The sequence below is a fragment of the Lactuca virosa genome, chromosome 3 (assembly GCF_052849685.1).
Source record: "Lactuca virosa cultivar CGN04683 chromosome 3, Lactuca_virosa_CGN04683_v6, whole genome shotgun sequence".
Taxonomy (NCBI): domain Eukaryota; kingdom Viridiplantae; phylum Streptophyta; class Magnoliopsida; order Asterales; family Asteraceae; genus Lactuca; species Lactuca virosa.
This window is the reverse complement of record NC_136428.1, coordinates 360,087,390-360,159,478: the sequence shown is the minus strand read 5'-3', so window position 1 is coordinate 360,159,478 and position 72,089 is coordinate 360,087,390. Positions and strand designations below refer to the sequence as shown.

Here is a 72,089-nt window from a genome sequence, read left to right as displayed (position 1 = left end):
GAGTGACAATGTGAATGTTCCGGATCCAATCACTGAAGTTGAACCCATCGAAGATCACACTCCCACACAAGTTCATGAGTGAGAATGAGCAAGTAGGGTTCACGCCAGAAGCGTTGTTTGAAGTAGACATTTGAAAAAGAAAAGCGACAAGTTTGATTAGATAAGAATCCCCAATTAAACACCCAAAATGAGAAATTTGGTTTAGGATCCAACAACATTATTCACAATTAAGAAGAGGGATGTCGTAATCTTAAATGCAAATAATTTAAAGGTAAGTAAATGACTATTCACTAATTTCGACCATGAAAAACAAAAAGGACTTTAGGTTTTAAATGTATTGAAACTCCTAGATCTTTTGAGATTCATTGAACTTTTCAATGGCATGTTTAAATCTTGATATGCCCATCAAGTTTGTGACTGGGATACCGAGGATCACAAACAAGGTGTGAATAACCATGCAAATATACTTGGTACCCTCGATGTTACAAATCACCTAAGCAATGTGTCGGTTTGCCAGACACGCTCCATTGATCTATGATAAACACCAAGTTACCCTTTACCACCCTTGCTAATGCCAAATTAGTGTGTCGGTTAATCACACACGCTCTACTAACGATTTGGCAAGGATACAAAGTGTAACTTCATGGAATAGCATCATTTCACATTTTACCTAAAGTAAGTAAGAATGGGAATTTTATAAGAAAACATTTAGTTACTTTATTAAACATTATACTTTTAATGAGGAAGTAGTTGCCCTATCCTACCCGTTTGGCTAACGACCCTCCATCAATCAAGGAAGTGGTGGGTGAGAGTGGACACCCATTAAACGGCCATTTTATAGGCCATAACCTTATACCCCCCTTATAGATCGGCTTCGTGAATGAGGCCTACTAACGGTAAGACTAGCCATATTCTTATATATATATATATATATATATATATATATATATATATAATTAATCTTTTAATATTACTATAGTATAAAGTTTGAATTTTAACTTTTAAAACTCTAGGGTTTTAGAATTTAAATATTTCAAAATTAATTTTTTAATCAAAAATTTAAATTTCAAAACTTGAGGGCAAGTTTTGAAACTTTTCAAAACATTAGATCAAATTTGAAAAATAACTAACTAATCATATTATTAATATTTATCCCATAATTTGACCCAATCCTTTCCTTAACAAGATAATTCAAATCACAAAATACAAATAATTAAATTTATCTTATAAAACAAGTAATTATCTTATTTTTGACAATTATCTTCCATTTAGGTTAGGATAATGATTCCAATATAATGAAAATCAGATTTTATCAATAAAAATGTTTTTGGTAATTATCCCAATCCAAAAAGAGTCAAAATCCCGGAAAATCAGCCACCAGACGAGTCGACTCACCGAGTCACAAAACTAGAATCGCCGAGTAGCCTGGACTCGCCGATTTCATCTGGTGACTCGATGAGTCCATCAGTCAGGCAGGAAAAGTCGAATTTTGAGCTTGGAGAAATTAGCTATGCATCAAATACAAAAGATAAACAATCTAGGCTCTGATACCACTATTGGGTTATGAGCAAAACAACATTCCTATGGTGTTCATGCAAACCCTAATTGCTTGGATCTCGTTTTTCTAATTGTACATGCATAATTGTCCAAGACTTGCAAAACCCTAATTTAGCATACAACAAAACAATTTCAACATCTAATGAACTAGTTAGAAGATTACTTGATTGTTGATTGAAGATCTTGAAGCTTTGAGAACTTTAGCACCCCAAATGATGTGCCTCTAATGAATCAAAAACACCAAAAGCAATTGGATGAAGCAAGAGAGAGAGGGGAGTGGCAAAAATCGGCTCCAAGACTCTTAGGGTTAAGTGGTAGCCGATTTTGGTACCCAAGGGGGTCTTTATATAGGTGTGAGATTAGGGTTTCAGTCAAAGTCTTTATCCGGTTACTTAGCCACCAAGCAGTCCATAAGAATATTCTGGAACACTTCCTTTGGACGAATTCTTAAGGCTTTATCCCCAAGATTTCGTCCACCCTATCTGTAGGGTTTCCTCACCATACTTTTCAACTATCACATAATTACAAGTTCAGTCCCGTTAATTCAATTAACCTCTTTTGACCACAAAATTATTTCTTAATTAATTCTTGACCAATGTTAATTAAATAAATATGATTTCTCCTTTAATATATTATTCTCATAATATACTAATAAACTATAATAACCTCTTTCTCTATTATTCATCCAGTCAAGTTGCTTCGGTGAAGGCAACCCAAAAGGACCATGCTACAACCGGGTCAAGTACATACCAAATATAGTTATGGACTTAGACACTAATCCAACACAAATAACATTTCAAAATCAAAACATACTTCCAACAATATTAATCCATTTATACTTCAAATTAACAACGGAAAACTAACATTCTTAAAATCCAATATCAAGAGTCTGTGACAAGCACCCAATCTTCAACCGGCCAGTGTACAGTCAAGCTAAAACCTTATCCATACCATATGTACCTGTAATAATCATTTTATAAAGGAAAGGGTAAGCAGAAAGCTTAGTGAATTCCAATACAACATAACAATATAAGTATTACACCCTACTCCTACACTCCATGCCATCAACAAATATGCAAGCATCCATATAATATATAAACATCAAGATCATACATCTCGTGTCTATTTGGGAACACATCCCAAACAACACCCAAATAAAGACTTGGTATTCAGCCGTCGAGTCCACGGACTTGGTGTCTCCTCCTTCGGCCCCCCTGACTTGGCACAATGGCCTTCGGTAAGTCGGCTCGGTATGCAGCCGTCGAGCCCAAACATATCGACTCGCTATTCAGCCGTCGAGCCCAAACATATCATGCATTTACATTCCACATAACAAATAAGTACATCAAATAAAACTAATGCAACAAGTATTACTTTAACTATCAACCATATAGTTCCTAGTCTCACCCGACCTAACAATAGGCATATAATACCCTAAGGTTATGAAGTGAAGAACTCACCTCCCATAGCAACACTCTACAAAGTAGACCGCGAAACCCATTACACCAGTTCAACCTTCATGCTTCCTAATAGTAGAAAATAGAGTTAAGTTATGGTTATTTGATACCCCAAAATAAAAATGACTCATGGGTTAATTTTTCTAGATTTTTACATGAAAGTTATGCTCTGGTCGGAACCTGTTTTTCCCTACTGAAGCACCCTATTTTTCAAAAAATTTTAACATGAATGAAGATCAGGTCCTTATCTTTAAAAGTAGTATTCGCACAACTCTGTACGATTTTCCTAAATTTTTTTATGATTTTTAGAAAACTGCCTCGCAAAACAGTTCATTACGGACCAGTCTGGATAAGTGGTCGATTTTACCCTTGTTAGAAGCATTTCCGATTTTTGGTCAAAACTAATGAAATATATAGGACTCAAAAAAGAAACTCTGGCTTTGGTTTTGAGTAAAAAGGTTTTCTCATGATCGAGATATGGTCTCTCAAAGATATGGATAGATTGGTCTATTTTTCAGAAAGATAAAACTAGTGTTATGATTCAATACACTCAACCCATTAAGTCTCAAGTTCGACTAACATGTTCCAGGTCTGTAGCACATCAGCCCTAGGACTTATAGGACATTTTCATGAAATTAGAAAAAAATCATACTTAGGTTGTTGAGATTGAAAGCTCCATACAAGCCTTGCACCTAAAACGATTTCGACGACAACCCTAAAATTTCTTCCATGATCGACGACTTGTAACTCTTGCTCATTACATTGAAATTAAAATTCCAATGGTCAAAACTTAACTATATGTATTTGGAAGCTACACTATAAATTTCCCGACGATCCAACAGTTAAATCTCCGGGGATCGTCTGAGCACTGATGACAGGTCTTCAAAAACGGGGATTCCAAGCAAAATGGATATTAGGGTTAAGTTATGTTTAAGGGTCCTTAACTTAAGTGGCTGACCAAATTCGGCCCTAGGCCCTCAATTCAACCCAAAACATTTCCCCTTATGTCCTTAGGCTTCAAACAATATCTCTATTGCCCCACTTTGCAATGTTATGACTTTAAAGTTCTCAAGTCTCAGTTTGGTTCCTCATAACTCCACCTATCATCGATTTGAAATTCAAGTAATTATAATTTCATTTCATACACCCCCATACTTAGTCTTGAAATATAAAATTAACTATTTGAATTCAAATATTTGAATTCTTAACCTCAAGCTTTTAATTTTTTAAATCAATGATTATAACTATTTAAATTAATTGGAAATTAGGGTGTTACATAATTTGTACGAGGTCTAGATCTACAACCCTCTCAAAACACATAAACAATTTCGTCCAGATTTCTAACATTGACAAACATCACCAAATACTTCAAGGATTAAAAAAAGGACTCCCAAAATAGAAATAAATGGTTAGAACCCAAAATACTACACCACCTTCTTGGATCTTCACCAAAACTTCAAGAATGGAAACCCCACTTATGAACTCACTTCAAATGAACTTGGAGGCTAAAAATTAGGGTTTGCTGGCTGCAAATTGAAGTGATTCCTGTATTTTAGGGATAAGCCTCCTTAAATACCCCATAACATTTACGATTAACCCTCAGAGTATCACAAAATGACATGTAGATCCGTATACATGATCAAGGTTTGTTTTCGTCCACTTTGGCCCTCCAAATACATGTTTAATCAAATTAAAATGATACATTACTTACCTCAAAAGTGAAGTAGGAAAATTCGGGTCGTTACAATCCTCCCATCGTTAAGAGGATTTCGTCCCGGAATCAGGAACCGAAACGAACACGCAAGGGTAACGAGCCCTCATATCATCCTTGAGCTCCTATTTCGCCTCACCTCCATGCTTTTTCTTCCGTAGTACATGCATAAGATTTACATGCTTCTTCCGCAACTGCTTGGTTTCTCTCTCTGGAATTGCTTTAGGTTCTTCCACTAGTCATTTAGATTCATCAACCCGTAGCTTTTCCAATGGTAAGATACTAGAATCCTCTGCTCGACACTTCCATAAATAACACACATGGAATACATCAGGAATCCCATCCAGCTCTGGTGGTAACTCCAACCTATACATCTGGTCGCCAACGCGCTCCAATACAACAAGTGGACGAATGTATCAAGGTACTAACTTGTCACGATTCCCGAAGCGAATAATTCCCTTCCAAGGTGAAACTATCAACATCACTTTCTTTCCTACCTAAAAAGTATTCCGTCCTTACTTCTCATCTGACTACTTCTTTTACCTCTCCCAAGCTACCCACATCCGATCACGAGCTATTCTCACCTTATCATTAGTAATTTGCACAATTTCTAAACTTGTAAATTGTTTCTCGCCCGACTCCAACCAACATGTGGGAGTACGTGTGACAACACGTTATTTTCTATCTTGTAAAAGTCAACAAAAGTCAAACATATCAAATAAAAGTCAAATTTATTGTTTTGTTAATTTAATAAAGCAATTTGATATGTCTAAGCCTTGTAATAAAGTGTTGTAAAGTTAAGAGGGAAAAACCACCCAAAATCTGAGGATTCTCGCCTAGACCGAAAACCCACGCAACTCTCCTCACTTCTGATCGAAAACAGGAGGACTACAAACCGTTTACGGCCAAGAACCTTGGACCGCAAACATGTGAGACCGAGAACTGCTTTGGGCAGAAAACCACTTCGGAGGGTTTGGTATTTTTGGCCGAAAAAACATAATATCTAGATATTTTGCTAGATATTTATGTGTGAAACCGACATAATATGCCCCTATATATATGCATGAACCGAAAACTTCATTCATTCTTACAAGATTCATCTGAAATCAACCATTTTCTCTCAACTTCAACCAAAAACTCCTCTCTCTTCTCAAGAACATGAGAAACTTCTCACATTTCTTGATCATCATACAAAAATCACTTGATTCTTCTTAAAGATCGTGCAAGTATCATCTATTGATCTTGTTATCACCCAAAAACACCATCCAATCTACATATATTGGGCGGAAAAGACCAAATCACACTAGTTTTCACGAAGAACACGAAAATCACGAAAAACACTCACACACTATTCTAAGGATTATTGTAAGTCTTCTTACAATAATTAAGTGTTGTTTAACACTTTAAACATTACTGGATTATCTAATTTATACCTATTATGATGTTAATATAAATTAGGATTTGGTTTTTATCACGAGTTCTAACTTGTGGATTTAGCTCTTCTACACCGTATCTTCAACCGGAAACTGACAAAAGGTGAGTTCATACCCCTGCATTTTACTATTTTTCACTGTCTTAGGGGGATGATACAAGTCTAGCAAAAGAATATTGTGTTACAACTAAATGGTTACTAAATATTTCTAAAATGACTTCAAGTGACTAAAACTCTTTTAAATATTGTCAAACTTCTTTATATGCCTTAAAAACTCTTTTAAACTTATATATTGCCAAAATCATATTTATATATGTATATTTATATAAATAAGATTTAAAGGGCTTAAGACTAATAATTCGCTTTATTTCCTTTTCCTTGTTTGGATGTGGGCTTAGGGTAAAATTATTTGTCCGAATGTCGTTTCAATATGAATTATATATATATATATATATATATATATATATATATATATATATATATATATATATATATATATATATAAACGTTACTTCAATCAGATTCATTACCCTTTGTAACATATCGAGCAAATGGGGTACTTTCACGAACAATTCATATCAAACAGATACAAGTATAAATTCTAATATGTATAATTTATGGAACTCTCATACAGTTTTCACTACTAGTCAAGTATACAAAGTTTAACTATATACTCTCGTACAAATACTTTACACTTCAAGTATACTAGAAAAGGAACATACTATCAGTCATTTATTTCAGAATAATTGTGCATCATTATTATACACGTAAGCGTCAATATGGTTTTTGTGAGACAATGTTCACTCGCTTATTTATTTAAGCAAAGACTATTAAAGACGTGATGATTATAACCAGAATCTCCCAACAGAGAACGACACAAATGTCTTTAATAGTTAACTATAATGCATGTGTTGTGATACTTAACGTGAAGTTATCCACCCCCGGACGTTTCCGCCGTTCAGGGTTGGGGGTGTGACAGATTGGTATCAGAGCAATGTTTATAGTGAAATCAGTATATCAATTCATAAAAAGATATACAACTATAAATACATTGGGGCTAAAGAGCTCTGACTATAAGTATACTTTTAAAATTCAAGTATTTTATAAGAAGTATACTAACACTCATACATACAAGAACAGTATCACAATCAAGACAACATAAAAGTATTTGGATGTTGGACACTGCAGTTAAACCTGGATAGTTATGTAATCATATCTGGGATAAATATAGACAGATCAACTATATTTATTTGAGATACGACCAACATGTGTTTGGAAGTGATGGTAGTGTTGCAACAAGTCTAAACCTTACCAACTCTACTCATACATAAGAACTCTAGAACATAACATAAAGTTAAAATACTATTTGAGTATTTTAGGCACTATACCACTAAGAACCAAGTATGTGAACACAAAGGACCCTTGTTGGTAGGTCTATAAGTACTAAGTGCATACATAATGGTTATATATGATTAGGGTTTTATAGACTTAGAATGTGTGGTTTAGCTTTACTTCCTTTTCCTTGTTTGGATGTGGATATGGAGTAAGATCATTTATTCGAAGGTCTATTCGACCCGAGTTATATATAATTAGTATACACTATGTGGTTATATAAGGACCCAGTAGGAGTCATACCTTACAAGAATAGATTAACTGTTAACTATAAGTTTCTTATATAGAAACTTGAAATTGTTTCTTTTCCTTTACTAAATATATTAGATATTTCTTATATCCCAATTCTCGCTTAGATAACATGGATGGATTTCATCTACCGGGAGACCCGTACTTTCCCAATCAAGGGAATGGAGGATGGCTCGACGCAGAACCAGAAAATGATCGTCTAGTTCCAATAGAAGAATACTTCAAAGAAGATTTTCCAGAAGATTTTGACTCATAACCCACCTCAAATTGCCCAAACTCCCAATCCTCGACAGAATTTCCATTGCCCAACCCCTCAGTGGGCAGTGAACTTAGATAAGTGGAGTCATGAGCAGGGTCAGGACCGTCCTTACAATGGAGACTAAAGCTTCTACAACCTTGACGAAGGAGGCTCAACAGACAGAGCCCTTCCAGTGTTAGTTCGTCGAGTTGCGCGTAACGATGAACAAGGAAGAGCTGCCATCGCCGAGTCATGCAGGTTGATGCTACTACTAGAGTCAACATAGTTCATCTTCACCACATGATTGAAAACCATGGAACAACCAGGAATCACACCGAAGCCTTGCAAAGGGAACTGGCTGCAACCCGATCCGAGTTTAGAGAACTTCGAGAACGCCAAGCGACACTAGAAAGGCGTATGTTTGAAACAGAACGCCAGTTGGCTAAATTCAGGACTGAAACTAGTAGGAAGCCAAACAACACTCCAGGCGAGTAGAGCATACTCTACTCACTCTTTTGGATATAGATTAAGTCTACGTATATACACTAGTGATGTTTTCATGTTCATAGTATGAACTCGAAATTTAAGTTTTCGATAGTTCAGTATGTTGTCAAGTTTTCCGTTAAGTTGGTATAATGTTGACCTATTACAAGGTCAAATTTTCCGAACTCTATATACCTAATATACCAATGAAAATGACAGGCATCTTATTTACTTTGAAAAATCACTATCCAATTTCACATTATCGCTTTACAAGCTATTACTTTTGGTAGACTTCTATATAAACTTATTTCAGAATACATGCAGAACTAGTGTAATTAGTTCAAAGACATCTGATTTATAATCACTATTGATGTCTTACTACCTTTTCATCTTTTAAATCTTAAAGAAAAAGATGCCTCCGAGAAAGAATCCAAGGCATATCAACGTCAATGCAACACCGACACCACCTCCGCCACCACCTCCACAGTTTGACGCTGCCATGTTTCAAGCAGCGGTCACTGCAGCAGTGGCAGCTACCATGTCACAAATAAATACAACCGGTGTTAGTGGATCTGGGGCTGGTGCTCATCCATCCAATCATGGTGAAAGTCATGGACACCCATGGGAGAGTTCTTATAAGAACTTCCAAATGGCAAACCTAGAGCCTTTAATGGGACTGGAGGAGTCATGGATCTAACTCAATGGATTCAGAAAACAGAAGCAGTCATTGAGATCTGCTCGTGCCCTGAAGGGAGCAAAGTGAAATTTTCTGTCTGCACCTTCTCTGATCGAGCTCTCACATGGTGGAATGGCCATGTAACTCGACGAGCTGAGAAGGGTTTTCCCGCTTTCTGGATTCTGCATGGACTCGGCGAGTCAGTGAAGCAACTCGACGAGTCAGCTAGGGTTTTCCCGACATTTGGACACGCATGGACTCGACGAGTTGTCTGGAAACTCGGCGAGGCAACTAGAATTGTCAAGATTCTATGGGTTCTGAAGGAACTCGACGAGTCAGTAAGCTGCACTCGACGAGTCGGGTCAACATGGACTGTTGACCTTGACCGTTGACTTTGACTTTGACTAAGCGTTGACCAGTTTGACTTCTGGGGGTATTTTGGTAAATTGGATATTTATGGCAATGGACCATTGGTGGATATAGGTATTGGAGTTGGAGCTGTATTTGGAGGAGTTTGACATTTTCATTCCGAGCTATTTCTGAGGTGAGTTCTCCTCACTATATCAATAGGATCTAAGGCACCAAGGCCGGCCCTTATTGGATTTGTATACGGGTTATTTGCATGATATGTTTATTGATCTGCATCCTGGTAGTTAGGATGGTGATATGCTTAGTAACCTGGTTAGGTCGGTATCGTGGTATTTAGGATAATGCTATGTTAGTGACCAGTTAGGTCGGAATCCTGGTTTTAGGATGTTCCTATGATTAGTGATTTGTTAGATCGGTTTGACTGTTATACATATGCTAGTGTATGATATTTATGTGCACATGATTGTTTGGTTTGGGGGTTGGGTTGAGGCGGTCCTGCTTTATTCTCTAGGCCAACATACCCTGGGTAGACTGGATAGACTGCAGACCCGGGAGGGCATACTAGTCAGGCCGATGGCACGGCAAGCGGTCTGGATAGGCTGAAGGCCCTGAGAGGCGGTCCAGACATGCCGAAGGCTCGGAGAGCGGTCCAGATAGACTGATGGCCTGTGAGGCGGTCCAGTCAGACTGATGGCTCATTATGCATGTTGTTTGTTTATTTGCTATGATATGGTTATAATTTGTATGAGGTTGGTAATTTAGGGGTAACTCACTAAGCCTTCGAGCTTACATCTATCGATTATTGTTTCAGGTACTTCTAATGACCATGGGAATGCCAAGGAGTGATTGTGCACCTCCTTATATTTTTATAATTTGATTTTGGGGATACTCTGGTATGATACTATTTTGAAGACAATTGTAATAACTTTGGTTTTTAAATGTTTTAAAAAGTTTTAAATTGGCTTGAATTTTTGAAATGTTACAAGTTGGTATTAGAGCCTTGGTTTGAATGAATTGGAGGAACACTCGTGTGAATCCGATCTCAAACTAAGGAAAAGAATTTTAAAATGATTTTTTTTAAATGGTTTTCAAAATACTAATGGAGGATGCAAGCTTACGATCCGCTGGAGCCACTAAGTAGACCCCAAAATACCATACAGTTATTTAATATTGTGATATGTTAGAACATCATGCTAGAGATAGGCTAGGGATCTTCAGGGATTGCATTATAGAATTGCCTGATTATATGATGCCTACTAGCCTAGGGTTTTTCCTTATATGAGATTGACATCATTACTATAGTTGCTTAGTGTATGCATCACGGTTATACATAATTAAGATCTTATAGCCTGAGAATGCTTGCTTTGGCCTTATGTTTTGTTCTTGTTTGATTGGTGGCTTAGGGTAGGATCAGATATTTGAAAGTCTATAGGGTCCAGCGTTATGTATGGCTAGCATATACAAGCACTGTAGGGTTGGTGAATGTTTCATGGATGGGTTGTATGAGGGTCAGTCGGCCGGTTGTGAGACATTAGCTTCCTCTAGGAGTGAGGAGTGAGTGCTCGTTATAGTCATGTATTAGTTAGGGGGTTGTGGTGATACTCGGGACAAATATGAGTAGGTGTGGAAGGTAGGATGGGCCCGTACTACTGAAAGCACAGGACTCGTATGTGTAACAAGGAAGTCACAACCCCTAGGGTTTTGTGGGGAGTTGGTTCCTTGTTAATACATGAGATGTCTAATATCTTTCTGGTATATTTTTCAGTATGGTGGTCACGAGACGTTTTGAGACCGGATTAGGATTAGGAGTTGGCGGCCAGGGCGGGCCAGCACTAGTGATAGGGACTACTTGTCAGATGAGACCAGAGAATTTAGATGCCAGGATCCGGGAGATCCTTCATGATGAGGTTGCTGCACTATTCCGGGTGGAGTTACAGGAGATGTTCGGGTCTATCAAGACTGCCATGGTTAAGTACTTGGATGAGCGTTATGCATCCCTTACTGAGGCGGCTGTCGCGGTAGCAACTGCAGCTATAACAGTAGCAGGGGGTGGAGCTAGTCGGGCTTTCCAGTATCGGGACTTCGACAACACGAAGCCCCCAACTTTCGATGGGATCCAGGACCCGATAGTAGCCATGAGGTGGCTGTCTGACGTGGAGGGGGGCTTCTTCACATGCTCATGTCCTACTGACCAGATAGTAGCCATGAGGTGGCTGTCTGACGTCGAAGCGGTCTAAGATCGTTGATACTAGGTCTGGGGGCCGGCAGGGCCGCACTTGTGGCAGGTGCAGGAAAGGTCACTCTGGGGCTTGTAGATCTGGTAGCGCTTGCCGCAAATGCGGAAAGGAGGGGCATTTTGCCAGGAATTATCATCGGTTAGCCCCGATTCAGGATATGAGGATCTGCTACCACTGTCATCAAGTTGGTCACGTGAAGACCAACTATCCACAGCTCGCTGCCAGGCCGGCGTAGGCTCCAGCGCCAACTACAGTGAGGATTACTGACGGGAGTCAGGGTAGAGCAGCGCCCTCGAGGTCCCAAGGACGCGCCTTCCAGCTTACAGCGGAGGAGGCCATGGCAACACCATACGTGGTTGCTGGTATGTTTCTATCCCTTATCTTACTGACTATATATGTTTTGTGCTTATATGTGTTATACCATGTTAGGTACATTCTTAGTGAACTCTTTACCTGCTTTGGTATTATTCGACTCGGGGGCGAGCCGGTCGTTTTTTTCTCAATCTTTCAGTAGGGAGTTCAGTCTACATGTAGGAGAGCTTGAGTGTCCGTTGCAGGTCTCTATCGCCAACGAACACGGGATTTCTACTTCTTCGGTCTATTGGGACTGTTTTTGGAGATATTCAGGGTGCCTTTCTTGATAGACCTAATTCCGATTCCGATGGGGGATGTATGTGTGATTGTGGGTATGGACTGGCTTAGTCGGTTCGGTGCCATGATCGACTGTGAGGGTCAATAGGTGGTGGTTCGAACCCCAAGTGGGGGAGAACTGATTATCTACGACGAGGGCACTAGGTTGGGATCAGGGTTTTGCTTAGCTGACAGGGCTCGACAGTATATTCAGCACATGTGTGCGGGTTATCTAGCGTATGTGGTGGATACGCGGGTCAGGGATCAAAATTCGGTTTCAGAGGTTCCAGTGGCCAGGGAGTTTGCGGACGTATTTCCGGAGGAGTTGCCTGGAGTGCCTCCGGAGAGGTAGGTCGAGTTCAGGATCGACCTAGTGCAAGGTGCGGCCCCTATCGCCATGCCACCATACCAGTTGGCACCGCCAGAGATGCAGGATTTGTCATCTCAGCTGCAGGAACTGCTAGGCAACCAGTTCATTCGTCCAAGCAGTTCTCCATGGGGAGCACCGATCCTCTTCGTCAGGAAGAAGGATGGTTCACACCGGATGTGCATCGACTACCGAGAATTGAACAAGTTAATGGTGAAGAACCGTTATCCACTCCCAAGGATAGATAATCTTTTTGATCAGTTACATAGAGAATCTTAGTTTTCCAAGATAGACTTGATGTTCGGGTATCATCATGTCAGGGTGAGAGAGGAGGACGTGGAGACGACCGTGTTCCGGACTCGTTATGGACATTACGAGTTTGTGGTGATGCCGTTCGGGATCACCAACGCGCCAATAGTATTTATGGACCTGATGAATCAAGTATGCAGACCGATGCTCGATCGCTCAGTCATTATGTTTATAGATGACATCTTGGTGTACTCCAAGACTAGAGAGCAACACAAGGAGCATCTTCGGGAGCTATTAGGAGTTTTGAGACGGGAACGGCTTTATGCCAAGTTCTTGAAGTGTGAGTTTTGGTTACGATAGGTCTAGTTCCTCGGGCATCTCGTTAACCTGGTGGGGATTTTTGTCGACCTGGACAAAATCGAGGCGGTTATGCAGTAGGAGGTTCCGAAATCTCCCTCGGATATCAGGAGCTTTTTCGGTTTGGCAGGGTACTACCGGAGATTGATACAGGATTTCTCCAAGATTACAGTACCCCTTACTCACCTGACGAGGAAAGGGGTGGATATCCGGTGGGGCCCTGAGCAGTAGAGTGCATTTGAGACCCTCAAACAACGACTTTGCGAGGCTCCAGTCTTGACCCTCCCAGCGGGAGTGGACGATTTGTGGTTTTCTTTTATGAATCTATCATAGGACTGGGAGCAGTACTCATGCTGAGACGGCGGGTGGTAGTGTATGCTTCGCGGCAGCTGAAGCCGCACGAGACGAGATACCCTACTCTTGAACTGGAGTTGGGAGCGGTGGTATTCGCTCTCAAGATTTGGAGATATTACCTCTATGGGGTCCGCTATACCATATACACGGACCACAAGAGCTTGAGAAACATCATGGATCAGCCAAACTTGAACATGAGGCAACACAGGTGGTTGGATGTAGTTAAGGACTACGACTGTGAGATCCTTTACCACCCCGGTAAAGTGAACGTGGTTGCGGACGCCCTAAGCCGCAAGTCGACTGGATCTTCTGTCTCAGCGGCATGTATGAGGATAGCAACGGATTCTCCATTAGTGGGATTGATCAGAGAGGCGCACGCTGAATGTGTACGGAAGGAGAACTGGAAGCTTGTAAACTCCAAAATCTAGGAACCAAACCAGTGATCAAACAAAATAAAATAAAATAAAAATAAAGTAAAATAAAATCTAAAAAATTGAAACTAATTAATTTTTGTTTGTTTTTTTTTAATTTTTTAGAAGATAAAATAAAATAAAATAAAAATAAAAATTCAATTAACACTAATAAAACTTCACCAATGTTAAAAATATTTTTGTGATGTTGGGATCAAAGTTATTAGACAGCCTTAAACCGTTTATCGGTACCTCCACCTTCATGTCTAGATCTGGTCAATCGCCGGTATTGTGGTCCACTTAAACATGAAAGATTGTGACAAATTTTGGACATACTACAAATGACAAGACATTGTGACCTTACGTTCCTAGATATAATTCCTAAGGACCATTCATCTGACGACGACCAAGGATATTCTTGTCCACCTACATTGTGCAGCGAGATCTACAGACAACCTATTGAATATTCAACTTCAGGTGTACTAGAACGTATTTCCCGCTTCCTGACATACTTCGATAATCAAGAACTTCCAGAATACTCCTTACTTTAGGTGAGCGGACAATTATTAAGACGGAAGTCAGATTTAGAATGCATATGTTATACACCCAGGTCGGATTTTCCAATCACACAGAGGGATAAACATATGACTAACTGGATAGAGGGATTGAGAAACAGAATGGTGCATATGCTGTGTTCCAGGTCGGATAAGAACTTATCACGTAAAGGAGACAACATATGACTAACAGACAGGAAGAATTGCATAGATAAGAAGATGCATAGAAGTGGTGTTGCATATGTTGTAGTCCAGGTCGGATCTTCCAATCACGGAGAGGAGGCAACATATGACTAACAGAAAGAAAGCAAGAAAATAACCTTCTACAGAACTAATTTATCGGAATTCCCCGGTCGCCCCGTCAATACCGGAAATAAGGACAGAGTCCGTACATCGAGGAAAAGTTAAACAACAGTTCTAGATACAGATTATTTAGTGTAATCCGCAGATTCCCATGTATATCTCCCTGCTCAACCTACCCAAGCATCGTAGTGTCAGGCTAAACAGAACTATCTAAGTCAAGATTTGTCAAGTCTCTAGATTCCTTAAGTTCATCTATGCCTACTCAAGTCCAATTAAACCTTTCGTGCCTACCAGCGCATTGAACACAAAGCCTAGACAATTCAACTTTGGTACCTTACACAGATTTAAATTGCCTGTTATCACATATTGATATCGCTTCCCAGCACATCACCTGCAGACAGACTTCTCATTAGATACTATTTTTGGATTTTTTATATTTTTCTGAAAAAAATTAAAACAGAAATAACACTATTTTTGGATTTTGTCGTTTTTCTAATTTTTTTGTTTTGTTTTTTATTATTTCTCCCCCTAAATTTATGCATGGGAGAGAATGTGTAACATCCCTAAATTCAAGGCCAAAAATTTCATTTTTAATTAGGTTATTATAAAACCGACAGTATAAAAATATCTATAAAAACATCCCATGTCAAAACCAAAGTGTGAATAATCAGAGCATGTTATTATAAAACAATATCAGAGTGTAATCCCAAAAATCTCATGTGCGGAAAACCAAAGTGTGATACGCTGCGATCGAGCCGGCTCCTTTCCTTTGAAAACGAAGGACCTGAAACCAAAACTGAAAACCGTAAGCACAAAGCTTAGTGAGTTCCCCCATCATACCACATACCATACAATTCACATACTGTCAGGCATATCCGGGTGCCACGACCTACCCCTTCGGTCCTACCGACCGGATACTGCCAAGCATATATGGTTGCTGGCCTCCCCTTTGGTCTATTTCAACCGGATAACTGGCTTGCATATCTGGGTGCTGGTCTCCCCTTCGGTCTATTTCAACCGGATAACTGACTAACAAATTTGGGTGCTGGCCTCCCCTTCGGTCCATTTCAACCAGATAACGGGGACTATTTCTCCCCCTACCACTACCACATAAGTACTAGCATCTAACCACATACATATACTGCCTAGCATATCTGGGTGCTGGCCTACCCCTCAGCCCTATCGACCGGATGCGGACTATTCCCTACTGTCACTATCACATAACTTCGTATCATGGTAGCATATAAAACATATCAGGTAGCAGCAAACCTAGATGAATATCACAAAGACAATCATGTAACATACAACTCCTACTGGTGGGCCGACATTGTGGTCGTAGACCCACCGCTACTGGAAGGTAACTCACCTCACACTACTGAAGTCCCGTAGACACAATCCCAGCTGCTGGTTGACAGATTCTCGAAGTGTCAATATCAAACATCACCCAATTAATAATTGGGTCCCAACACAAAAATCATAAGTCCATGCTTGCGGTAAAAGACTACTTTACCCCCATCTTAGCTTGATTCAAGCTCAAGGCCCAATCCAAAGGCCCAAAGGTCAATCTGTGAATCAAGGCCCAACATATGGCCCAATTTACCAAATTGGGCCCAAACCTTTACATGGTCTCACTCTAAGGCCCAACCATTTATTCCAGTCCAACTTATGACATTCTACTGGCCCAATATCGTATAATCATTAACGCCCAAACTATGGGTCATCTATCCGAAAACCTCATATGGGCCTTACCCTAAGCCTATCAACATATTCTAGTCCATATGATTATTCTTGGATGGCCCATTAATAATCCAATCATCAAGGCCCAATAGAAAGGCCCAACAATAAACCCAAGTAAGATTAGGGTTTTCACACGAAATGATGATTAGGGTAAAGTGTCCCTACTTAACCCATTAAGGACTTAATCCATTAAGTCCTACCTGGCCTTAGGTTAATTTCAATTGGTTATTAATTAATATTTTAAGTTTGTTGAATAATTCCGATGCGGTCCCGATAAGTCCCAAATTAGGGTTTCATGGCATTAGGGTTTTCCAAACCCTAATTAGGGTTTCCAACCCATATTAGCCCAATAGGCCAATTGACTAGGTCCTTTGACCAATTAGAGTTCATTAGGCCCATTATGATTCAACTAGGCCCATTATGGTTTCACTAAGCCCATTAGGGCTTCATTGGACCTGTTAGGGTTTCAAGCATCCCAACCGAGTCAACACAACAAGGAAAAGCACACCGCCACCCGACACGACGGTCGGTGGCGGCAGGAAGCGGCAGCCACCACCTCACGGTGGTGGTTAGGGTTTATTTTCATTATTCACATTTCTAATTACATTTTACAACGCTAATAACGAAAATAACTCACACAACTAAGCTAAACACACACACACAACCACCCTGTGGTAGCCGGCGGTGGCTAGCCGGTGGCAAAACTGAAAAATGGCAGCAACCACCATGGTTGGCTGCCATGGTGGCTCTAATCATCCTCTAGCCAGCCGGAACACACACAATCATTATTATGCCTGAACACGCACACACACAGCGACAGGGGCTGAGATACTAACACACACCTAGCCGGACTTCGACTTGGAGGAGGAGAATGGCGAGGAATGAGTTGAGGTACGTACAAGGGCAGCAGCGGCAACGATGGATGTCTCAGTGGTTTTATGGCGCCAACCACGGTGGCAGTGGCCTGAGATGCAGCAATCGAAAGACGGAGGAAGGAGGCGGCGACGCGAGTTGTGGCGGCTGCAGTGGACAGAAGCGGCGGCGACGGTAGCCGTCGGGCTCAACGATGGAAACGGCGGAAAGGTGGCAGCGGTGCTCACGACTTCACCGGTGGTTCTCGTTGTCGCCGGCAGCAAGGCACGACGGTGGCGGCTTAAAGACTGGCGGCGCCGGAGGTGGTGAGGTGAGGATAGCGACTGGTGGGGGACATAAGGGGGGGGGGGATGGCGGATTGCTTCCATTAGGGTTAAGGTTAGGCATAGAAACCATTATATACCCGAGCTCTTCAAATCTTATTGCCATAACGGCATAAACAATCCCTCTCCATAAAATTCTTTTCAATCATGGTCCAAAATTTACCATTTGAACCCTGGCATTAAAAATCCATTGCAATCTAGGTACAATATTTACCAGTTACACCCCTGCTTCCTTAATTCCTTTCAAATTCGATCCTTAAGTTACCAAACAACCCTTTAGCCCCAAAATCACTCCAATGAAGTCGCATAAGTTACCATTTAGTCCCTGCCTTCAGAAATACTTACAAAATCAATCTGAATTTACGCTTTTAACCCCCAACTTCTAAAATAGCCGCAATTAACTCCTCGAGACCAACACCTTGCAATATAATTATTTATTTTAGAGCTACTATTCCTTCAGTAATTAATTTATTTATTTATTAAATAAACGGGGTGTTACAACTCTCCCCCACTTAAACTAGATTCCATCCTCGAAATCATTCCTTACCATTCGTTACTTGCCCAACCACTCTAGTAACATTGTCACCATCCTGGGCACACCCTAACCTTCCTAGGGTAGTCGTGACTAATCTTCGCAAAGCCCTAAAATCCACAGGTGAACGAATTTCTCGCAACAAGATCACATGTACTCTGTCCGAAATCTACTGTCTTGAGATGGTCTGAATCCCTAACAGACCACTCATACTGAATCATTATTGTTGAACCCAGTCTGTTTATCCCTTAACTGACTACTCAACTTCTAATAGCTCGAGGTTCCCACTATAAAACAGGATCACATACCTAATTATCCTTGCAGATCACTTATACTTGGCCAAGGCTTAGCTAATCCTGCTGTGAGTGACTTAGCATCACCCCAAGCAATCTGTTACTCTATCCGTACTTGCAACCTAAACACAAATACTAATACTACCCAAACGTTGAAACTGCCCGGATCACTGAAATGTCTGAAACAGTATGTTGCCACATGGCTGCTTTCCAAAATCTACCGAGACCTCCCTGGTCTCAATTCGTTCGCCAATCAACTGATATATCAGGTTTCGGGCCGGCTACGGAGCCAAAGGACTCCCGTATAGTCCTCTCACACGACTTCTGAACGAAATCCTTCTCTGAAACTAGTTGCCACTAGTTATCATGCCACTGTGGTGCTAACAACCTCCTGATCCAACCGATCGGATCCATGTGTCGAATCCTGACATCATCCAAATCCAAGGCTAAGAGTGATGGCTACATGACCGATGGTAGCCTTATATTATACACGAACCTAAGCAATCCATTGCTTCCCTGATCTCATAATTGTAGTGGCGTTCCTACAGTCTTAACACTGGCTCCACCAGATCTAATCCATCTGGGTAATTCCGTAATCCAATCCGTGGCTTTCCATATCCTCACTGCTACCCCCGACTAATGGGAATTAATGTTCCTTCCGCGTCCTAACAACACACTCATGCTATCTATCAACCTAGTGAATGCTACGGCTACACCCGCATACTTACAACACTCTATCACTATCTGCTAACCTTGTGAATGCTACGGCTACACCCGCAGACTTACAACACTCTATCATTATATGTTAACCTTGTGAATGCTACGACTACACCCGCAGACTTACAACACTCCTCACACCATCTGCTGCTAGTGAATGCCACGGCTAACCCCGCAGTCTTACAACACTTTCCATACTACCTTATTGTTACTGAATGCTACGGCTACCCCCGCAGTCTTGCAACTCTTTCCATGCTAACTGACTGCTAATGAATGCTACAGCTACCCCCGTAGTCTTAGAACACTTTCCATACCGATTCAAACACGCGCTTGACCTAAAACTCATCTGAACTTGAGTCCTAACTAGAGCTCTAACCTGGTTCCCGAAACCTGTTGTCTGGGAGTCTCGAAGGCTGCCTGCTGCTCAGGCCTCCAACGAAAGGCCACTGACTTCTTGGTCAACCGGGTCAAAGGAATCACAATCTCGGAGAAGTCCCGTATAAATCCCCGGTAATAACTTGTTAGACCCAGGAAACTCCGAATCTCAGTTGGAGACCTCGGAATCTTCCACTGACTCATGGCCTCTATCCTGGCCAGATCGACCAGAATACCCTTCTGGTTGACAAGGTGCCCAAGAGATTGCACCTCGCGCAACCAGAACTCACATTTGGAGAACTTTACAAAAAGTCTCTCCCCCACTTAGATTTGACTAAGTCTTCACGACACGCGAGAATTGAAGGATTCCCAATCCTTCTCACTTTCTAGTATCCTACTGATGACAACTTGTGCTTACCAATGCTAGCAATTAATCACCGGTTAAACCTTAAGATCGTCCATCCTCGGAAATCTTGATGAGTACTCTTGAAATCTGGTCCGGTTTGACACCCCAATCCACTTCCCATACTGACAACTAGAGGCCTTAATCTTCACCATGGCTGACAAGTCCTCGTTCCCACTTCCAATGTCCCAGTATCACTGAACTCTAACTGAACACAACCCATGCGAGAAATACAATCCTCTTAAACATCCAAGTACCAACTACTTATGCATCTAACACCCGCAACTGACATCACCATCTTCATGCTACCAGTCCTGTCCTAGCAACAGTAGTGCCTTGAACTCTGAAGTTCATCCATAGACAATTGTCGACCATACCTGAACCATGATAAAATCACTGAATGCTGACTTCACTGGTGAACTATCGCTCTACTCCTGACCAAGTATCCTCTAAATAATACTCCTGAACAGATCCCGAAAAAGATCTGGAATGATAACGGTACACGCGGAACCCACTCCGCAAGATGCGTCCCTCTGTGGGTTCATCAAGGACCTTTCGGCTTGCAAGATGGCATATATGATCCTTGATAACCCAAGCACTAGCAGAAAACCAACATGAGATCTTATCTATCCAAACTTACTCACAATCCCAAAGTGATACGAATCCCCAACATCCATCTAGTAGCAATAGAAGATGACATACCCGCAACATCTGGAGGAATATTGATCACCTTCTGCTGACATGACCAACCCCGCTACCCTGTAGTAGCCTAAACCCTTGGAGCGACAAACTCCCTTGTGCACTTTCATGTACATGCTGCACTTACTCCGGCCCTGCTGGCCATTCACCCGATGATCAGAAGTCATGCGTCTCTTCCCGTGACCCTCTACTATACGCTCCTGGCACAACCCTCTCTTTCCAGGGTGCTCCAAATCGATCTCGCATCTGTAACGTCTTGGAAATCATATCCTTCAGGGTCTGACACCCTGCCATGCTCAATAACTCACTTGCCAATGGCTAAGCTGCAACAACTAGAACATCCTCTGTCCCCAAACAGGGTCATAAACTTCTCCCCGAAGCTTCTCAGATTCTCCAAGACTCTTACTGATTCGAGTATGGATCCTGTGCTTTCAGTATTACGGGCCCAATACTACCTTCCACACCTATTCATACTTTCCTCAGCAATCCTCCCGAATCCTCCAAGTCACTTCCTGAAACTGGTGTACCCAAGTCTCACTAATCCTCACTACTAACCCACTGAAACATATCCTATGATTTCCTAGGTTCTCAAACTCACCCAGTCCTCAGCTGCTGAAAGATTCCCAGTAATGTCAACTAGCTACCTCATGAATATACCCACATACAACAGAGATAAGATAATCCTTCGAGTAAAAGACCCATCCCTAGAATGGTTGGACTCAAACAAGAGCTGCGCAATAGGGTCAAATCTATCACTTTGAGATCATCCAGCCTGTGCCACATGTGAATTAGCATATTCACTTAATAGTTAGCTCACATTACTAAATGTCCCACAAAGCACAAAGCAAGCAGCATTCAGACAATAGAAAATCTAACCATCATATTCCAATCAAATCATTCTATCCTCTAATCAGGAATCTGCACATGCAATTCAAAGGCTCATATAATCAGACATAACCTAAACACGCTATCCTATTACTGACTGATCAGTACTAGCATGCAATTCTACAAGAACATACAATAGGCATATAAGGCATCCTTCCTAGATCCTTAGCCCTAATGTAGCATGCAGTTCTCATAATCATATCATAACATAACATATCATAACATGTTTGGGCATCTTGGGGAAAACTTACTTGAGCACGGCTGATTGCACGCATCACACACCTTGTTCTTTTCAAAGTTCTTTTCTCTTTTCAAAGTTCTTTTCTCTTATAAATTCTTTTCAAACTCCTTTTTATGAAATGGTTTTACTTTTGAAAATTTTCATACCAAGTGCTTAGTTTGAGTTCAGACACACCCGAGAGTGTGTACGAATCCCTCAAACCAAGGCTCTAATACCAACTTGTAACATCCCAAAATTCAAGGCCAAAAATTTCATTTTTAATTAGGTTATTATAAAACCGACAATATAAAAACATCTATAAAAACATCCCATGTCAAAACCAAAGTGTGAATAATCAGAGCATGTTATCATAAAACAATATCAGAGTGTAATCCCAAAGATCTCATGTGCGGAAAACCATAGTGTGATACGATGCGATCGAGCCGGCTCCTTTCCTTTGAAAACGAAGTGCCTGAAACCAAAACTGAAAACCGTAAGCACAAAGCTTAGTAAGTTCCCCCATCATACCACATACCATACAATACACATACTGTCAGGCATATCCGGGTGCCCGACCTACCCCTTCGGTCCTACCGACCGGATACTGCCAAGCATATTTGGGTGCTGGCCTCCCCTTCGGTCTATTTCAACCGGATAACTGGCTAGCATATATGGGTGTTGGCCTCCCCTTCGGTCTATTTCAACCATATAACTGCCTAGCATATATGGGTGATGGCCTCCCCTTCGGTCTATTTCAACCGCATAACGGGGACTATTTCACCCCTACCACTACCACATAAGTACTAGCATATAACCACATACATATACTGCCTAGCATATCTGGGTACTGGCCTACCCCTTTGACCCTATCGACCGGATGCGGGACTATTCCCTACTGTCACTATCACATAACAGCATATCATGCTAGCACATAAAACATATCAGGTAGCAACAAACCTAGATGAATATCAAAAAGAAAATCAGCTAACATACAACTCCTACTGGTGGGCCGGCATTGTGGCCGTAGACCCACCGCTACTGGAAGGTAACTCACCTCACACTGCTGAAGTCCCGTAGACACAATCTCAGCTGCTGGTTGACATATTCTCGAACTGTCAATATCAAACATCACCCAATTAATAATTGGGTCCCAACACAAAAATCATAAGTCCATGCTTGGGGTAAAAGACTACTTTACCCCCATCTTAGCTTGATTCAAGCTGAAGGGCCAATCTAAAGGCCCAAAGGTCAATTTGTGAATCAAGGCCCAACATATGGCCCATTTTTCCAAATTGGGCCCAAACCTTTACATGGTCTCACTGTAAGGCCCATCCATTTATTCCAGTCCAACTTTTGACATTCTACTGGCGCAATATCATATAATCATTAAGGCCCAAACTATGGCCCATCTGTGGCATAATTTTCCAAATTGGGCCCAAACCCTCATATGGGCCTTACCCTATGCCCATCAACATATTCTAGTCCATATGATTATTCTTGGATGGCCCATTAATAATCCAATCATCAAGGCCCAATAGAAAGGCTCAATAATAAACCCAAGTGAGATTAGGGTTTTCACAAGAAATGATGATTAGGGTTAAGTGTCCCTAGTTAACCCATTAAGGACTTAATCCATTAGGTCCCACCTGGCCTGAGGTTAATTGCAATTGGTTATTAATTAATATTTTAATTTCAGTAAATAATTCTGATGCGGTCCCGATAAGTCCCAAGTTAGGGTTTCATGGCATTAGGATTTTCCAAACCATAATTAGGGTTTCCAACCCATATTAGCCCAATAGGCCCAATAACTAGGTCCTTTGACCAATTAGAGTTCATTAGGCCCATTATGATTCCACTAGGCCCATTAAGGTTTCACTAAGCCCATTAGGGCGACATTGGGCCCATTAGGGTTTCAAGCATCCCAACCGAATCAACACAACAAGGCAAAGCACACCGCCACCCGACACGGCGGCCGGTGGCGGCAGGAGGCGGTAGCCACCACCTCACGGAGGTGGATAGGGTTTCTTTTCATTATTCACATTTCTAATTACATTTTACAATGCTAATATCCAAAATAACTCACACAACTAAGCTAAACACACACACACACACAACCACCTTGTTGTTACCGTCGGTGGCATAAACGAAAAATGGCAGCAGCCACCATGGTGGCTCTCATCAACCTCGGGCCAACCAGAACACACACAATCATTATTATGCCTAAAGACGCACACACACAACGACAGGGGCTGAGATACGAACACAAACCACGCCGGACTTCGGCTTGGAGGAGGAGAATGGCGACGAACTGAGCTGAGGTACGCACAACAGCAGCAGTGGAAACGACGGATGTCTCGATGGTTTTATGGCTCCAACCATGGTGGCAGTGGCCTGAGATGCAGTAAGCGAAAGACAGAGGAAGGAGGCGGCGACGCGAGTTGTGGCGGCTGCAGTGGACAGAAGCGGCGGAGACGGTAGCTGTCGGGCTTAACGATGGAAACGGTGGAAAGGTGGCAGCGGTGCCTACGACTTCACCGGTGGTTCTTGTTGTCGCCGTCAGCAAGGCACGACGGTGGCGGTATAAAGATTGGCGGCGCTGGAGCTGCGTGAGGTGAGGATGGCGGCTGGTGGGGGACATAAGAGAGGGGGGGATGGCTGATTGCTTCCATTAGGGTTAAGGTTAGGCATAGAAACCATTATATACCCGAGCTCTTCAAATATTATTGCCATAATGGCATAAACAGTCCCTCTCCATAAAATTCTTTTGAACCATGGTCCAAAATTTACCATTTGAACCCTGGCATTAAAAATCCATTGCAATCTAGGTACAATATTTACCAGTTACACCCCTGCTTCCTTAATTCCTTTCAAATTCGATCCTTAAGTTACCAAATAGCCCTTTAGCCCCAAAATCACTTCAATGAAGTCCCAAAAGTTACCATTTAGTCCCTGCCTTCAGAAATATTTACAAAATCAATCTGAAACTTACACTTTTAACCTCCAACTTCTAAAATAGCCGCAATTAACTCCTCGAGACCAACACCTTGCAATATAATTATTTATTTTAGGGCTACTATTCCTTCAGTAATTAATTTATTTATTTATTAAATAAACGGGGTGTTACAGAATGAAAACTAAATGCGCAAATTTAAACTACCTAAAACCAAAAGCAGTCCTCAAAACGTACCATTTTTAGAAAACCAACCAGCACATCGAATCGAGCTTTGTTAAACGGTTTGGTGAACAGATCTGCCACATTATTAGCAGTGGGAACCTGTTCTAACCGAATGAGCAAACGCTCATAACAATCTCTGATAAAATGAACTTTGAGGTCGATGTGCTTAGTTTTGGAGTGCTGGATAGGATTTTTAGCAATTTGAATTACATCTTCGTTATCACACAATATTGGGGTTTCTAGAAAGTTCAAACTGTAATCCATTAATTGATGCTGAATCCAAATGACTTGAGAGGAACAGGCATAAGCAGCAACGTATTCTGCTTCCGCCGTTGTGGTTGAAATGGTTTGTTGTTTCTTGCATTGCCAGGATACTAGACGGTCGCCTAGAAACTGACATCCCCCAGACGTTCATTTCCTGTCAAGTTTACAACCTCCATAATTGCTGTCAGCGAATGCATATAAATCAAAATCAGAATTTTTACGATACCAAAGACCCAATTTTGGGCTGCCTTTGAGATACATAAAGATTCTTTTGACAGCAATAAAATGACAGAGTTTAGGATTAGCCTAGTATCGTGCACATTGACAAATTGTGAACATGATGTCCGGCCTGCTCGCAGTTAGATACATCAGCGATCCGATCATCGATCTGTACTCAGTCTGATCAATGGATTCGCCTTCTGGATGTGGAGACAACAGGGGTCGTTCAACCATCGGCGTCAAGGCAACGTTTGCGTCTTTAAACCCGAACCTCTCAAGCATGTCTTCAACGTATTTTGCTTGATGTAGCAGGATTCCGGTTGAGCTTTGGCGTACTTGCAAACCCAAAAACATCGTCATTACCCCTAATGAACTCATATCGAACCTCTTCTTCATAATTGTCTCGAACTCCTTGCAGAGCATCTGGCTTGTTGACCCGAAGATGATGTCATCGACATAGATCTGAACAAGGATTATTTCTCCATCAACATGCTCTATAAACAACGTCTGATCGATCGTGCCTATGGTGTAACCATGTTCGAGCAAATTATCTGTTAGGGTTGCATACCAAGCCCAAGGAGCTTGATGTCACCCATACAGAGCCTTATCCAATTTGTAGACGTGATTCAGAAACTTTGAGTTGACGAAACCAAGAGGCTGATCAACATAAATCTCTTCTTTCACAGCTCCATAAAGAAAAGCAGTCTTAACATCCATCTGATATACAGTGAACCCCATGTAGGATGCATATGCCAAGAAGATACGAATAGCTTCAATATGTTCTACAGGAGGATACACCTCAGTTTAGTCAAGTCCTTCGATTTTCCGAAATCCACCAACAACCAAACGTGCTTTGTTCCGCTGTATGACCCCACAATCGTCCTGTTTGTTGCGAAACACCCAGAGGGTATCCAGTGACTTCTTTCATTTGGGCAGTTCAACCCGCTTCCAAACACCTAATTTCTCGAATTGATTCAGCTCTTCATGCATTGCATCAAGCCAACTTGGATCATTCAGTGCCATTTCGATATTCTTTGGCTCTATCTGAGAGATGAAGCAAGAATAGAGACATGTGTTTACTTCACCACTCTGACTTCTCGTTTGAACACCGTCGCCTAGCTCGCGAACGACGTTCTCTATAGGATGATCGTGTTGCAGTCGGGTAGGAATTTTGTGGCTGATATCATTAAGCGTGACAGGAAGGTTGTTGAAATTTATGAATCCATCATTTGCTGAATCATTCTCCTCTGATGATCTGGAATTGAGAGAGGAGCTAGCCACATACTCATTTGCAATTGGCTCGGGAAAGAGAAGATCCATGAAGGTTTGAGTGGCAGTGGAAGTATCTGTAGACATGAAGTCTCTTTCAGCTGGAGTGAGTGGAGTGGGTTCAGCATCAGGATTAATTCTTGGAGTTGGGGAATCAGAAGGAGAACTTGGAACAGCTTGATTCACCGAAGGAGATGTAGAAGACACCAATGGTGGACTGTAGACAACCTCTTCCTCTTCATCCTCAAGAACAACCTTCGAACCGGAGCAGGAACCTGACACATCATCTGAAAACACTCTGAATTATTTGAATAAAGAAGCGTAGTCAAACAACCAATCAGGACCGACTCTGGCGTCTGTCTCATTTTCTTCCAACCAACGAACATCAAAAGATTCCATGATATGCTTTGTTCTCTTGTTGTAAACACGGTAAGCTGTACGCGCTGCATATCCCACAAAGTAACATTCAGCAGCTTTAGAGTTGAATTTTGGGTTGGATTCAAGGTGAAGAAGGGTGCAAGGACATCCAAAGATACGGAAGTGTGCAACTGATGGCTTGTGACCGTATAGAATTTCATACAGAGTCTTCATCTGAGCTTTGTTGATCAAGACACGATTCTGAACATAGAAGGTTGTGTTGATCGTCTCCGCCAAAAGAATACCGGAAGTTTAGAGTCACACAGCATCGTCCTTGGGCGTCCATTAATGTTCGGTTCCGCCGTTCCGCAACACCATTTTGTTGAGGTGTCCGAACGGCACTATACTGACGCACTATCCCTTTTTCTGCGCAAAAGTGATCCATAACAGCGTTCTTGAATTCTGTACCATTACCCGTTCGGAGCGCTTTCACCTTCTCATTGGCGTGATTCGCAATCATTACCACGAACTTCTTGATCGAGTCTGAGATCCCACTCTTGTTGGATAAGAAGAAGACCCAAGTGAAACGCGAGTAATCATCTATCACAACCAAGCAGTAAGAGTTTTTGTTGATGCTGAGGACATCGACAGGACCAAACAAATGCATGTGCAATAATTGGAGAACCTTGCTGATTGAATTAACCTGTTTTGGTAAGTGTGGTTTTCTATGATGTTTGCCTTGATCGCATGCTACACACTTTTCAAACGTAATGAAGTCTTTAACTGGAAGGACACGCACGATTTCGTTCTTTGCAAGGAGATTGAGGTTCTTGGTGTTGGCATGCCCAGGACGACGATGCCAAAGCATTGCATTATGTTCTGAGACTTTAGAGAAGAGGCATGTGACTTGTTCCGGGATGTCATGATTCATGTTGATGATGTAAGCATTCCCGTCTCTTTTCGATTTCACCAATATCTAATCTTCAGGGATGATAATACCGGGTTTCAAGATAAGACATTCTTTATCAGTGAAGTGGGTACAGTAGCCCTTGTCGCAGATTTGAGAAATGCTCAACAAGCTATGCTTCAACTCGGGCGCGTAGTTGATTTTTTCAAAGCTCAGCACTCCATTAGTAACGGTTCCTTTTTGCGTGATCTTTCTTCCATCCCCTCCCGCAAAGGAAACAAATCCCCCATTAAAGCTTTGAATGTTGTGCAACTGGGAAATGTCTCCTGTCATGTGCCGGAAACAACCGCTGTCAACATACCATAGTCTGGCGACATTCCTCCGCAGCTGTTCCTACACGATGCGTGGGATTTAATTAGTTTCGGGACCCAAGTCATTACAACATTGGGTTTAACCCTGACATTCATAGATTTTTCCTTTTGAACTTTTAATTTTGATTTACTATTAGATGCACTTTCAGAAGATGAAGATGATTGGACAATTGAAGATTTGGGCACCCACTCGTAATTAGGTTGTGAAATATTCACATGTGATTTTGAAATATTTTTCGTTTGTTTCGAGCGTTTAGAGTTTCGGCAAGGATTAGTCGAAGATCCAGACGCTGCCTTTGACGATATCGACCTTGGTTTAGCCTTATTCGATCTCGTCGAGTCACCTGTGGTTGTTTTAGTGAAAACATATTTGTTCATTTGAAGTTCATCCCTTCTTTTGTCCTTAATAACATTCCAATCATCGTCACGAAGACGAGATTTCGAGGACTTTCTCGTGAGAGACCTTCCTCGAGACTTATTTTCTCTTCTTGGTGCAGAAAAATGAACAAATGCCCTATTAGGAAAATTGTGAGAGATATGAACGGAAGTTACACAGTTAAAACATATTTGCTTTTTATCATGAAAACTGGTACCGCATTTTTCTGACTTTGTGCTCTTATTTACTCCTTTGTTTTTCCCGCACGTGCATGTGTAAGAATCAGAATTTGTGACAGGTATGGATGTAGTGGATGTGCTTGTGTCAGATACATTAGTATTATCAGAAACATCATCACATTTAACAGAAACATTAGATTTTGAAACCACATCATCACAAATCAAAACATCAGGTTTAGTGTTAGACACACAATCATCATTGTTTGAAATAAAAACACCAAATTTTGACACAAAATTATTTTCTGACACTTTCTCTCCAGCCTCTTGCTTTCCTTGACTTAAAGACGAATATGCATCGGAAGTAGAAACGTTAGTATCTAATTTCCTAACACTACATTCTGTCACCTGTGGAGCTGGTTTACCATACACCATAAATGGTTCTTGGTTTATCTCCTCCTGAGTCAAAGGAGTGGCAATATAATTGTGATTGAATGGGGGAGGGACACTCTCATATCCTATTCCTACTTGTTTTTGATCCTTCCATTTCATTTGGTATTGAATTATTGTTGCAACTCTTTCGCTTGACACATCAAATTTCTTGAAGTTAAAATTGTCATTTGCAAAACGGATATTCAGTGTGTCAAGTTCAGCGGTTACAGCAACAAGATCTTTCTGAAGATATCTTTAATTGACACAGTTGTTGCTATAGTCCTCGTGCAATTTTCTAAAGTCCTTAATCTTGGCCTCAAGTTGTTCTTTTAATGGTTTCTGGCCTTTCTTAAGATTATACTTCTCATATTTTAGTTCCTCATTCTCTCTCTTTATCAAGTCGATTTGATCACGCAAAAATTTGATAGTGTTAATACAAGATTGAGAACAAGAGTTTTCACTGACCTCTGGCTTTGCAGGCTCTGGGGTAGTCTGTACCATAAACGCGAATTGTAGCTCTATCATTTCCTCCTCTGGGTATATCTCAGCTACTCCTTCTGGGATATTGTTGATCTGGGCAAGGTGCGCATTTTCAGGTCCTGAGATATTCAGGGCTTGTATGTGGTCTTCCCAGTCAAACGACTGAGCCACCACAGCAAGATTCGTGGTTTGGTTGTTGGTGGTAGTTCCTCTGCTGCTACCCACTGGCACCATTGTTCTTTCACTATTCTCCCTCCTGTCTGGCTTCGGGCAGTGTCTGGCAAAGTGGCCAGGCTTATGGCAGTTGAAGCATCGAAGTTTTCCCTTGTTGAAGCCAACTTTCATTTCAGCGTTCATTCCCCAATTGTTTTTGCCTGTCTTCTTGGAGAATGGTTTGGCTCTGAACACGGCCATAACGATTTGCTATGTGATGTCCATCTCCTCAACAGCTTCTGGATGTATTTGATCCAAGTCAGTAAAAGATAGTTGAGGAGGTAGCTCGCCAGCCACGAAGGCATTGTAGTAGTTGACAAGACCGGTTTCTAAGGCCATGTTTTCATCACTTTCTTTGGGAGCAGGAGTCGGAGCAGGTTCTTTCGATGAAGAGGCAGCTTGTGGATAAGACATTGAAGGTTGAACATTATGCATGGGAGGAACAACATGAAATGTTGGATATGGAGCAACAAAGTGTGGAGGTTGTGGTGCTGTGAATGATGAGAAGGCACTGTTGGGTTGAATCCTGAGGTTGGCAGTTGAATATGAGTTGACGTGAGTAATCTCCCTTTGCTTGTCATCCAGGTCGCAAGCATTGATAATCATCATGGTTTCAGCTAGACTTAGACGGTTGAGGTCTTTCGTCTTCTTGATCACAGATACGTTCATGTCCCATGACTTTGGAAGGGAGTTCAGCAGCTTCTTGTTGATTTCAGAACTGGTGACCAAAATACCTGCAGCGCTCATCTCAGTAGTGAGAGTGATGAACCTCTGCAGTCGAGCTTCTAAGGATTCTCCGAGAATATGATTGAACATATTAAAATTTTTCCTAAGCATGTCCTGACGACTCTGTTTCATATCCTCGTTTCCTTCGTATACCACAATCAGTGCTTTCCGCAAAGATTTTGCAGAAGTGTATTCTCTGAAACCCTGAGCAATCTCTGGAGATAGAGCCATGGTGAGTGTGGCGAGTGCTTTCTCTTGCTCTTCAATTTTGTCAAAGTCTTCTTCAGTGTATTCTTCAATCTCATTGTCAACGACGGTTCCATTCTCAAGTGTTGTGGTGATTTGAACTAGTCCTTTCAAGATGCTTCTCCAAATCTTGAAGTCCTTCATCTTTATGTACTTCTCCATGCGGTATTTCCATTCTGGGAAAACCTCAGCAGATAACAGTCGTGGAATGCGTGTAGTTGTACCCATAATGGCATCCAATTCTTGATGAGCAATCATGGTTTGAGAGTCCATTTGTTTTTTTTTTCTTAAGTTGATTAAACAAACAAAACTTGCAGGAAAGTACAAATGAAAACGTAAACTATTCTATAACAAGAAGGAGTTCACGGCCGTATAGGGTTCACGGCCGTGATCAGTTCTCGATCGTACACACAAATGAGTTCACGTTCAGATGAGTTAAACACAGTCAAACAATGGTTCTCGGTCAATGCGGATGAATGATTCACGGTCAAATTATGGATCACGGTCAAAATACAGTTTACGGTTAAGATGGATGAATGGTTCACGGCCGTACACTAGTTCATGATCATACACACTTCAACAGATTGCAACCGTAAACAGTTAAAACAGCAGATTCCAAGCAAATTTTGATCCTTTTTAGCCTTGAATTCACTACCAATCAGCAAAAGCCAGCAGTAAACACTTGAAAATCACGAAGAATAAAGACAAACTCCAACCGTAAACACCACTTGAGCAAGTTTGACACCGGATTGGCTCTAAAAACAATTGTAAAGTTCCAAATCTAGGAACCAAACCAGTGATCAAACAATGGATCAAGCAAATGAACAATCAAGCACAAGAACAGAGATGAATAAGGAATTAATCAAGCAATGCACACGTATTATAGATGGGCCGTAAACACGTCTGGTACACCTTGAAAACACACACATACACTTCTTACCACGTCACTGTGCACTGACAGGACTGACACACACACACACATACACACACACACACATATATATATATATATATATATATATATATATATATATATATATATATATATATATATATAGTGCATGACCAACCGCAAACAGGGTTCACGACCATGAACACCTTTACAACCGTGAACACACTGACCGCAAACACTAAACCCATGACCAAAACCCTATTCAGACCTATACATATTGATGCCTAGCCCAAACCACTAAATTATGACCTAACAAAGCTTGAGCGGATTAGAGGCGAGATTACCCGTTGTGGACGGGTATGTGATCCAATGTCTGGTGGAGTCAGACATATTGTACTAGAGGAGGCTCATACGTCTCGTTTCTCTATTCACCCGGGAGCCACCAAGATGTATCGATATTTGCGTTTGAGTCACTGGTGGCCATGCATGAAGCGAGAGATCGCTTGGTATGTCGAGACGTGCTTGACATGGAGGATAGTCAAGGCCGAGCATCAGAGCCTGCATGGCAAGCTGCAGCCCCTAGTGGTTCCCATGTGGAAGTGGGAACATATCACGATGGATTTCATCACCAAATTGTCGAGAACGGCAAACGGTCTTGACACTATATGGGTCATCGTGGATCGATTGACCAACATCGCCCATTTCTTAGCCATTCGGGAGAGTTCATCGGCCGAGAAGTTGGCCGAGGTATATATCCGCGAGATCGTTGCTCGCCATGGGGTGCTGGTCTTTATTGTATCAAACAGTGACGTTCGTTTCACCTCCCGTTTCTGGAAGAAGTTCCACGAGGAACTGGGCCCGCGGTTGCATTTTAGTACAACTTACCACCTACAGACAGACGGCCAGAAGGAGCGGACCATACAGAACCTTGAGGATATGTTGCGGGCCTGCGTTATCGACTTTGGTGGGAGCTGGGACTCCTACCTACTGCTGGTAGAGTTCTCCTACAACAACAACTTTCATTCCAGCATTGGCGCTCCCCGAAACATTGGACCATTCAGGGTCATTGCCAGGGTTGGCAAGGTGGCGTATATACTAGATCTCCCTGAGGAGCTCAGTCATATTCACAGCACTTTTCACGTCTCCCAGTTACGAAAGTGAATACTGGATGAGGAGGGAGTGGTGTCACTAGATGATATTCAGGTCGATGAGCGCCTGAATTACGTGGAGAGACCAGTGGCGGTTCTGGAACAGAAAGTGAAGGTTCTACGGAACAAGGAAGTAACTTTGGTACAGGTACAGTAGGAGCACAGGACGGGATCCGAGTGGAAATGGGAGCCGGAGGCAGAGATGCGGGAGCACTACCCAGGCTTGTTCGCCGCAACAGACTTCGAGGACGAACTCTACTTCAAGTGGGGGAGAATTGTAACACCCCGACTCCCAGGTATAAGGTTTAAAGCATTATGTACATGTTTATGGACCTACTCGATGAGTTGGTTTCCCCGACTCATCATGTAGAAGCGGGTTGGCCCGCATGGATTATTGGACCTACTCGACGAGTCGGAGGACCTGGACTCGACGGGTAGGAGTTGGAGGCTGAAACCATAATTTTTAGGGTTTACACCCTATTTAAAGGACCTTAAGTCCTTACCTCCAGTCCCTTACCACCTCTTGACGGCCAGAAGAAACCCTAGTCAATCTAGATCTTGTTCTTGAGTGTTAGTGATATTTAAAAAGTGTTTTTGTGCATTTTGTGAAGAAGGTTTGGAGCTTGAGGAGCTTGGAGCAAAGGGGATCTTGTGAATCTGAATCTACCTAATCTTGGCATCATTTTGAAGGTGACAAGTCCTTACCTTGACTTCTTTCTAGCTAGATCTCTACATGCTTAAGTTTAGGGCCATTTTTAGCAAATATGTGATCCATTTCAGGTATTGGTCATGATCTGAAGCTGTAACTTCAGATCTGCACTCTTCCAGGTCCCAAATTCATAAAGCTATCAATTTTATCTCATATTGACCTCTCACCATGCTCTAAACCTCATTCTAGACTTGGTTTTTGGTGTTCTAAGCCTTAAGACCTTGCATACACGTAAAGTTTGCAACTTTACGTGGGAAGTAAGCCCTAGGAGCTTAGATCTGCAATAAGGAGCTTTGGGGTGGCTTAATAACATCTGAATGAGAAATGGACTGAACGGACTCGATGAGTTGGATAGCCAACTCGACGAGTCGAGAAGAGTTTTTCTACTTTCCGGATTCTGCATGGACTCGGCGAGTCAGTGAGGCTAGTCGACGAGTCAGCTAGGGTTTTCCCGACATTTGGACACTCATGGACTCGACGCGTTGTCTGGAAACTCAGCGAGTCAACTAGGATTGTCATAATTCTATGGGTTCTGAATGAACTCGACGAGTCAGTAAGCTGCACTCGACGATTCGGGTCAACATGCACTGTTGACCTTGACCGTTGACTTTGACTTTGACCAAGGGTTGACCAGTTTGACTTCTGGGGGTATTTTGGTAAATTGGATATTTAGGGCAATGGACCATTGGTGGATATAGGTGTTGGAGTTGGAGCTGTATTTGGAGGACTTTGACATTTTCATTCCAAGCTAGTTGTGAGGTGAGTTCTCCTCACTATATCAACAGGTTCTAAGGCACCAAGGCCAACCCTTATCGGATTTGTATTCGATTTATTTGAATGATATGTTAATTAATCTGTTAGATCTGCATCCTGATAGTTAGGATGGTGATATGCTTAGTGACCTGGTTATATCGGTATCCTGGTATATAGGATAATGCTATGTTAGAGACCGGTTAGGTCGGAATCCTGGTTTTAGAATGTTGCTATGATTAGTGATCTGTTAGATCGGTTTGACTGTTATACACATTCTAGCGTATGATATTTATGTGCACATGATTGTTTTGTTTGGGGGTTGGGTTGAGGCGGTCCTGCTTTGTGCTCTAGGCCAACATACCCTGGGCGGACCGGATAGACTGCAGACCCGGGAGGGCATACTAGTCAGGCCGATGGCCCAGTGAGCGGTCTGGATAGGCTGAAGGCCTGTGAGGCGGTCCAGATGTGCCGATGTCTCGGAGAGCGGTCCAGATAGACTGATGGCCTGTGAGGCGGTCCAGTCTGACTGATGTCTCATTATGCATGTTGTTTGTTTATTTGCTATGATATGGTTATGATTTGGATGAGGTTGGTATCTTAGGGTAACTCAGTAAGCCTTCGATCTTACATCTATCAATTATTGTTTCAGGTACTTCTGATCACCGTGGGAAGGCCAAGGCATGATCGTGCACCTCCTTGTATTTTTATGATTTGATTCTGGGGATACTCTGGTATGATACTATTTTGAAAACAACTGTATTAACTATTGGTTTTTAAATGTTTTAAAAAGTTTTAAATTGGCTTGAATTTTTGGAATGTTACACGACATTAGTGCCTTAGACCCACTAAACCCAGTGAGGAAACTCACCTCGACTGTTGAATCTCACTAAAAATCCGTGGCTGCGGGTACGAGGAATCCATGAGCTATCAATACAAATTAGCATCCAATTAACATTTGGGTTCCAATCCATATCCAAAAATCCATACTTGGGGTAAAACGACCATCTTACCCATCACCTAGTTTGGTCCATGACTAAGGCCCAAACTCACAATCTAAAAGGCCCAAAAACCAATTAATCATCAAAGGCCCATTTATGGCCCAATTTTCAAAATTGGGCCAAAACCCTTACATGGTCCTTACCCTAAATCTCACCCATTCTCTTAGTCCAAAACACTTGCAGTCAGATGGCCCAATAAGAAAACAAGCACTTAAGCCAAAAAGGACAGCCCAACCTTGATGCCCAAAACGTAAAACCCAACAGACTGAGTACTCATCTATACGCTAAGCGTACACGATAAGTGGCTTGTACGACATGCGTACAGACTCGTACACCCATCGTACTCACCCATTAAGCCAAAAACCCACTTAAGCACTTATTGTTTAAGGCCAGAAGTCCAAACCACAGATCTAACCCCTAATAACCGTCTAGAACCATAAAGTCACTGACTTAGATAATTCTAAACCATAAAGGTGCCAACTATATGCACCTTCAACCTCATAAACACTAAGAATGACAACTCATAGCTCCTGGAGTGGTATCAAACCACTAGATCTCATTCATGGGGCCAAAAAGAGTCCAAAACTCATATACACTAGATCTAAGCTTCTAATGAGCAAGGTCATACCTTTTTACCTCAAAGAAGTTGGAAATGCAGTAGAGAATCAGGATCCATAAGCTCTTCCTTGATCCACAATCTTGCACCAAACTCCTTCTTCTTGAATATGAAACAAAACAAAGAAAGAAGCACATAATGAGCTCAAAAGACAAAAGAAAGGTATATGGTTTCGAATATGAGGCCACAAGGTCAGTGGAGGCTGAGAATTGAGGGTAACATGAGCCATAAGTGTGATTATATATTGTCCAAACCTTCCAAATTAGGTTTTAAGTTAGGTGCATTACGTTGGGCATACCCTGATGTACGCTGGGCATAATGCCTTGACCACCCACGTCCATTTAACCCACTGCGTTGGGCATACCCCAGACTACACTGGGCGTACGGAGGAAGACACACATTGCATGTAACAGTTACAAGGGACCAGTTTGCAATAAAAGTTAACACAATGGGCTTAAGTATAATAACTGAAGATCATAATGTTACAGTTTAAGGTGCACTCTCGAATACAAGAGGCTCAGGTTGCAAATTACCGTTTCCGTTTCCTAATCTTCTACGAGTTCTCACAATGACATTCTGGACACCAAAACGACATTTAGTGCATCGAGACGAGAATATAGATATAGAAAGTTTTGACGCATAATTCTCCTTATCACTTTGAAAAGTTATATGTAAGTTCTAATACCATAATTATACGTTTAAAAACCTGAACACATATAATTTCCTAATCAACGTCGGCAATAGAACTTTGATCTAATAAGGTAATAATAATTTAGATAGGCAACCTGAGGCATCATAAGCCATCTTAAAGTTATAGCATGTATAAATCATATAGCACATACAACAAATTAGGCATTCTTCCTAAAATTTAATAGATACTCATCTGATGATCACCGCTTCGCATTCTAAGTATATGTGACAACCCGAAATTTCTATCTTGTACAACCATTCACTTCAATAAAAGTCAGAACTGTTTCTGCTAACTTTTAAGCTTTTTGGAGTCAGTTTGAGTGTTCTAAAGCCTAGTACTGCAAGAGATATCTGGAGAGAGGATACTCTAGGGTTTATTGTGCAACATTTAAGTTTCAAAACTCCAAGAGTTTGGAGTTGACGGCCCAAATGGTATTGGGGCCATAAACCCTAAGACTATATAAGTGACACTTAGTTATTTTTAGCTCTTTTTCACATTTTCAAGACTAGAACCATTTCCCTCTCAAGTATCATCCAAAGTTTCTTCAAAATCTTCAAGAAAGTAAGTGTTTTCTTCCTTGTTTAGTTGTTCTCTACCTTAATCTAGTGATCTTACATGATTTTATCCATGAAATCATTCCATTTGTGTAGATCATCAAGTGTTCTTCATTTCACCAAGAACACCAAGAACACACACTAGTGTTCTTGGACTTTAAACACCCTTACAAGCTTCTATATTGTAAGTACTCTTACCCTAGTGTGTTATAAGGCTTGTTTCACATCTTAATCAACTAGAAAACACAAAGAAACTCAAGATCAAAGGTGTTTACGGTCAAGACATGTTCTTGAACCATAAACCCTAATGAAAGGGCCATTGTGAGCCCTAGTCCCTTACCAAGCCTTGGATACTAGTCTGGATCACATCCTTGAAGTGTTTACGACCTTAAACATCAAAAAGATCAAGAACCATTAGAGTTTATAGCCATAAACTCATGGAGAAATGGTCCATGGGCCGTAAACTCTATAACGTGGTGCAATGGTGCCACAATCACTTCCTAAGGCTTAGACTTGAAGTTAGGATGCTTCTTTATGACTTATAAGACCTTAAAACACCAAATGATAGAAATTACCATGGGTTTACGGCCGTAAACCTATTGGGACCGTAAACCCAAAACCGTAAACTCATAAAGAGTTTACCCTTGGACCATAAACTCAAAAGCAAAGACATACAACCCTTAGATGCAATCCTTGGTACTTATAGCACTTGAATCAAGTGTTTTTCATGTCCTAGGGTGTCTTAATTTGGTTAATTAGTTGTTTAAATGACTAATTGGATACATATATGTGTTATTATATGTTAACTAGGATCCTTGTGTGTGCTCAAGTCTTCACTTGACACTGAGCATCCTATAACATCCGTTCATCCAAACCCCTCACTATAGGTGAGTTCATACCCCTTAATCAACCTTTTAAATGATTTTAAATGATTTTATAGGGGGGAATATAAGTTGAACAATTATAGTTATTATATCAATCACATGTGATTAATAACCACCAAACAAGTGGATTTCTTACCTTTCAAACTGTGTTATCAAACAAACTACTTCAACTGTTTTTACAAACTCTGTTACATGTCAAATACTTTTATTAAACTCTTTTAAACTTATATTCTGTTAAATATGTATCTATATAGATATAGTTATATAAGTAGGATTGAAAGGACTTAGGACTGATTGCTCACCTTACCTCCTGTTCCTTGTTTGGTGGGAGACTTAGGGTATCGGTTGTTTGTCCGAAGGTCGTTTGAATCCTAGTTATATATTTTGTATATGTATATAGATATAAACGTTCCTTCTTTCTATTCAATACCTTTGGGTAGCAAAGGTATACAAACATGTTCATACATACAAACAACATTACTAGTAAACTATAATAGGCATAGTTTAGGAAGTTACTAATACTATTACTAGAACAATGAAACATACAAGGAGTCAGTTCATACATAAGTCAACACACTATTATGAGAAACAGAGAGAACATACATACATACTAGACAGAGAGAGAACATACAATACAGCTAGTACATACTATACATTATACAAGAGAACATACTATTATGAGAAATAGAGAGAACACACATACATACTAGACAGAGAGAGAACATACAACACACTAGTACATACAATACATATACAAGAACATTACACAGTTATGTGAGCCACGTAACGGGGCATGGCATCACCTGTCATGGCTCGTTTTGTATCCAGAATCTCCTTAAATGGAGAGCGTTGACTTTGTGTATAGATCTATACTGGATTGACTATCCTACACTTTGCTATTCGTTATAGTAGGACTTGCAAGTCTATGGGTATCAAACGTCATTCCTTCCGACGTCTTACATCGTCATGTTACTAGTCGGTAGTATGGTACAGGTCGATCACATGATACTTTAAATAACAATTGGTTTAAGGTAGTTAGTACAACAGTAGTTACTTAATACAACACTACAGTACTATTTTATTTCCCATTGCATTCACTTTGTGATCTTCACACAATGAACAGTAATGTAAAAAACTATATTTTTGGTTAATGATAGTCAGATTTGGGAAAGTACATACTCTTACAAGAGACACACACACAGATACTTGATGCCTTGGTAGAAGGCTACTTTTAGTAGAAAAATATAGGGTTTTCTAGGAGATTCAAACATTTTACAAACATTCACAAACTTTTACAAACTTACACATCACATACTTACAAACACTTTCATACAAACACAGACACTAAAATACTTATGATCTCACCAGCTTTAAAGCTGATAAACTCTTTCAAAATAACTTGTATTCTCAGGTCACCAGTAGACAGGTACCGATGCCAGGTTTTGAGAAGATGGAGCTCGTTCAAGACTCATCTTTCATCTTGATTTATATTTTTGGTGTCTATTAAACTTGACAGAACACACATGTATTAAATTATATTATTAATGCAATGGATAATGTTGTTGCTTGTTTACTACTATGCATTGTTGTGATACTGTACATGACGTCCTCCACCCCCGAACGATTCCGCCGTTACGGTTTTGGGGTGTGACAGATTGGTATCAGAGCATTGTTTATAGTGAATCGAGTATATCAACCCATAAAAGATATACAAACTATAAACACAGCGGGATTTAAAAATACTCTGATAAAGAGTTTATACTTTTAAATAATAAAATATTTAACCAAGTATACATACCTGCATTCATACTAAAATCAGTGTCACTAGGACCGAAAAAAAGTATTACGATTGTTGGACAACACAATCAGACATAGAGACATATAGTCAACCCTGGGAAGATATAGCCTGATCAACTATATTATCCGACGAGTGACTAGCATGTGCCTAAGTGTGGTTGTAAGGTTGCAACAAGTCTAAAAACTTACCAACAATACCACAATGAAAACCTTAGAACAGAACATTACCTAAAACACTATAGGAGTATTTTGTGTTACTATAAATTACTTATGTGCTTAATTCTTATATCCCTTTTCTCGCATAGAAAACATGGCTGGATTCCATCCCCACGGCGACTTGTACTTCCCTAACCAAGGTAATGGAGGAGGGTTTGAAGCAGAGCCAGAAAATGATCACCAAATCCATGTGGATGATCATCAGGCTGAAGGCTTTGCAGATGGTTCTGACTCTGAGCCTGAAGTTGAGAACCTACCCCCGGTGGCTCCTGTCCCAAATCCTAACCCTCGTCCGGCTTTTCAAGGCCCGACGCCTCCGTTGGTGGAAAGCTTGGAAACATGGACCCAAGAACAGAATCAGCCAATACCATTCGACGAAGACCAAAGCTTTTATGACCTGAGCGAAGGAGGCTCAGCAGATAGAGTCTTGCCAATTCTGGTCCGCAGAGTGGCCCGAAACGAGATTCTGGGTAGGACAGCTCTCCATCGAATCACGGAAGTTGACACCAATGCGAGAATGCATACCATCCGCACCATTCGTCTGGAAGATGCTCGTGAGAGATCTAGGGGAGACCATGAGACCCTGCAGCAAGAGCTAGCTGAAACTCGAGCTGAAGTCATAGAGCTCCGAGTACGCCAAAGGGTGTACGAAAGGTACCTACTTGATATGGAGTGTCAGTTGGCTGAACTGAGGGTTCACCCAAGGGATAACCGTCACCAGTAGGAGATATTCTACCTTTCTTTCCTTGGTTGAAAGAATAGTCTTCCTATCTATGCTCTAAGTACCACTTTTCTAAGTAACTAACTCTGTACTGTAAGTACTTTCTAGTTAGGCCAGTACGCCGTCAAGACTTTTCTACTTCGGATATGATGTAAGACCTACTCCAAGGTCATTTTTCCCAAACGTATTACATCTTAAATATCAATGATATTGACAGTCGGCTAATTTCTATGCCAATCCTTGTTCAAATACTTTCGTTTTGCTATCGTTAGAATCCTATCTAAACACCCACTTCGTCAAATTTTGAGCTATGGTGAATTAGCTCAAGGATTACTTCCAATTCTTGTCAAAGGTTGGATCTGGTTATCCACCAACCAATGATAGTCTAGTTCAAAATAGCAATTGTCTAGGAAACATCCTACGAACTTACTTCAACTCTCTTCCTATACTGCATCATAGGGATGTAGGTCAAACCATCGAGGACAGTTTAACAAAACAAAAACTTTACAATTACATGATTGAGTAGAATACATCTAGGGCCGGCCATAATCACTCACAAACTCCTTTTCTTGTCAAATAGCAGAATCATGTCGTCACCAAGAGGTAATCCGCCGAACGACACAACCCTGATCCTTCATATAGACGCTGCCACCTTCCAAGCAGCGGTATCAGCTGCCGTGACAGCTGTCCTTGCACACCTCAACACTAGTAATGAAAGCAAGGCAGAAAAAGGTGTTGACAGTTCAAATTATTGTAACCACCCGGGAAATCAACGAATGATAACTGTTACGAACACCCAAGGCCACAACTCAGAGTTTAAGAAACGAAAGCGTCAGGCTCAAAAGGAACGCAAGCGATTTCAAAGGATTGCAATGCAACAACAACCAGTGGCGACCCCTACCACCTCAGCACCGGTCAAGCGATATGAGGGAACACTCCTGAAGTGTAACAAGTGTAACTATCATCATAATGGAGCTTGCCGGGTATTGCAATGCATCAATTGCAATAAAATGGGGCACATTGCTCGTTTCTGTAGCACCACCTCTACCACCGGAGCCAGCCAAGTTTGCTATAGTTGTGGTGAGGCAGGACACTATTATAGGAATTATCCAAAAAGGAATATCAACGAAAACAACCGTGTCCACATAACTCCGACCCGACACTTCACTTCCACCACTGATGATGGTACAAGCCAGATATGTCATTTATGTGGTGAGATAGGACATCTCAAGAAGGATTGTCCAATAACAGAGAACTCTGGCACAAACGGGAAGATACTAAGGATCACTGCTGCAGGAGAGACTACTCCGGACCCACATTGAAATATTAGGGCGTTTCGTTTTAGTAGACTTATAAACTGTTAAAAACTAGTGCAACTCGAGTCTTATCTTTTTGCGAGACCCTGTCAGACAAGGGACTCTCGTGCTGCGTGTACTTGCTTTTTGTAGTATACCTCGTTCGCAGCAGTAGTCTTATAGGTAAAACTAAAGTACCGAAACTCTGTAAAAGTTGCACCATTATGTTTTTGTAACACCTTTATGATCTAGTCTAACGCCTTTTATTTCGAGTAGTCCGACAGTATCATGTAACAAGAGTCAATTCGATCCTCACAATGCCAGTCTCGTGCGAAAATCCTTTTCCCCATAGTCTCCTTTCTAGCGAAACCGCCATTCCAGAACTCTGAGGTACTCATGCAGAGAGTACCTTATGTTTCGTATCCTTCTCGAAGACACCTCAGCAAACCTCCCCGGAGTACCACTCGTACAATACGTCAAGTTCAACCCGAAGATCCATACGGTTGATCTATCGCAGGAGAAGGTATACGCAAGGGTGGTATATAATCAAGGTTCTACAGGATTAGAATTGATGATTCCGCTTTAACTTCTTTTCCTTGTTTGGATGTGAACTTAAAGAAGAATCATTTATTCGACTGCCATTTCAGTCTTAATTATATACGACTCGTATACACGAAGCTGTGATTGATGAACCAAATATGACTTCTGATATGAACTTTAGGACGGAGACTGCCCAAGACTACGAGTGATCGTACTGCCATGTGGATAACCTTAGAGTCCAATCAAATGCCTTCTCACCGATCAAGACAATAGATTCAGGTAGAACAGAAAACTCCCAGGATTACCTCCGCAACGTCAAGTCGAATTTAGGATCGACTTAGTTCCAGGGGCTACCCAAGTAGCCAAACCGCCCTATCGTCTAGCACCTGTATTGATGCAAGAACTGTCCGATAAACTTAACGAACCGCTCAACAAGGGCTTTATAAGACCAAGCTTCTCACCCTGGGGAACTCCGGTCTGGTTCGTCAAAAAGAAAGACTGATCACCTCGTATATGCATCAATTACAGGAAGCTCAACAAGCTAACCATCAAAAATCAGTACCCTTGGCCTATCATAGACGAATTATTTGATCGACTGTAAAAGGGCGATCTTCTTTTCAAAAGTCGATCAAAGATCTGGGTATCACCGACTACGAGTGCTAGGGGAGGATGTTCTGAAGACAGACTTCCAAACTCGTTATGGGCACTACGAATTTGTAGTTATGCCGTTCGGATTAACAAACGCGCCCGCAGTATTCATGGATTTAATAAATAGGGTGTGTCGTCCTTACTTGGATCAGTTCGTCATCGTCTTCATCGATGACATACTTATCTACTCTCGTAGTAAGGAGGAGCATAGTCAACATCGTCAGCAGATCTTGGAAACATTTCGATCAGAGAAGCTCTTCGCAAAATTCTCTTAAATGCGAGTTTGGATTCGAAGGGTCAAATCCCTGTGTCACATTATTAGTGAAGAGGGAATTCAAGTAGACACTTCCAAAATCCAGGCCGTTGAGAATGGTCAGATCCGAAGACACCTACAGAAATCCGTAAATTTCTAGGTCTCGCAGATTACTATAGTAGGTTCTTTCAGAACTTCTCACGATTCACAAATCCCCTTACAACCTTGACCCAGAAGGGTGTGGCCTTTGGCTGGGAAGAGAAGCAGGAGAGAGCATTCCAAACGCCAAAACGAGCCTTGTGCACCACGCCAATACCATCCCATCCAATAAGGAATAAAAGACTTTGTAGTCTGTGGCGATGCGTCCAAATCCAGGGCTCAGTTGCATTTTGATGTAACGAGGTAAGGTCATTACCTAAGCCTCCCATCAGTTGGAAACCCTCAAAGCTGGCTTTGAAATTCACAATCTAGAGTTAGAGGGCATCATTAGAGAAGATCGTTCAGATTAGTGGACGATTGAAAGACTCTAGTGACCGACAGAAAAGTTACGCAGGGCTTTTCGAGATTCTCGCTAGAATCGGCCCTGTAGCTTACAAGACTTAACACCCCGCGAACTCAGTAATGTACATTCTACTTTCCACGTCTCGAACTTGAAAAAGTGTCTGTCCGACGAGACTCTTGTAATCCCACTCGACGAAATCGAGATCAACGAGAGCCTCAATTTCGTGGAAGAACCTGTAGAGATCATGGACCGAGAGGTCAAGCAAACAAAGCAAAGTCGAATCCTGATAGTGAAGGTTCGCTGGAACGCCAAGCGAGGACCTGAATTCACATAGGAGAGAGAGGTTCAGCGGAAACTGAAATATCCTCATATTTTACTTAGTTATTTTGTAACTACTTATTTGCTTAAACTCTAATTTCGGGACGAAATTCCTTCTAACGGGGGAATGATGTGACAACCCGAAATTTCTATCTTATACAACCATTCACTTCAATAAAAGTCAGAACTGTTTGTGCTAACTTTTAAGCTTTTTGGAGTCAGTTTGAGTGTTCTAAAGCCTAGTACTGCAAGAGATATCTGGAGAGATGATACTCTAGGGTTTATTGTGCAACATTTAAGTTCCAAAACTCCAAGAGTTTGGAGTTTACACCCCAAATGGTATTGGGGCCGTAAACCCTAAGGACTATATAAGTGACACTTAGTTATTTTTAGCTCTTTTTCACATTTTCAAGACTAGAACCATTTCTCTCTCAAGTATCATCCAAAGTTTCTTCAAAATCTTCAAGAAAGTAAGTGTTTTCTACCTTGTTTAGTTTTTCTCTACCTTAATCTAGTGATCTTACATGATTTCATCCATGAAATCATTCCATTTGGGTAGATCATCAAGTGTTCTTCATTTCACCAAGAACACCGAGAACACACACTAGTGTTCTTGGACTTTAAACACCCTTACAAGCTTCTATATTGTAAGTACTCTTGCCCTAGTGTGTTATAAGGCTTGTTTCACATCTTAATCAAGTACAAAACACAAAGAAACTCAAGATCAAAGGTGTTTACGGTCAAGACATGTTCTTGAACCATAAACCCTAATGAAAGGGCCATTGTGAGCCCTAGTCCCTTACCAAGCCTTGGATACTAGTCTAGATCACATCCTTGAAGTGTTTAGGACCTTAAACATCAAAAAGATCAAGAACCATTAGAGTTTACAGCCGTAAACTCATGGAGAAATGGTCCATGGGCCGTAAACTCTATAATGTGGTGCAATGGTGCCACAACCACTTCCTAAGGCTTAGACTTGAAGTTAGGATGCTTCTTTATGACTTATAAGACCTTAAAACACCAAATGATAGAAATTACCATGGGTTTACGGCCGTAAACCCAAAACCGTAAACTCATAAAGAGTTTACCCTTGGACCATAAACTCAAAAGCAAAGCCATACAACCCTTAGATGCAATCATTGGTACTTATAGCACTTGAATCAAGTGTTTTTCATGTCCTAGGGTGTCTTAACTTGGTTAATTAGTTGTTTAAATGACTAATTAGATACATATATGTGTTATTATATGTTAACTATGATCCTTGTGTGTGCTCAAGTCTTCACTTAACATTGAGCATCCTATAACATCCGTTCATCCAAACCCCTCACTACAGGTGAGTTCATACCCCTTAATCAACCTTTTAAATGATTTTAAATGCTTTTATGGCGGGGGAATACAAGTTGAACTATTATAGTTATTATATCAATCACATGTGATTAATAACCACCAAACAAGTGGATTTCTTACTTTTCAAACTGAGTTATCAAACAAACCACTTCAACTGTTTTTACAAACTCTGTTACATGTCAAATACTTTTATTAAACTCTTTTAAACTTATATTCTGTTAAATATGTATCTATATTGATATAGTTATATAAGTAGGATTGAAAGGACTTAGGACTGATAGCTCACCTTACCTCATGTTCCTTGTTTGGTGGTGGACGTAGGGTATCGGTTGTTTGTCCGAAGGTCGTTTGAATCCTAGTTATATATTATGTATATGTATATAGATATAAAAGTTCCTTCTTTCTATTCAATACCTTTGGGTAGCAAAGGTATACAAACATGTTCATACATACAAACAACATTACTAGTAAACTATAATAGGCATAGTTTAGGACGTTACTAATACTATTACTAGAACAATGAAACATACAAAGAGTCAGTTCATACATAAGTCAACACACTATTATGAGAAACAGAGAGAACATACATACATACTAGACAGAGAGAGAACATACAATACAGCTAGTACATACTATACATTATACAAGAGAACATACTATTATGAGAAACAGAGAGAACATACATACATACTAGACAGAGAGAGAACATACAACACAGCTAGTACATACAATACATATATAAGAACATTACATAGTCATGTGAGCCACGTAACGAGGCATGGCATCACCTGTCATGGCTCGTTTTGTATCCAGAATCTCCTTAAATGGAGAGCGTTGAGTTTGTGTATAGATCTATACTGGATTGACTATCCTACACCTTGCTGCTCGCTACAGTGGGACTTGCAAGTCTATGGGTGCCAAACGTCATTCCTTCCGACGTCTTACATCGTCGTGTTACTAGTCGGTAGTATGGTACAGGTCGATCACATGATACTTTAAATAACAATTGGTTTAAGGTAGTTAGTACAACAGTAGTTACTTAATACAACACTACAGTACTATTTTATTTCCCATTGCATTCACTTTGTGATCTTCACACAATGAACAGTAATGTAAAAAACAATATTTTTGGTTAATGATAGTCAGATTTGGGAAAATACATACTCTTACAAGAGACACACACACAGATACTTGATGCCTTGGTAGAAGGCTACTTTAGTAGAAAAACATAGGGTTTTCTAGGAGATTCAAACATTTTACAAACATTCACAAACTTTTACAAACTTACACATCACATACTTACAAACACTTTCATACAAACACAGACACTAAAATACTTATGATCTCACCAGCTTTAAAGCTGATAAACTCTTTCAAAATAACTTGTATTCTCAGGTCACCAGTAGACAGGTACCGATGCCAGGTTTTGAGAAGATGGAGCTCGTTCAAGACTCATCTTTCATCTTGATTTATATTTTTGGTGTCTATTAAACTTGACAGAACACACATGTATTAAATTATATTATTAATGCAATGGATGATGTTGTTGCTTGTTTACTACTATGCATTGTTGTGATACTATACATGACGTCCTCCACCCCCGAACGATTCCGCCGTTACGGTTTTGGGGTGTGACAGATTGGTATCAGAGCATTGTTTATAGTGAATCGAGTATATCAACCCATAAAAGATATACGAACTATAAACACAGCGGGATTTAAAAATACTCTGATAAAGAGTTTATACTTTTAAATAATAAAATATTTAACCAAGTATACATACCTGCATTCATACTAAAATCAGTGTCACGAGGACAGAACAAAAGTATTACGATTGTTGGACAACACAATCAGACATAGAGACATATATTACTTTTAAATAATAAAATATTTAGCCTGATCAACTATATTATCCGAGGAGTGACTAGCATGTGCCTAAGTGTGGTTGTGAGGTTGCAACAAGTCTAAAAACTTACCAACAATACCACAATGAAAACCTTAGAACATAACATAAACCTAAAACACTATAGGAGTATTTTGTGTTACTATAAATTACTTATGTGCTTAATTCTTATATCCCTTTTCTCGCGTAGAAAACATGGCTGGATTCCATCCCCGGCGACTTGTACTTCCCTAACCAAGGTAATGGAGGAGGGTTTGAAGCAGAGCCAGAAAATGATCACCAAATCCCTGTGGATGATCACTAGGCTGAAGGCTTTGCAGATGGTTCTGACTCTGATCCTGAAGTTGAGAACCTACCCCCGGTGGCTCCTGTCCCAAATCCTAACCCTCGTCCGGCTTTTCAAGGCCCGACGCCTCCGTGGGTGGAAAGCTTGGAAACATGGAGCCAAGAACAGAATCAGCCCATACCATTCGACGGAGACCAAAGCTTTTATGACCTGAGCGAAGGAGGCTCAGCAGACAGAGTCTTGCCAATTCTGGTCCGCAGAGTGGCCCGAAACGAGATTCTGGGTAGGAGAGCTCTCCATCGAATCACGGAAGTTGACACCAATGCGAGAATGCATACCATTCGTCTGGAAGATGCTCGTGAGAGATCTATGGGAGACCATGAGACCCTGCAGCAAGAGCTAGCTGAAACTCGAGCTGAAGTCATAGAGCTCCGAGTACGCCAAAGGGTGTACGAAAGGTACCTACTTGATATAGAGCGTCAGCTGGCTGAACTGAGGGTTCACCCAAGGGATAACCGTCACCAGTAGGAGATATTCTACCTTTCTTTCCTTGGTTGAAAGAATAGTCTTCCTATCTATGCTCTAAGTACCACTTTTCTAAGTAACTAACTCTGTACTGTAAGTACTTTCTAGTTAGGCCAGTACGCCGTCAAGACTTTTCTACTTCGGATATGATGTAAGACCTACTCCAAGGTCATTTTTCCCAAACGTATTACATCTTAAATATCAATGATATTGACAGTCGGCTAATTTCTGTGCCAATCCTTGTTCAAATACTTTCGTTTTGCTATCGTTAGAATCCTATCTAAACACCCACTTCGTCAAATTTTGAGCTATGGTGAATTAGCTCAAGGATTACTTCCAATTCTTGTCAAAGGTTGGATCCGGTTATCCACCAACCAATGATAGTCTAGTTCAAAATAGCAATTGTCTAGGAAACATCCTACGAACTTACTTCAACTCTCTTCCTATACTGCATCATAGGGATGTAGGTCAAACCATCGAGGACAGTTTAATAAAACAAAAACTTTACAATTGCATGATTGAGTAGAATACATCTAGGGCCGACCATAATCACTCACAAACTCCTTTTCTTGTCAAATAGCATAATCATGTCATCACCAAGAGGTAACACGCCGAACGACACAACCCCGATCCTTATATAGACGCTGCCACCTTCCAAGCAGCGGTATCAGCTGCCGTGACAGCTGTCCTTGCACACCTCAACACTAGTAACAAAAGCAAGGCAGAAAAAGGTGTTGACAGTTCAAATTGTTGTAACCACCCGGGAAATCAACGAATGATAACTGTTACGAACACCCAAGGCCACAACTCAGAGTTTAAGAAATGAAAGCGTCAGGCTCAAAAGGAACGCAAGCGATTTCAAAGGCTTGCAATGCAACAACAACCAGTGGCGACCCCTGCCACCTCAGCACCGGTCAAGCGATATGAGGGAACACTCCTGAAGTGTAACAAGTGTAACTATCATCATAATGGGGCTTGTCGGGTATTGCATTGCATCAATTGTGAAAAAATGGGGCACATTGCTCGTTTTTGTAGAACCACCTCTACCACCGGAGCCAGCCAAGTTTGCTATAGTTGTGGTGAGGCAGGACACTATTATAGGAATTGTCCAAAAAGGAAGATCAACGAAAACAACCGTGTCCACATAACTCCGACCCGACACTTCACTTCCACCACTGATGCTGGTACAAGCCAGATATGTCATTTATGTGGTGAGATAGGACATCTCAAGAAGGATTGTCCAATAACAGAGAACTTCGGCGCAAACGGGGAGATACTAAGGATCACTACTGTAGGAGACACTACTCCGGACCCACATTGAAATATTAGGGCGTTTCGTTTTAGTAGACTTATAAACTGTTAAAAACTAGTGCAACTCGAGTCTTATCTTTTTGCGAGACCCTGTCAGACAAGGGACTCTCGTGCTGCGTGTACTTGCTTTTTGTAGTATACCTCGTTCGCAGCAGTAGTCTTATAGGTAAAACTAAAGTACCGAAACTCTGTAAAAGTTGCACCATTATGTTTTTGTAACACCTTTATGATCTAGTCTAACGCCTTTTATTCCGAGTAGTCCGACAGTATCATGTAACAAGAGTTAGTTCGATCCTCACAATGCCAGTCTCGTGCGGAAATCCTTTTCCCCACAGTCTCCTTTCCAGCGAAACCGCCAATCCAGAACTCCGAGGTACTCATGCAGAGAGTACCTTATGTTTCGTATCCTTCTCGAAGACACCTCAGCAAACCTCCCCAGAGTAACACTCGTACAATACGTCAAGTTCAACCCAAAGATCCATACGGTTGATCTATCGCAGGAGAAGGTATACGCAAGGGTGGTATATAATCAAGGTTCTACAGGATTAGAATTGATGATTCCGCTTTAACTTCTTTTCCTTGTTTGGATGTGAACTTAAAGAAGAATCATTTATTCGACTGCCTTTTCAGTCTTAATTATATACGACTCGTATACACGAAGCTGTGATTGATGAACCAAATATGACTTCTGATATGAACTTTAGGACGGAGACTACCCAAGACTACGAGTGATCGTACTGCCATGTGGATAAACTTAGAGTCCAATCAAATGCCTTCTCACCGATCGAGACAATAGATTCAGGTAGAACAGAAAACTCCCAGGATTACCTCCGTAACGTCAAGTCGAATTTAGGATCGACTTAGTTCCAGGGGCTACCCATGTAGCCAAACCGCCCTATCGTCTAGCACCTGCATTGATGCAAGAACTGTCCGATAAACTTAACGAACCGCTCAGCAAGGGCTTTATAAGACCAAGCTTCTCACCCTGGGGAACTCCGGTCTGGTTCGTCTAAAAGAAAGACTGATCACTTCGTATATGCATCAATTACAGGAAGCTCAAAAAGCTAACCATCAAAAATCAGTACCCTTGGCCTATCATAGACGAATTATTTGATCGACTGTAAAAGGGCGATCTTCTTTTCAAAAGTCGATCCAAGATCCGGGTATCACCGACTACGAGTGTTAGGGGAGGATGTTCCGAAGACAGCCTTCCGAACTCGTTATGGGCACTACGAATTCGTAGTGATGCCGTTCGGATTAACAAACGCGCCCGCAGTATTCATGGATTTAATGAATAGGGTGTGTCGTCCTTACTTGGATCAGTTCGTCATCGTCTTCATCGATGACATACTTATCTACTCTCGTAGTAAGGAGGAGCATAGTCAACATCGTCAGCAGATCTTGGAAACATTTTGATCAGAGAAGCTCTACGCAAAATTCTCTTAAATGCGAGTTTGTTAGTGAAGAAGGAATTCAAGTAGACACTTCCAAAATCCAGGCCGTTGAGAATGGTCAGATCCGAAGACACCTACAGAAATCCGTAAATTTCTAGGTCTCGCAGATTACTATAGTAGGTTCTTTCAGAACTTCTCACGATTCACAAATCCCCTTACAACCTTGACCCAGAAGGGTGTGGCCTTTGGCTGGGAAGAGAAGCAGGAGAGAGCATTCCAAACGCCAAAACGAGCCTTGTGCACCACGCCAATACCATCCCATCCAAAAAGGAATAAAAGACTTTGTAGTCTATGGCGATGCGTAAAAATCCAGGGCTCAGTTCCATTTTGATGTAACGAGGTAAGGTCATTACCTAAGCCTCCCATCAGTTGGAAACCCTCAAAGCTGGCTATGAAATTCACGATCTAGAGTTAGAGGGCATCATTAGAGAAGATCGTTCAGATTAGTGGACGATTGAAAGCCTCTAGTAACCGACAGAAAAGTTACGCAGGGCTTTTTGAGATTCTCGCTAGAATCGGCCTTGTAGCTTACAAGACTTAACTTACCCCGCGAACTCAGTAATGTACATTCTACTTTCCACGTCTCGAACTTGAAAAAGTGTTTGTCCGACGAGACTCTTGTAATCCCACTCGACAAAATCGAGATCAACGAGAGCCTTAATTTCGTGGAAGAACCTGTAGAGATCATGGACCGAGAGGTCAAGCAAACAAATCAAAGTCGAATCCTGATAGTGAAGGTTCGTTGGAACGCCAAGCGAGGACCTGAATTCACTTAGGAGCAAGAGGATCAGTGGAAACTGAAATATCCTCATATTTTACTTAGTTATTTTGTAACTACTTATTTGCTTAAACTTTAATTTCGGGACGAAATTCCTTCTAACGGGGGGATGATGTGACAACCCGAAATTTCTATCTTGTACAACCATTCACTTCAATAAAAGTCAGAACTGTTTGTGCTAACTTTTAAGCTTTTTGGAGTCAGTTTGAGTGTTATAAAGCCTAGTACTGCAAGAGATATCTGGAGAGAGGATACTCTAGGGTTTATTGTGCAACATTTAAGTTCCAAAACTCCAAGAGTTTGGAGTTTACGGCTCAAATGGTATTGGGGTCGTAACCCTAAGGACTATATAAGTGACACTTAGTTATTTTTAGCTCTTTTTCACATTTTCAAGACTAGAACCATTTCTCTCTCAAGTATCATCTAAAGTTTCTTCAAAATCTTCAAGAAAGTAAGTGTTTTCTTCCTTGTTTAGTTGTTCTCTACCTTAATCTAGTGATCTTACATGATTTCATCCATGAAATCATTCCATTTGTGTAGATCATCAAGTGTTCTTCATTTCACCAAGAACATCAAGAACACATACTAGTGTTCTTGGACTTTAAACACCCTTACAAGCTTCTATATTGTAAGTACTCTTACCCTAGTGTGTTATAAGGCTTGTTTCACATCTTAATCAACTAGAAAACACAAAGAAACTCAAGATCAAAGGTGTTTACGGTCAAGACATGTTCTTGAACCGTAAACCCTAATGAAAGGGCCATTTTGAGCCCTAGTCCCTTACCAAGCCTTGGATACTAGTCTGGATCACATCCTTGAAGTGTTTAGGACCTTAAACATCAAAAAGATCAAGAACCATTAGAGTTTACAGCCGTAAACTCATGGAGAAATGGTCCATGGGCCGTAAACTCTATAATGTGGTGCAATCGTGCCACAATCACTTCCTAAGGCTTAGACTTGAAGTTAGGATGCTTCTTTATGACTTATAAGACCTTAAAACACCAAATGATAGAAATTACCATGGGTTTACGGCCGTAAACCCATTGGGACCGTAAACCCAAAACCGTAAACTCATAAAGAGTTTACCCTTGGACCATAAACTCAAAAGCAAAGCCATACAACCCTTAGATGCAATCATTGGTACTTATAGCACTTGAATCAAGTGTTTTTCATGTCCTAGGGTGTCTTAACTTGGTTAATTAGTTGTTTAAATGACTAATTAGATACATATATGTGTTATTATATGTTAACTATGATCCTTGTGTGTGCTCAAGTCTTCACTTAACACTGAGCATCCTATAACATCCGTTCATCCAAATCCCTCACTACAGGTGAGTTCATACCCCTTAATCAACCTTTTAAATGATTTTAAATGCTTTTATGGGGGGGAATACAAGTTGAACTATTATAGTTATTATATCAATCACATGTGATTAATAACCACCAAACAAGTGGATTTCTTACTTTTCAAACTGAGTTATCAAACAAACTACTTCAACTATTTTTACAAACTCTGTTACATGTCAAATACTTTTATTAAACTCTTTTAAACTTATATTCTGTTAAATATGTATCTATATAGATATAGTTATATAAGTTGGATTGAAAGGACTTAAGACTGATAGCTCACCTTACCTCCTGTTCCTTGTTTGGTGGTGGACTTAGGGTATCGGTTGTTTGTTCGAAGGTCGTTTGAATCCTAGTTATATATTATGTATATGTATATAGATATAAAAGTTCCTTCTTTCTATTCAATACCTTTAGGTAGCAAAGGTATACAAACTTGTTCATACATACAAACAACATTACTAGTAAACTATAATAGGCATAGTTTAGGAAGTTACTAATACTATTACTAGAACAATGAAACATACAAGGAGTCAGTTCATACATAAGTCAACACACTGTTATGAGAAACAGAGAGAATATACATACATACTAGACAGAGAGAGAACATACAATACAGCTAGTATATACTATACATTATACAAGAGAACATACTATTATGAGAAACAGAGAGAACATACATACATACTAGACAGAGAGAGAACATACAACACAGCTAGTACATACAATACATATACAAGAACATTACACAGTTATGTGAGCCACGTAACGGGGCATGGCATCACCTGTCATGGCTCGTTTTGTATCCCGAATCTCCTTAAATGGAGAGCGTTGAGTTTGTATATAGATCTATACTGGATTGACTATCCTACACCTTGCTGCTCGCTACAGTGGGACTTGCAAGTCTACGGGTGCCAAACGTCATTCCTTCCGACGTCTTACATTGTCGTGTTACTAGTCGGTAGTATGGTACAGGCCGATCACATGATACTTTAAATAACAATTGGTTTAAGGTAGTTAGTACAGCAGTAGTTACTTAATACAACACTACAGTACTATTTTATTTCCCATTGCATTCACTTTGTGATCTTCACACAATGAACAGTAATGTAAAAACTATATTTTTGGTTAATGATTGTCAGATTTGATAAGGCTACTTTTAGTAGAAAAACATAGGGTTTTCTAGGAGATTCAAACATTTTACAAACATTCACAAACTTTTACAAACTTACACATCACATACTTACAAACACTTTCATACAAACACAGACACTAAAATACTTATGATCTCACCAACTTTAAAGCTAATAAACTCTTTCAAAATAACTTGTATTCTCAGGTCACCAGTAGACAGGTACCGATGCCAGGTTTTGAGAAGATGGAGCTCGTTCAAGACTCATCTTTCATCTTGATTTATATTTTTGGTGTCTATTAAACTTGACAGAACACACATGTATTAAATTATATTATTAATGCAATGGATGATGTTGTTGCTTGTTTACTACTATGCATTGTTGTGATACTGTACATGACGTCCTCCACCCCCGAACGATTCTGCCGTTACGGTTTTGGGGTGTGACAGTTTATGTCTAGAAATTCTCAAACATTACTATTTCGCTTAAACTAATGCTCTAATACCAACTATGAAATCTCCATTTTTACGGTCATTTTAAACTTTTTGTTTTTGCTTAATTAGAACATTTGTTATTGCGAATTGGTCCGAAAATATCCTTGACATCATATAATATCAAAATCAAGGCATTTCAGAAGATTTTGTATTTTTAAGAGTATGGGATGTTATCACTAATACAAGAAACATAAGCATAAACAAAGACTTGCAATGTCTCAATATATACAGACGATCTATATCTCCTTAGATATCTCAGCACATATATACATCATTATCAAAGTATCATTATTTAATAACATGTGATCCAAATATATTAAGTGGGTCGGGTTGGGAAACCTAATGACTATGTCTAATCCATACTCTCGGACTTGGGATGAATGACTATGCATAATACATACTCTTGGACCAGGAACGAATGAGTATACCTAATCCAAAATCTAGGACCAGGAACGAATTACTATGCCTAATCAGTAAGCTTCGACTAAGAATGAATGACTATAATGTTGAACTTCTAATAGTAGCTATGTTTAGTCAACACAAAGTATTTAGGTATTTACAAAGATTTATCGTTCTCACTAATGATACATCTATTATTATCATCATGGAATAATAGATACATATATCTTAACACATACAGAACCATACTTGGTTCGCATGTCAAATATTATCAAATATGTTCTTAACACATATTCCAAGCGATAAGTGTATATCTTACATATAAACTATTTAACAAATATTCAATAGTTTAATTAATATTTGTATTAAAATGACGTTCATGAAAGGGACTGTACACTCACCTGACTTAGGTAAGTGACTCAAGAATTCGGCAACTTTCCGCTAATCCCCTTGACTTTTCCTCTAACATGACCTAGATACGAATGTCACTAAGTCTTAGTCTAATATTCCTGGCGGCAAATTATAGTTTGGATTCCTCACTAATCCCAATTTCGACATAAAGGTCTATCAAGTAGGGAACAAATAGGTAAGATCATATCGGAGGTACGATCCGTTTGGTAAACAAATTATACTATTTTCATATCCCACTTTAAACACCTCATTAAATCCCATCAAGACAACATCCCTGTAACTAGATCAATTAGTATAAGTATAAGTGTATAACGACTTGGAATCATTAACAAATCTTATCTATAGTTTCATAATAACGAATATGAATATAATTATAAATTACAATAAAATAATATTGAGTGTAATCTAACTTAAAGATATTTCCTAAACAGAAGTCCGAAAATTGTGTTGGGAGAACTCTGGCCTACTAGCTATTGGTTTTCAGGGTCCTAGTGACCTCAGGGCTTCACCGAAGACCAAAACTAAGGGAAAATAGGGCTAATATTGATAGAAATTCGAGAGAGAGAGAGAGAGAGAGAGAGAGAGAGAGTGAGTGAGAGGAATGGTGTGAAAATGAAGTGAATTTTGACTGTTATTTATATATGAAAAAAGCAGATCCCCACCGCATACCCTGTCTATGCACGTCACACAGTTGGTCGGAGGATGACGTGTTGCAATCTCGTTCTCACACTGTCACAATCTCGAGGGTTTTTCACTTTTGCTTCCAGTCGCAGTCACGACTAACACACGCCTCTGTTAATCGTTTCTCCTCCTTTGCAATTTGTGATTGCTATTTGCGAGTTTTAGTCTTGAACGAGTTCAATCTTCATGAGTGATGAGTTCTGACTTCTCCTAATCTCCTTAAGTCTTCGACTTCGTCTTCAATCGAGTGATCAACGGACTTGGTCTTCAATCGAGTGTTCCCTGAGATAAATACGGAGTCATCGACGGACTTCCAACTCCACCTCCGATAATCTATACCTCCGGTAATCTATTTCTCTATGTTGATTTCTGATTTCTGGTTGCACCTCAATACTTCTCAGTCTCACTTCATATTGGTAATTTCTGGTTGCTGGTTATCTAGACTTCATGTATTTTCATCTATAATTACGATACTAGTAGTACACATAACAGATAAAACATTTTTCTGACTTCTTATTGGAGTTAGTTGTTGATTCTAGTACACATAACACAATTTTCATTTCTAATGTTGATTGAATGGTGATTCTGGATGTTGTTGATTATTTTAATAATATTATTGTTGATTGTATTGAGAACAAACCATGTTTATGAGATATTCTGGTTGTTGTTGATAACATGACTGATTTTTTGGTTTTGTGTGAAACATTTTTAGATTCATGTCGTTTTTTAAGGTTGGATTTGTAATTTTTAAGTTGTTAAATTTTTTTTAAGCTTTTAAATTTATGAATAATAGACTATGCTCGATCTCAACAAGGTTGGACCCCAAGTTGTGGCATGACCTCTATGTTTAGGATAAATAAATGTTGCTATTATGGTTAGAAAATGTAAGTATGGTGCTATTAGGGTGATATGTTTTGGTTAGTTAAATTTTTAAATTTGTATGTTTAGGGTTTATTAAGTTATTAACGTGGTACATTTTTCTTTGTTATTATATATATATATATATATATATATATATATATATATATATATATATATATATATATATATATATACTAGTGGGGTACCCGCGCGATGCGGCGACGGCTATTGTTCCTTTCGACAAAAAGATTCTAGGCGCCGATTAGTTCTTGTTAGGTGAAAAGTTATCTCGGTGAGGTGGTGTGACTGTAATCGTATATGATAATAAATGAAAACCAGCATGTTTCCAATCTTCCTCCAATATGAGAGTTTTTTCTTTTGTTGTTTATAAATTTTAAAAGGAATCAAAATATGTTTTCTTTTTTACCAATTCATACAACAAATGCTTATAATCATTTAATGTAAAAGAATTGTTATTTTTAATTTTTTTCACAAGAATTATGTAAAAAAGATTTTATCACATTCATAATTAAATGAATAGTTAATATTGAGGAATGATTTTATTTCATTGAATTTTTTCAATTAGTTATATATAGAAAATAAATATTTTTTAAGAACACAAATAAATTGAAAAATATCATTACCATTTTAATATATATCGATAAGGTTTATACAAAATTTGATCTTATATATCACGCAGAACTTCTTGATACACCACATTTGATGTGTAAATTCCTCTCCCCTTAAATTCTTTTGTAGGTTTCACTAAGACCTTTGTATTCTCACGGGATATCCCTCTGGAAAGCGCCACATAAAGTTGTCCATGCGAGAATACTGACTCTGGTAGATAAACACCAACGTTTGGAATTGTTTGGCCTTGAGCTTTATTGATTGACATAGCAAAGCTAAGCTGAATTGGAAACTGTTTTCTTTTTAATTTGAATGGAAACATGTCATCATCGGATGGACAAAGAGGGATTCTTGGTAAAAAAAACTCGTTTTCCGGCATGAAGGCCAACCGCTATTTCCGCATCGATCACGTTCATCTGAAAACCTCTGCATATCAATCTTGTGCCATTACATAAACCATTCGAAGGATCAATATTCCTTAATAGTATTATAGGGCATCCAGTTTTGAGTCGAAGGTAATGAGGAGGTAAACCACTGATATTTATAGAGTTTAAGAATTCCATCGGATAGAAATTGTTCTTATCATCTTCTGCCTCATAAAAACTATAGTAAATCCTCTCCTCTCTACAAAACCTATCAATCAGTTGATCATTAATTTCATCAACACTTTCATTTTTTGTTGATAGTATCGCCCTAGAAATAATATACTCTAAAGAGCCTCCATTGATGTGCAAAGAAGGAAAGATTGCATTAATCAACTCGTTTTTTGATTTGTCTTGATCAGTGTAAGGAATGCACATATCATCAGGTATTCGGACAAAACTTTCATCGATGGTTTCTTCATCTCCGTTGCCAACTCGTATCAAAAAATCTGAAAACCATGGATCGGCCAGTGCTCTCATATTTATAGTTAAACGTATTTTTTTAATCAAAGACCAAAGTGGTGACATCCTCAAGCTGGCGTCTACAATCTGTGCTCTAGTACCACGTCTGATTACTGGTAACACCTGCCTAAAATCACCTCCCAAGATCATTATCTTTCCACCAAAAGGGAGGCTCACCTTTGTAATGTCTTGCATCGTTCGATCCACCGCCTCTACTGCTTGCCTATTCGTCATTGATGCTTCATCCCGTATGATTATTTTGGCCAAACGAAGTAGTTGAGCAACCCCACTTTGCTGATTGATTTTGCACATTGAGTTATTATCAAGATTTATCGGAATCTTAAACCGCTAGTGAGATGTTCTCCCCTCGGGCATATTATTAGCTGCAGCACCAGATGAAGCTGTCGCAAGTGCAATATGACCATGGGAACGAACCTCGGCAAGTAAGGCTTTGTACAAATATGTTTTTCCAGTTCCACCAGGACCATCTATAAAAAACACACCCGGACGATTCTGATTAACGTGGGTCATGATCTCATCATATGCATTTTTTTGGTCGGTATTGAGAGAATCTTTTGCACAAAGGTGTTCATCATCCACAACGATGGAGTACTCCTCTTGGACCTCGCGATAATGTCCAGATTCCAAATTGATGTTTGTATTTACCATAGGAAGATCAAACTCATTGAGATGCTGACCCATAGATTGCAAAATTATAGAGATATCCATAAGAACCATGGTTTGAACTCGCTCAACACTTTCACATTGTCGCATATAATCTTCAGAAAGTGAATTATAGTGGTCATCCCATAACTTGCGAACATCTCCGGGTTCGCAATAAATGAGTATAGTTGCAAATAACCTTCTAAGAGTACCTGGAAATTGATATAATGAGGCCTCAGTAAGACATTGAGATAGGTTATCATCGGTCTCTATTAACCCTCTCTCAAGAGCAGCTTTACGAAATGTTGGATGTAACACGTTGTTCACCATGTAAAGATCTTCAAAGCATGTTGGCCCTCTAACATGTGATAGGAGAACCCGTAGGTAGTATCTCTCTCCTTCGGCAGGGTTAGCAGAAACCAATCGGCCTCTCATTTCTCCTTTTTTCCTTTGTTTCCAACAACGTTTGCTTGCATTCCATGTAAAGTATCTTGGGAATTCTTTATATAGATATTGCCTCGCAATCTCATCCATTTTATTCATGTCAAAAAATGCGGTCAACATTGAACTCTTATCTTTCTCCCTGTCCACAATATCAATCATTGAATCATTATCTGAGAATCTAACCAATTGTTGGTTCGGGAGATGAAGATGCAAAGACATGACGAAAGGGTGGATTTGAGAAAGCGCAAAGCTAAAAATCCTCCATATTGCCTCAGGGGGTGAGACGTAACGTGCATCTTGATATCTTTTGATCTCATTGATGATGGGTTCCGCTCCATCTTGATCAATGTGGACAACTTGTTTGTCATGTCCCTTGTAAACGTATATAAAAGCATATTTCACAGATTTTATGCTCGAGCAAACCTCGACATTCATGTGGCAATTGAACATCATTAATAGCTTCGGGTTATATGGTACCACCCATCTGTTATCAAGTGTATTTCCTCACACGTTGACCTCTATCCCATTGTTTCTCCTCCTATATAATGGATATGAGTCTTCTCTTTGTGTCGTCGCTTCATTAAATTGTCTAGGATATCTCCATCGACATTGTTTTGGCTCTCCTTGCATACATGGACTGGTTTCTCGTAAATGACCACAAGGACCGTGCATCATATGCTTCACAACAATTTCGTGCATTTTGGGATACTTTTTCGGATCGGGAAGTTCAGCACACACCATTTTGTCATAATGGTCGGCATTTGTCAGCTTGTGTTCTGGTCTCATTATCAAGAGGAAATGTGCATGTGGCAAACCACGCTTTTGAAACTCCACCACATAAACATATGCTCGAACCACACCCAGGATATGGTGCTTTAGAAGTTGGTCCTTTAGATCCTCTAATTTTGCACGAAACACTCTTGATACAAGGTCTGGTCGATCTTGTGCACTTTGCCCGGGTTTGAAATCATCAACAATTTTTGGCCAGTTTGGATTGCATGTTACTGTAAGGAATATATCAGGCTTTCCGTCATCTTGAACTAACGTCATTGCATCTAGGAACCTTCGTCGCATGTCACGTGGTCCACCAATGAAAGATGCAGGTAAGACTATCCGTTGACCGACTCTACTTGGTTCAACTTCACCGGCATTGACATAGTCAACAATTCCTTGGTAAAGGTCAGATCTTATCTTCTTTTGGTTTAGCTTACAAAAAAGCAAGCGTGAAGTCTCGATCTTTATGTAGATATCTACCACAAATTGTTGTAGCAATCTTCTTCCCAATATAATTAAATTTTTAGATGAACGAATCTGGAATTTGTAACAGTAGTACTCACGCATTGTTACGGTATTCCTACCCTTCTTTGACTTAGCCCCTGCATAATGGTAATGTTAGAAACATGTAAATTTTGTATTTATGTATATTTTTACCGAAATCATTCATGTTCATATTTCAAAAATGTATGTACCTTCTAAATCATCCACAATATTTTCTTCATTACCCACAACTTCATTGATGGACACCTCATCCCTTGCTATTTTTGCATGCCAACCAGACTCACCATTAGGAAAGAACAATGGATAAGACAAAGGATCATAACAACCTTCGTAAGGTTGAATTTGTGTACTATAGTCAGATCTCCCATATACAACAATGCTTCTTTTATATGTTGTTATGTTGTCATTACCTTCTACCCAAATACCAGCAACCTATATAATTTTTTATTTTAGTATGGTGAATATATAATACGATAAATGATATGATGACTTGAAATTAAGAGAAATAATTATTATATCCAAACCTCAGATGTGGTCGGCCGATTGTATACCCTTTGGTCAAGTTCCACTGATGCGTTCAAAGTGACTCTATACTTATCGAGAGGTCCTAGCTCACGAAGGCTTCGAAACGTTGTAGCATACGGGTTTGTTGAAAGAACGCCCACCAACACTTGAATGATCTTTTGATAAATATTTGGCCATTGAAGTCTATGTGTAAAGTTGGTTTCGGAATCATAGAAATATAATTGTAAGTACCTAGGTAATCCATCCCTCGGTACTAACTGATCAATTATGTGATATATTGCTCCGTTCGCACGAAATGTATATACTCCGGATTTCATATTGCTCAAATCATCATCCAACTCTACTCCCATGGATGTGAAAGAAAAGTTTGTATTGTAAGCACGTATATTATCTCTAAATATTTTGCTTGACTCCTCTTCTGATGTAAAAAGACGATATAACTCATCAGGAATTTGGGAAGATGCCAACTTTGTTTTCCCACTCATGCAACAAAAAGTAGCGAATTCATGTTTGAACCGTTTGGCTCCGCAATGAACACATATATTACTTCCCTCCAAAATAGAATGTACTTCAGGGATACCATCGAAAATAGAATGGTATGGATCCTCTAGAAGAATGTCATCTGGAATTACTTGATTGACATGGACCTCGCTACAACCTCCAACTTCTATAATATATGAAAAAACAACTATTTCAAATGAAAGATAAAAAAGATGTAATTGTTCATTTTAAATAATGATGGTTTATACTAAAATTTGTTGTAGAATTAAATTAGGACTAACCATCTAATGTTTCGTGTGTTAACCCCGTATATATTTGGTTGTTTTCTTCAGCACATGTAACATGATGTTTGTGAATGACCTCTGTAGTAGCAAATATACTCTCATTGTTTCTTTGTTGGTGATCTCTTTCAAGCATTCTCCTTTTTTCTTTGTTGCATTCATAATACTTTTTGTTAGTATCTTTCCTATTTTGAGCAGCTTTATCCTTACTACGCGGCATAATATTTTCTTTGCCTCTGGCTCGAGTACCATGTGAGGTTGAATGGTTATTTGCGGATAGCATTATTCCACCAATACATTGGTTTTCCAAGTTTTGTAATGGTACCTTTTCTAATTGTTGTTTGGTCTTTATTCGTACATAATATTCACGATTAGCTTTCTTTCATTTTTCTGCACTACTTTGGGGTTCCTCACAAATAACAACCTTTTGCTTTTTGTTTTGCGTAAATCGTGTTTTCCAATATTCTTTGTTGTATCGTTTTCTTCTTTCTGCAATAATATTAATAATACAATCCTTTTTCTTATAAGTTTTTTTAGTTCAAATTAAGAAAAAACAATATATGATTATCATTAATATATTATGCATACCTTTTTCGATATCTAAAGAAATTTGCGTCAAATCGCCATTTTCATTTTCACTATCTTGGGTCCCCATTTCACACTATAAATTTATAAAACATAAATAAAAAGCATATTATATCTACCAACTCAATACATAAATTTGTTCAATACTTGAATAATATAGATCAAAGATAATAAATTGCAACATAATAGATATATTAATGTTACAACAACAAAATACCAATAGCTAATATTCTTACATAAACAAACCACCAACAAACGTTCTTAAGCTGTTTATTTTTAAAATTGAAATACATAATTATATCATCCATAAATCGCCCTAATAGCATTTGCTTCTGCCATAACCGGCTCAAATGCAACCCTCGAAATGGATGTAGAATCCAAAAAGTTCACTCAAATTAATTTTTATACATTAATACTTCATATGGATAATAAAAATAATTAATTTGTTAAATGATTTGAACTAAAACGTTTATACTTACTCCCCCCTCGGCTTCGATATTTAACACGAGATACATATATGATCCATTTCTCTTGAATTGATCGTGCGAGTTTAAAAGGTAAGGCTTCAGGACCATCATTCAAAATCAGCTGAATTACATAGCCACTATAATAATTTGAAATATTAATTTTAATAGTCTTATAATTAAACTCTTAATAATAATAATGATAATAATAATATAAAAACTTACGATTGATCTTGAAGAAGTAAATCAATCGCACAGTCATGGTGTAAAAGACGTCCGTCAATAACTTTGCCAACAACAGCTAAACCACCATTTAAGTAAAACAAATTTTAGTTATTTTTAAAAAAATGAGTTAAATATTATATTGTAATAACTATTTAAGAATTACCGATCAGATTTCGTTGACGTTGATTTCTCATTAGATATTCAATAGACTAAACCAATGGATAAGTCGGAAAATGATTTTCAATGATCGGATCAAGTAGAGTAAATTGTGTAGCTTGGTTGACAATTATGACATATTGATCATCAACAAAGTTGTATCCTTCATACTTGGGGAAGTAAATTGTGTAGCTTGGTTGACAATTATGACATATTGATCATATAAGCGGCCTTCCATACCTCTTTCTAGGTATCTTCCTATTAAAGAGCTAGGCACAACCACCACCATTTTTTCTCTCTAGTTCATAAAAAAATTGTTAAAAAATAGTAATAGAAAAACTCTTTATATGGTGAAATTAAGCATTATATATTTGGAACTTACATTTTGGTCAACTACAAGCATAATTAGTTTGTTTTCCCTTGTATCCATCCAAACAAAATCAATCCGAACGCAAGCGAAATTATACCATGCATATGCACTATTGAGTGACCGAAAAGAGTTAACATTGAAATACATATCCATTTTCTACAAAATTTAAAATAAAATGTAAAAGTTAAATAATTGATAACAATATTATTAATTTAAATATTAAAAAGATTCATCATGTTCATAACAATAAATATTGTATTTATAATTATTAAAATAAACAATAGAAAATACAAATATAAAATATTTCAGACTTTCATTTACAATATTAATTTAAATATTAAAAATATTCATAATGTTCATAACAATAAATATTGTATTTATAATTATTAAAATAAACAATAGAAAATATAGATATATAATATTTTAGACTTTCATTTACAATGTTAAAAGTTTTAACAACCCTAATTTGATATCATAAATGCTACAAAATTTTATTCTTCATTATATTTTAATAACAACATATTAAACTAAAACCAATAAAAAAATAATAACTATTCATATAATATATTTCTATAAATATTATACTATTAATATCTCTATTTCTTACATTTGGTCTTGTATAAATTTGCATCCACTTTTACATCCATAGCTTTAAACGGTTTATACTTATATTTTAAAAGATTTACATTTGTTATAATAAATAAATATAAAAGAAATTAAATAGAGTATAACATGTAGCAAAAAAATATAATGATATGTAAACAAAATAAAACATGTAAATAAAAAAAACTACATAGTATTATCAACTTTTACATGTAGGAAAAACTAATACTATATTAAAATATAATAGAGTAAAACATGTAGCAAAAAAGGATAATGATATATTAAACAAGATGAATAATGTAAATAGAAAGACTTCCAATTTACCTCTATTTTGGTCACAAGTCAAAAGTAAGCACCGGCCTGTATCATAGACATGATTAAAACAAAAATAAGTTGTTAAAAACCAAATCAAATCTAAACAAAATTGTAAGTGTTACTCTAAAGTATATACTAAAAACTTGTTGCTAGGTAAATGAAAAAAAAATAAATACACATCACTTTATATTAAAAATAGAAATTAATCAAATTTAAACAAAATTGTAAATGTTACTCTAAAGCATACACTAAAAATTTGTTGCTAGGTAAATGAAAAAAAAAATCAAAACACATCACTCATTATTAAAAATAGTAATTACGATTTAATTTTTGTATATCAAAATACAACAGAAAGAAAAAGGAAGCATACCTTCTTTTTAAAACTCGACTTCTACAATTTGTTTATCAACCAATGAACATATTTATTGGTTTTCCTTTTGGAATCTTTTGCTAGGAATCTTTTGCTAGTACTGATTTTGATGGTCTAGAAAATAGTGTTTCAATTAGGCTTTAAGCTATTTACTCACTAATAAAAAAAATAATATCAAAAGTACAGTCTATACAAACTGTTTTTATTGTCTATTAAACAGTTTTTTTACAGTCTATAAGCCTTTTTTTAAGAGTCTATAAATTGTTGTTTTCTTTTTACATGCTTTTACCTAATATTCTACTGATTTTGACTGTCAAATAAACATTATTTTAGACAGTCTGAAAAATATTATTTATGAACACCTATTTACCTACTAATTTACTGTTTTTGACATGGGTTTTACCTACTACATTGTTGTTTTCACAGTCAACAATACTATTACTGACAACATCTGTACCTAATAAAATATTTTGCAATCAGAAAAATACTTTTTTCACATGCAATCAATTTGTGTTTAAAAAAAATGAAATATCTTTATTTGTTTTATTTTATTCGTTATTATAAATTCCTACTTTCACATAAACACAGAATATAAAAAATGTACCTTAACATTTAAGATATGCATTAATTTTTTTTATTCTATTCTTTAATAAAGCATCCAACTTTCACATTAACACATTCAAAAACATATAGATAAATTTAGAATGTCATGACAATAAAAAGTGAGAAAATATGATGTTTTTATACAAAACTTGTATGATCAATGTTTACAATGCAAGAAATAGCATCATAATTTCAATTTTTGGTTATATTATAATCGAATCAATTAAAATAAGATGATATTTCTTATTCCTTACAAGGAAGGGCAAGAAATATCATTGTACTTCAATGCCGACATAATCATGAATAGCAACTTATTTTCGTAAGAAAGAAAAGCGTAAAAAAGTAGGATCCCATAATATATAAATCTTTGAAAGTACGATGTTATTTCCTACTTTGTATTTTAAAAACTGGGAAATAACAAGGTACTTTCACATATATACTTTATCATTTAACCTTACTTTAACATATATACATACAATTACACACTTATGAACGGATTACATAATAGAAAAAATTCATATTTCTACCCCTACTAATTTTGAAGGTTGTCCAAACACATCAAAAACTTGTACCTAGCAAAAAAAAGTTAAAATATAAGCCATCATAAAACAATAATGAATTGTATACGTATTTGCATTGTAATTTAATTGTTGACTTAAGAGTATCTTACTTTCATTTCAATGAGAAAAAAAAGTACATTATAAAAATTGGATCAAAGAAATTATGATGTTATTTCATGCTTTGTATTTAAAATATATTAGAAAACAACACTAAAAAAAGGAATCAATGAAAGTTTGTATTTACAAAACACAATATAGGATCAAATAGTGCATCATATAAATATAATCTAACTTTAATTGTTGCCTTAAAGCTTCATAATTTCATTTTAGTTAAATAAAAAATAATGCATTATAAAACATGAATAAAAGAAAGTACGATCCTATTTCATGCTTTGTATTTAAATAAGCATGAAAAATAGGATGCTATAAAGAGATTCAATGCAACTATGATGTTATTTCTAACTTTTTAAAAAAGAAATACTGATGCTTGTAATAAAATCTTTATAATTGCATTATATTTTTACATACACACATGATCACATACATATACCATACAGTAGGATGCCATTATATACCTTTCATAAAAAGGTTTTATTTTTGTTCTTTAAATCAAATAAAGGTGCCATTTAAAGTATGGTGATATTTCTTACTTTGTGTTTTACAAAGGAATAAATATGATAGAGTTTTGGACTAAATAGGTGTGTTTTAAATTTTTATTTACCAAATAGGTGCAGATTCAAAAATATTTACCAAACAAGTGTAGTTTTAAAATTTTATATTTTTTAAACTTTCATTTTATTTTTACTTATTTTCTTTTAAATATTTTTTGACCTCTTTTTTTTTATAAAAAATTGCTATTTTTATCATTTTTTTTATAAACACCATTTCTTAAAATAATTTGGTAACGTAAAACAAAGATTGTGTCACTACATTTAATTTTTAAATTTTCCAAATTACCATACCGTTCTACAATTTTTTATCATCATCTCTAATTAGTATTTTTTTAATAACAATTTAATAACGTAAAACAAAGATTTTATATCATTCCATACTTAAACTTTTTAATTTTCAAAATTACAATATTGTTTATCAATTTTTTTTTCAATGTAAATTCCATGCAACAGTACTATGTTACCTGAACATTAACATAATGCAATTTAAATTCTATAATGATATCATATAGAAAAAAACCTCAGCAAATATATGAAGAGTTTAGAAAAATATCAACTACCTTCAATAAGTATTTCTTTAACAATTAATCACACCCTTTCATTAGATCTGAAAAAAAAAACCACAAACTATGAGTTAATCATGAATATATATATAACATAAAAGTTTAATTGAAGTTAAATAAACACCAATAATTATACCTAAATAACATAAAAGTTTGTTGGTGCAAATCCGATATCATTCATTCTTGATCTGCTTGCATTTCATATATACAATAGAATAAAAAATCACAAAATCAGAATTTTTATGTGTAAATAGATAGAAAAAGAAAATGCTGAAATGGTTCGTTCAATAAATAAAAAAGCAACATAAATATAACCTGCTAATATTCTAAAACACCAAGTAAAATCAGAGTTTCGTTCAACATCCATGGGATGCACCGTTCCAGTTTTTTGGACCTGAAAAAAACGATTTTTGTGGCTATTGGAGTTTGTTCATTATTATGGAGAAGAAAACTGAAAAATCAAACCAAGTTAGAAAAAAAAAACGAACCTTTCTCTCGTTTGTACTGCACGATCGAAAACCTCAAGATTGTATGAGCCCTAGCACATGGAATCGCAAGCAACACCAAAATCGGTTAAAACAGGACAAAAGGTACGCGATTTTGGCGATCTTTTTGAATTATGGAGAACAAAACTCAAAAACCGAAACAAGTTATAAAAAAAACGAACCTTTCTATCGTTTGTTCCGCACAATCTTCGAAAACTTTTGGATTGTATTAACCATAACACATGAAATCGAAACAAACAAGCAAAATCGGTTAGCACAGGACAAAAGGTAGGGGATTTTGGCGATTTTTTGCGGCTAAGGGCGTTCGTTCGAAATTCTGGAGAACAAAACTCAAAACAAAAAACCAAAATCGAAACAAAAAACCATCTTTAAACCAAAATCGAAACAAAACTCAAAAAAACGAACCTTTCAATCGTTTGTTCCACACAATCTTCGAAAACTTCGAGATTGTATAAACCCTAGCACGTGAAATCGAAACAGACAAGCAAAATCGGTTTGCACAGGACAAACAAAAAACCATCTTTAAACCAAAATCGAAACAAAACTCAAAAAAACGAACCTTTCAATCGTTTGTTCCACACAATCTTCGAAAACTTCGAGATTGTATAAACCCTAGCACTTGAAATCGAAACAGACAAGCAAAATCGGTTAGCACAGGACAAACAAAAAACCATCTTTAAACCAAAATCGAAACAAAACTCAAAAAAACGAACCTTTCAATCGTTTGTTCCACACAATCTTCGAAAACTTCGAGATTGTATAAACCCTAGCACGTGAAATCGAAACAAAAAACCAAAATCGGTTATCACAGGACAAAATGTAGGGGATTTTTGCGAGTGTTTTTTAGGCTGATGGGTTCCAAGTAGGTAACTCGGTGGTTGTAACGACGTTGGTGACGATGGGTAAGGGTATTGAGTGAGATTTAGATGGCGAATGGATTAAGAGAGGAGGAGGAGAGATCTTTGGCTAATTCATGATAGGGTAACGGCGGAATGAGAAAGGAAAGAAGATTAGGTTGTAAATTAGGGCATAATGGATACAAGGATCCGTGTATTTACTTTTCTTGTTTCCTATTGGTTCAAACAATTTCACACGGATTGCAAATATCAAAATCATGACCCTTCATTTTAGATCCAAAGGTCCATAATTGATTTCCTTGATTTTTATGATAAATGTCTTAAACTATAGAGGGCCCACAAAGATAAACTCTTTATAAGATGGTATATATATATATATATATATATATATATATATATATATATATATATATATATATATATATATATATATATATATATATGTTTTGGTTGTTTAAATTGTTAAAGTGGTAAGTTTAGGATTTGTGAAATTGTTAAAGTGGTTGAAATTAATATGTTTAGCTTTGTTAAATTAACTTGGTTATGTGTTATGAGAAAAGTATGTTGCTAGATATAAGGAGGCTGCTATTATTGATGGAAAATGTAAATATGTTGCTATTATGGACAATAAATGTAAATATGTTTCCTATATTTGGTAAAAATAGTAAACAATGTTGCTATTATGGATAATAAAAACAAAGTATGTTGTTATTATGGATAAAAAAATAATTGTGGAGATAGTTTTCCCTAATAGTATTGTTTGATTTAACATTTTTTTTGGTAAAACGAGTACATACATTAGCTAATATTGTTTGCTTTACCATTTTTTTATATATGGGACTTGCAAACCCGATTCGATGAGTCTGAAGCCCGCCATCAACAGGAGTTGGAAGAATTTCGAAAAGAACGTGAGGAATTCAATGAACGTCAAGAAACTATGGAAAAACGTATGGAAGAACTTTAACAATTAGTGTTTAGGGTTTAGTATTTGTAGGTCTTGGTATTTGAAACTTCCCATAGATTAAGTTTATGGATTTGGTAATTGAAACTTTTGTGGATTTGATATTTGAAACTTTCTAGATTAAGTTTATGGATTTGGTAAAAACGTATGGAAGAACTTTAACAATTAGTGTTTAGGGTTTAGCTGCAAAATTTTTGATTTTGTGTAATTTGTAAATATATAGTTTTTGAAATCTATTATGTTACCCACAGACCATCTACATAATCGCCCAAAAAGAATATTTGTGGAAAATCCGTGGGTAAACAATTATGTGGAAAATCTGCGTGTAAACATCCGTGGAAAATTTGTGGGTAATAGAGTCGTGGAAAAGATGTGGGAAATCTTTTTTTGGATACTCCGTGGGTAATCTAGTCGTGGATAAGCCGTGGGAAACTTTGCTCGTGGATAAATTGTGGGTAATTCTGTGGTAAATCTGTGGGTTAATATGTTCGTGGATAATCTGTGAGTAATTCTGAGGATAATCCGTGGGAAAACATTACCCACGAGCTTTTTCCCACGAATCTGGTTTCGTGGAAAATCTGTGGATAAAGACCATTACCCACTGATTACCCACAAATAGGGTCGTGGGTGAAGGTCTTTTTTGTTGTAGTGAATCGACCGATATGAATTTCGGTTGATCCGTATACTGATAAGTTGAAATATTAGAAAAAAAATAACTTCCTCTTATGAAGTCAGATTTAAACGTTCTCTATATGTATAAAATCATTATTATATATACTATAACTTTGGTTAAGATGATGTATGCTAAATTATCTTTTAACAAAAAAAGTTATATATTTAACGTTTATTATTACTAGCTCGAATATGTAGGTGTTACACGACACGACGTTGTGTGTTTTTTTTTTTTCAAGTGATACGAATACGAATTCAAATTTCAGTTTTGTCCAAATTTTATTTTACATCGTGTATTTTTACAGCATCAATTGTCACCCATACTTTTATTATGTTTTACATCCATGGATCATTAAATGCATTTTCATTTAATGAAGCCATGGCATCAAAGGGTTACCTGGTAACTACAAAAAATAATAATAATAAGTTTGTTTTTTTTAATTAATTAATTTATTTATTAAATATATGTTGTTAGAATACGGAAAAGTAAAAATATTAGATCATTTATTAAATTAACCCATTTTTTATTTTAAAAAATCCACACAATATAACCTTATCCAATTAGCTAATTACCTATTATCGGATTTCAGTTTAATCAAATCCAAATTGACTATTCTGTACACCAAAAAAAAGATCAAAGTTATC

The 72,089-nt window shown here is 38.6% G+C and overlaps 4 protein-coding genes across 4 annotated transcripts in view; 1 reads left to right on the top strand and 3 right to left on the bottom strand.

Moving 5' to 3' along the window:
• Positions 1-58,713: 58,713 nt before the first annotated feature.
• Positions 58,714-59,583, bottom strand: LOC145164897 (uncharacterized). The gene has a single exon (XM_079083556.1). It carries the CDS (start codon positions 59,581-59,583, stop codon positions 58,714-58,716), a length of 870 nt encoding a protein of 289 aa, XP_078939682.1.
• Positions 59,584-59,619: 36 nt separating this feature from the next.
• Positions 59,620-60,831, bottom strand: LOC145164896 (uncharacterized). The gene has a single exon (XM_079083555.1). The coding sequence runs from the start codon at positions 60,829-60,831 to the stop codon at positions 59,620-59,622; it is 1,212 nt and encodes a 403-aa protein (XP_078939681.1).
• Positions 60,219-63,183, bottom strand: LOC145164895 (uncharacterized). The gene is made up of 4 exons (XM_079083554.1): positions 62,964-63,183; positions 62,181-62,848; positions 61,848-62,088; positions 60,219-61,754 (listed from the first exon to the last, which is right to left on the bottom strand). Exons 1-4 carry the CDS (start codon positions 63,181-63,183, stop codon positions 60,883-60,885), a joined length of 2,001 nt encoding a protein of 666 aa, XP_078939680.1. The 3' UTR covers positions 60,219-60,882.
• Positions 63,184-70,668: 7,485 nt separating this feature from the next.
• LOC145164894 (polygalacturonase ADPG2-like) overlaps positions 70,669-72,089 on the top strand; it is a 4,482-nt gene continuing 3,061 nt past the window's right edge. The window contains exons 1-4 of the mRNA XM_079083553.1: positions 70,669-70,758; positions 70,892-70,909; positions 70,996-71,122; positions 71,750-71,844. Coding sequence (XP_078939679.1) covers positions 70,669-70,758; positions 70,892-70,909; positions 70,996-71,122; positions 71,750-71,844 — 330 coding nt within the window. The remainder of the gene's footprint in view (positions 70,759-70,891; positions 70,910-70,995; positions 71,123-71,749; positions 71,845-72,089) is intronic.

What these genes read in the sequence shown, in the direction of transcription:
- LOC145164896 (XM_079083555.1), bottom strand. Translation starts at nt 60,831, where the DNA reads ATGATGTTCAATTGCCACATGAATGTCGAGGTTTGCTCGAGCATAAAA.
- LOC145164897 (XM_079083556.1), bottom strand. Translation starts at nt 59,583, where the DNA reads ATGTGCAAAATCAATCAGCAAAGTGGGGTTGCTCAACTACTTCGTTTG.
- LOC145164895 (XM_079083554.1), bottom strand. Translation starts at nt 63,183, where the DNA reads ATGCCGCGTAGTAAGGATAAAGCTGCTCAAAATAGGAAAGATACTAAC. An exon ending in ATCGGCCGACCACATCTGAG is followed by an intron (nt 62,089 to 62,180) that starts GTTTGGATATAA and finishes AAAATTATATAG; the next exon opens with GTTGCTGGTATTTGGGTAGA. An exon ending in TATTGTGGATGATTTAGAAG is followed by an intron (nt 61,755 to 61,847) that starts GTACATACATTT and finishes ACCATTATGCAG; the next exon opens with GGGCTAAGTCAAAGAAGGGT.